Source organism: Triticum dicoccoides, chromosome 5B (genome assembly GCF_002162155.2).
Source record: "Triticum dicoccoides isolate Atlit2015 ecotype Zavitan chromosome 5B, WEW_v2.0, whole genome shotgun sequence".
NCBI classification, from domain to species: domain Eukaryota; kingdom Viridiplantae; phylum Streptophyta; class Magnoliopsida; order Poales; family Poaceae; genus Triticum; species Triticum dicoccoides.
Window position 1 is genome coordinate 348,504,577 of NC_041389.1, and position 63,811 is coordinate 348,568,387.

A 63,811-nucleotide genomic window follows, 5' to 3' on the forward strand; every position below is an offset into this window, starting at 1 on the left:
CAAATTCATATTCATAATACTCAATCCACACAAAGAACTATAAAGAGACCCCAAAGTTTCCGTCGGAGAAAAACATGCATCAACTCCTATGCATAGATTACCCTAATATCACCGCGGGAATCCGCGAGTTGAATGCCATAACACATATCAAGTGAATCAATAAGATACCTCATTGTCACCTCAAGTATTCATATTGCAAGACATATACCATGTGTTCTCATCTCTGAATATTCCATCCGACAAGACAAAACTTTGAAGGGTAAAGATTCAATTCATCATAACAAGAGTATAGAGGGGAGAAACATCATATGATCCGACTATATTAACAAAGCCCACGATATAGATCACGAGAGAGAGAGAGAGAGATCAAACACATAGCTACTGGTACAAACCCTCAGCCCCGAGGGTGGACTACTCCCTCCTCATCGTGGTGGCCACCGGGATGATGAAGATGGCCACTGGAGATGATTCCCCCCTCCAGCAGGGTGCCGGAACGGGGTCTAGATTGGATCTCGTGGATACAGAGGCCTTGCGTCGGCGGAACTTCTGATCTAGGGCTACCTCGAAGGGTTTCAGAATATTTGGAAATTTATAGTGCAAAGAGGGGGTGCGGGAGGCTACCGAGGTGGGCACAACCGACCTGGGCGCGCCAGGGGGCCCTGGCGCGCCCCGGTGGGTTGTGCCCCCCTCGGGGCACCCCCCAGGTGCAGCTCAGGCCCATTGGGTTCCTTCTGATCCAGAAAAAATCTCCAAAAAGCTACGCGGTGTTTGGACTCCGTTTGATATTGATTTCCTGCGATGTAAAAAACAAGCAAAAAACAACAACTGGCACTGGGCACTGGGTCAATAGGTTAGTTCCAAAAAATGATATAAAGTTGCTATAAAATGATTGTACAACATCCAAGAATGGTAAAATAACAGCATGAATACTTTATAAATTATAGATATGTTGGAGACGTATCAGTGACGAAGAGAAGAAGTGTTAGAAGTAAACCACGTCTTCAGGTGTTCGTCTGCGAATAAGTAAATTTACCAGAATCGGGATGTACCGGTGAGAAATCTGCCCTTCGTCTGTGCTTCCGGATTGGTGCGAGTGGACCCCATGTGATTTTCCTTTTCTAATATGTTTCTTGGATACGACCTCCATACGAACAGGATACAAGAGGGACCCCCACCGGAGATAAATATCCATGCAGCCGTCTCTCTTCCACATCCAGCTGCTTCCCCATCTCTCTCGTCAGTTCCACACCGGCGGCCGCCCTCTCACTTCTACGCCGACGACCGCCCACTCCCTGCTACGCCGGCGGCTGCCCTCTCCCGACCAGTTGCCGGCCCAAGTACGATAGATTCATGGTCGGAAGACCTCGTCTTCCACCGAGATCTGGAGAGGCAATTTTGTGGTGAGGCATGGCTTTCCCAGCCACCACCGGGTCCGGCGATGACGAGTAGGTAGTGGCTTCACCGGCTAGCGCTGGATCTGGCACTCACAACGCGGCTCGGCCATGCTGCGGGCCAAGTACGGCGACCTCCTCGTCCATCCCGTCCCGAGTGAGATCTACGGGTGAGCCTCCTCCTCTACCTTGCTTTTTTTCCAAACACATGTGCTGATTTCCCCCAAGCAGATAAGAGAATGCATGATTGCAAGATAGAAATTTTGTTTGCTGATTATGAAGTTTGATCTATGGATGGATGAAGATGATATGCTGAAACTGAAATATAGTTTGTGGAAGAAAGTGATGTTTGATGAAAAGTGAAATATAGTTTGTGGAAGAAAGTGAAGTATGATCCCGTCCACGCAGCCGTCTCTCTTCCACCCTTAAAAAACCATGCCAGAGTCGTCCAAGAGTGCAAACGTGGGCATGGCCAAGGGCATAGAGCCACAGACCCAACCATATCCACCTCCATGTCGATGAATAGCTTCGTCGCATCCTCCTTCTCTGCCACCTTGCAGGCGCGCTTGCACGCCGGTTCTTGCGGGTGAGGCTCTTTGAGTTCAACAATCGCGTCGTGGGCAACCCCAATTGCCTAGTACTATGGATGTCATTTCTTTTCCAACACTTCATATGTAGGTAGATGATGAGGAGCGAACCTCGAGGCGAGGGTCGATCCGTTGTTGGCCCGATCTTTCACGGCACAAAACTCCATCGCAGCAAAAACAAGTCGCGGGTTTACGGAGATGTTCGCAAATCCCACGGAAACAACACGTCAACCCCTCAATCCGAAGGAATAACGTGGACAAACCGTATAGGCTCAGCTTGTAATCCCCTACGTGCCGCGTCGCAGAAACTCGCACGCCAGTAGAGATTTTGACAAGAATTCTCTAAACTCGATAATGGCCAGCGGCCGAAACACTACGTGGTGTCTAATTCCATCACAAAAAAACCTTCCCTACAATTATCATATGCTATGGCTATTTATATCAGTATAGCCGACCCAAACATGAGTACGCTACAAGAAATAAATATAAAGAGGACTCTCCTAAAAAATATCAACCGAGTCTAATTAAATCTAAGCAATAAAAATTCTTTTTATTTGTGCGCCACATATTTGGTTTGCCCATCTTGGTGGCCCCGTCCGGACTCCTTCAACGTGAGCAAATCCCACGTACATGTTCTGAAACCCATCATGGCGTACTCCTTGCATGGTAAGAAGTAAAACAAGAAATAAATATTGATTCCCTGCCTTCTAAACCAGCATATCTCCTTCTTATCTTCTACTAGTAGCAAACTTGCATGAGACTCCTGATGTTGCACGCTTGTTGATCTGAATAAGAAATACTCCCTCCGTAAACTAGTAAATTAATATAAGAGCGTTTAGAATACTAAAATAGTGATCTAAACGCTTTTATATTAGTTTACCGAGGGAGTACAAAAGTAGTTTAATCCTTTCCTCCTTGTGGGTCACAAACGTAGCTTGACTTAAGCCATGGTTAAACTCAACGGGCCTATGCCCAATGGATCCAACCGCATGCATGAGCGGGTATTGAACGTTCTGATCTATGTGATCTCGATCATCAGCTCGTGCATCATCTCGAGCATCAATAGTAATAGGAGCAGGCATGGCCATATCAGTAGAACACTTGACCATGTATGTTACAGAAAAAATCATTATTATTATTTGTACTATTTTGGAATTTTTATTATTATAAAGGATGCTTATATACCCATGTTAAAAAACCAGCATCCTACGTCACAGAATTTTGGCTCCTAGGTAGACTTGCGTATAGATGAATGGTAAAAAGAATCTTGTAGCAAACACGGCCAAGTGTTCTGTCTACGTATGAATTTTCGTGATGAAATGGCAATCTAGTATCCCAAGCAAAAAGACAATTTTAGAGAATCGATTTTATCTTCTTCACTCATAGCACCATAGGAGTAGGTGTCATTCTTTCAGAAAACACCACAAGAAGAGAACACTTGGCCATCTTTATTAAAAAAAATGTTTACTTTTCTTTTTGCCAATTTTCAATTTTATTGTACACTCGTGTGCATGTGGCACCATGCTTATCTATACATTTTTGTGTGAGCATCTGCGATTGTATCATTTAAAACTAGAACAATGATTGTGCGTTGCAACGGGATATAAATATTCTAATACGTTAGCTTGTGATTTACCGTCAATAATAATGCGATTGTGTAAATAAATGTTCATCAAATTCTGTCCGTTAAATTTTGATTTGAAGTTTGGTAAGTAAATTAAAGTGAAATTGGTTCAGAAGGTAAGTAAATTAAGGTGATTGATACATGGAATGTTGGACAAAGGATGGTGTGAAGAGGTGAAACGGGAACCTTGCGTTCTTTTTAAGTAAAATAAAATAGAGAAAACATTGTCATCCTCCCCTTCTTAAAATGAAGTCGTCGAGGACGGAAGTTCATCTTCCTCACCCAAATAAGGCTTCAAATCTGCAATGTTAAAAGTGGGACTAACCCCAAAATCTGCAGGCAGCTCAAGTTTATATGCATTATCATTTATTTTCTCTAACACCTTAAAGGGACCATCAGCACGTGGCATTAGCTTTAATTTGCGCAAATCAGAAAATCTATCCTTACGCAAATGTAACCAAACAAGATCTCCAGATGCAAACACAACATGTTTTCTACCCTTATCTCCAGCAAGTTTATATTTAGCATTCATACGCTCAATCTTTTCCTTAGTTAACTCATGACGGCGGTGGCTAAGTTAGGAGCGCGGTGGTGATGCTCGAAGTAGGCGAGGAGAACCCAACAGCATGACGAAGACTGGCGCGGACGATGGCGTTCCCGCGCCAAGGGAGGTGGCGCGACGCATACCACGGGAAGTCGACGCGCAGCGACGGCGGTGGACCGCGGGCCGCGGCGCTATGGCCCGAAGGGGCGACGCAACGGCGGTGGGCAGGTCAAGGTAACAGCGGAAGACCTTGGGTTGGCGGCAGGGACTGCGGGCCGCGGCGCGACAACCCGAAGGGGCGGCGCGGCGGAGAAGGGCGGGTCGGTGCAACCGCGGGGACAGCCTCGGGACGGCGGCGTGGACCGTGTGCCACGCTCGCTATGGCCCGACGGGGCGACGCATCGGCGGCGCGAGGGTCGGTGCTGCCAGGGGGACGACCTAGAGCGGACGGCCCTGAGGCGGCGGTAGACCGCGGGCCGCGGCACTACGGCCCGAAGGGGCGACGCAGCGGTGACGCGGATCGGTGCAGCCGGGAGAAGAACCACAGGGCGGCGGCCCTGCGGCCCGACGGGGCGACGCAGCGGCAGCCCGTTGCTCGATCGGTAGAGGGGCGCGCTGAACTCGGGACGGTCTTCACGGGGTCTGCGGAGGCGCGCGCCACCGACGAGCCAAGTCGGTTGCACGGCGTAGATGAGGCGGATCGTAGCAGCGGGCGGGTAATCAATCCGATTGCGCGCAAGGTCGGGGACACCGCTCGATGGAGACGGGGTGGCGGCGGAGTCCGAGATGAAGCCGGCGACAACGGGCGGCAGGGTGGCTATGATTGGCCACCGCATGGCGCGAGGCCGCCGGGTTGGTGTGATGCAGGAGTCCCGGTCGGAGCAGGGTGGTGATGGCCGGCATAGATCGACAGGCGGGCCGGCGCGCGAAGGGTGGCGGTGAAGGGCCGCGCATGACGCAAGGCCGCCGGGTCGGGGCGACCGGCAGGCAGACGCGCGGACGATGCGCGAGGCCGCCGGGTCGGGGCGACCGGCAGGCAGACGCATGGACGATGCGCGAGGCCGCCGGGTCGGTGAAGAAGCCGGCGGATCGCGCCGGGGTTGGAGTAGAGGCGCACGGGGTCGATGGTGGCGGTGGGCGATGCAAACCGATCAAGATTAGACCAAAAAACCAAAAAGAAACCGTTGATCAAGATGACCAGCGGGAGAAAGAAAACCCCGGAGCAAGGGTTCGGGGAAAAGACTCTCTAGGGCAGCCGGTCAACACGACCGGCGGACGAACCCTAGGTACGGGCAGCGCGGCCCCCGGCGGCAGTCATGAAGGCCGACCGCCCCAGGGGTGGCGCGCGGGTGCGGAATCGCGGCGGCTAGGGTTTAGAACCCGGAAACTGATACCATATTAGAAAAGAGAGAGGGATTGGTGGAATAGTTGTTATATTGCTTGAGCCTCGTAGACATATATATAGGAGTATATGATCTACTTGGAGTACAAGTCAAGCCAGAATATTTCCTAGTCTAACCTATGTTTCCTAATACAATCACGTTACTCAACAGTTGTTCACAAAATCATGTAATTTTTATTATTTCTAATATTTGTTGTACTACAATAATTGAAGATGAATAGATCGAAGGTTTTTCTGTTAAAAAACTCACATAGGACTATTTGTTGAGCAATGCTAGGCCCACGAAAGGTAACGTAAGGTCTATATATAAATTGACGTGGATGTGTGGGATTAGAAATAGGGGGAGGAAGGGGCCCATCTGGTGAAAATCAGGGGGCCGAGTTAATTAGTTAGAAAGGTTTAGTAAAAGTTACGTAAGCTCTTTCTAGGTGTTGTATTATTGTTAGGGCATGTATAATGGTGCCATCTTAGGAGTGTCACATAGGATAGATGATGAGGTGGAGGATAGAGAACTTATAAAAAAGGCTTGTCTTCTTTTATTTAAGAGAAGACAAGAGGTGATTTCTTAGGGCATGTACAATGGTTGATAAGGCGGTCTTATCTTATGGCTTGCATGTAATTTAGAGATGACAGAAAAATATGTCTACAATGGGTTATATGTTAGCCTTATCTTCAATAACTTGTCATTCCTTAAAATATGGTGAGAAAAATTGTGCTAAGAGATCATCTTTTGTCTTCTCTTAAATAAGAGAAGGCAAACCTTTTTTTATGAGTTATCTCTCCTCCACCTCATCAATTATCCTACGTGGCACTCTTAAGATAGCACCATTGTACATGCCCTTAGCACAATATGTCTCACCACATTTTTAGGAATTGCTAGTTATTGAATATAAGGCTAAGAAATGACCCATTGTAGACAATTTTTTTGTCATTTTTAAATCACATGCAAAAACTTAAAATAAGACTATCTTATCAATCATTGTACATGCCCTTATTTGTTTACGCGAAAAAGACCTGGCATAGTTGCAGGTAACAATAGAACTCAACCGCTGCACTCCATCCACAGTTAAGATTGCCAACTACAAAAAAGGAAAAGAAGGAAAAAGCGATCTCTCCATTTTGAAACTTACATGGCGTGTAAGTACTGCGTTCACCTAGTACAATATTGCATGGAACATGTTTTTTTAAGAAAACTTTCAATCTATTCATATTTAATTATGGTAGTACAATAAACACTAGAAATAATAAAATTACATCCAGATCCGCAAACCATTTAGCGACGACTACAAACACTGAAGCGTGCTGAAGACATGTCGCTGTCATTGCCCCTCCCTTGTCGGAGCTGGGCAAAACTTGATGAAGTAGACAGTCGGGAAGTCATCATACTAATGCCCCAGAGGACCAGCCTACCAGAACAACAACCGCCGCCGATGAAGAGTATCGTACATCGGAAGGATCCAACCCGAAGACACACGATCATAAACGAACAACGATTAGATCCGAACAAATCCACCAAACACAAATCAACCGGAAACACACCTCCACACACCCACCAACAATGCTAGACGCACCACCAGAAAGGGGGCTAGGCGGGAAGAACCTTATTCTATCTTCAGACAGCCGCCGCCGTCTCACCTTCCTAAGTAGGACACAAACCCTAACAAAAACCGGAGAAAGATCTAAAAATAAAGCCCTCCCAGCGGCAAAGATTAAAATCCACTACGCCCTCATGGCCCTAAGGCCACCGGAGACGAAGCGAACAGATGACGATGCCAGCAGAAGGCAGAGAAACCCTAGCCTAATGCTATCACATGTTATATCACGTTAGTGGCGGAAGCATGGGGTGCAGCAGGAATTAAAAGAAACTTACGTGATGTTCAAAAGGCTCTCGGCCAGGTGATGGGTAAGTTGCTGTTGGGGAACGTTGCAGAAAATTAAAATTTTTCCTACGGTTTCACCAAGATCCATCTATGAGTTCATCTAAGAAACGAGTCAAGAAAGAGAGTTTGCATCTACATACCACTTGTAGATCACGAGCGGAAGCTTGGCAAGGAGATGGTGATGATGGAGTCGTACTCGAACGTGATTCGGATCACCGATGTCCTAGTGCTGAACGGACAGCACCTCCGCGTTCAACACACGTACGGGACGGGAGACGTCTCCTCCTTCTTGATCCAGCAAGGGGGAAGGAGAGGTTGAGGAAGACAGCTCCACCGGCAGCACGACGGCGTGGTGATGGTGGAGAAACAGTACTCCGACAGGGCTTCGCCGAGCACACAACGGAGGAGGAGAGGTGTTGGGGAGGGGAGGGCTGCGCCTTGGAGGGTGGTGCGGCTGCCCTCCCCTCACCCCTCTATTTATAGGGGGAAGGGAGAAGGGGGCCGGCCCCTCTAGATCCCATCTAGAGGGGGCGGCGGCCAAGGGGAGAGGGGGAGAGGGTGGCTTGCCCCCCAAGCCAAGGGGGGCGCCCCCTCTAGGGTTCCCCCCTCAACCCTAGGCGCAAGGGCCCAAGGGAGGGGGTGCGCCCAGCCCACCAGGGGCTGGCTCCCTGCCCCACGCAGCCCATGTGGTCCCCCGGGAGGGGTGGCCCCTCCCGGTGGACCCCCGGAACCCTTCCGGTGGCCCCGGTACAATACCGGTATGACCCCGAAACTTCCCGGTGCCCGTTTGACAACTTCCCATATATAAATCTTTACCTCCGGACCCTTCCGGAGCTTCTCGTGACGTCCGGGATCCCATCCGGGACTCCGAACAACATTCGGTAGTCACATACTACTCTTCCTAATAACCCTAGCGTCACCGAACCTTAAGTGTGTAGACCCTACGGGTTCGGGAGACATGCAGACATGACCGAGACGCTCTCAGGTCAATAACCAACAGCGGGATTTGGATACCCATGATGGCTCCCACATGCTCCTCGATGTTGTCATCGGATGAACCACGATGTCGAGGATTCGATCAAACCCTGTATACAATTCCCTTTGTCAATCGGTACGTTACTTGCCCGAGACTCGATCGTCGGTATCCCAATACCTTGTTCAGTCTCGTTACCGGCAAGTCACTTTACTCGTACCGTAATGCATGATCCCGTGTCCAACACCTTGGTCACATTGAGCTCATTATGATGATGCATTACCGAGTGGGCCCAGAGATACCTCTCCGTCATACGGAGTGACAAATCCCAGTCTCGATCCGTGTCAACCCAACAGATACTTTCGGAGATACCTGTAATGCACCTTTATAGTCACCCAGTTACGTTGTGACGTTTTATACACCCAAGGCACTCTTACGGTATCCGGGAGTTACACGATCTCATGGTCGAAGGAAGAGATACTTGACATTGGCAAAGCTCTAGCAAAACGAACTACACGATCTTTTATGCTATGCTTAGGATTGGGTCTTGTCCATCACATCATTCTCCTAATGATGTGATCCCGTTATCAACGACATCCAATGTCCATAGTCAGGAAACCATGACTATCTGTTGATCACAACGAGCTAGTCAACTAGAGGCTCACCAGGGACATATTGTGGTCTAAGTATTCACACGTGTATTACGATTTCCGGATAATACAGTTATAGCATGAACAAAAGACAATTATCGTGAACATTGAAATATAATAATACTTTTATTATTGCCTCTAGGGCATATTTCCAACAGTCTCCCACTTGCACTAGAGTCACCAATCTAGTTACATTGTGATGAATCGAACACCCATAGAGTTCTGGTGTTGATCATGTTTTGCACGCGAGAGAGGTTTAGTCAGCGGATCTGCGACATTCAGATCCGTGTGCACTTTGAAAATCTCTATGTCTCCATCTTGAACATTTTCACGGATGGAGTTGAAACGACGCTTGATGTGCCTGGTCTTCTTGTGAAACCTGGGCTCCTTGGCAAGGGCAATAGCTCCAGTGTTGTCACAGAAGAGTTTGATCGGCCCCGACGCATTGGGTATGACTCCTAGGTCGGTGATGAACTCCTTCACCCAAATCGCTTCATGCGCTGCCTCCGAGGCTGCCATGTACTCCGCTTCACACGTAGATCCCGCCACGACGCTCTGCTTGCAGCTGCACCAGCTTACTGCTCCACCATTCAACATATACACGTATCCGGTTTGTGACTTAGAGTCATCCAGATCTGAGTCGAAGCTAGCGTCGACGTAACCCTTTACGACGAGCTCTTCGTCTCCTCCATAAACGAGAAACATGTCCTTCGTTCTTTTCAGGTACTTCAGGATATTCTTGACCGTTGTCCAGTGTTCCTTGCCGGGATTACTTTGGTATCTTGCTACCAAACTTACGGCAAGGTTTACATCGGGTCTGGTACACAGCATGGCATACATAATAGATCCTATGGCTGAAGCATAGGGGATGACACTCATCTCTTCTTTATCTTTTGCCGTGGTCGGTGATTGAGCCGAGCTCAGTCTCACACCTTGTAACATAGGCAAGAACCCCTTCTTGGACTGATCCATTTTGAACCTCTTCAAAATCTTATCAAGGTATGTGCTTTGTGAAAGACCTATGAGGTGTCTCGATCTATCTCTATAGATCTTGATGCCTAATATATAAGCAGCTTCTCCAAGGTCCTTCATTGAAAAACACTTGTTCAAGTAGGCCTTAATGCTGTCCAGAAGTTTCGTATCATTTCCCATCAAGAGTATGTCATCTACATATAATATGAGAAATGCTACAGAGCTCCCACTCACTTTCTTGTAAACGCAGGCTTCTCCATAAGTCTGCGCAAACCCAAACGCTTTGATCATCTCATCAAAGCGAATGTTCCAACTCCAAGATGCTTGCACCAGTCCATAAATGGATCGCTGGAGCTTGCATACTTTGTTAGCGTTCCGAGGATCGACAAAACCTTCCGGCTGCATCATATACAGCTCTTCCTTAAGATGTCCGTTAAGGAATGCCGTTTTGACGTCCATCTGCCATATCTCATAATCATAGTATGCGGCAATTGCTAACATGATTCGGATGGACTTCAGCTTCGCTACGGGAGAGAAAGTCTCGTCGTAGTCAATCCCTTGAACTTGTCGATAACCCTTAGCGACAAGTCGAGCCTTATAGATGGTAACATTACCATCCGCGTCCGTCTTCTTCTTAAAAATCCATTTGTTTTCTATCGCTCGCCGATCATCGGGCAAGTCTGTCAAAGTCCATACTTTGTTTTCATACATGGATTCTATCTCGGATTTCATGGCTTCAAGCCATTTGTTGGAATCCGGGCCCGCCATTGCTTCTTCATAGTTCGAAGGTTCATTGTTGTCTAACAACATGATTTCCAGGACAGGATTGCCGTACCACTCTGGTGCGGAACGTGTCCTTGTGGACCTACGAAGTTCAGTAGTAACTTGATCCGAAGTACCTTGATCATCATCATTGTTTTCCTCTTTAGTTGGTGTGGGCATCACAGGAACGGTTTCCTGCGCTACGCCACTTTCCCGTTCAAGAGGTAGTACTTCATCGAGTTCTACTTTCCTCCCACTTACTTCTTTCGAGAGAAACTCTTTTTCCAGAAAGCATCCGTTCTTGGCAACAAAGATCTTGCCTTCGGATCTTAAGTAGAAGGTATACCCGACAGTTTCCTTAGGGTATCCTATGAATACGCATTTTTCCGACTTGGGTTCGAGCTTTTCAGGTTGAAGTTTCTTGACATAAGCATCGCATCCCCAAACTTTTAGAAACGACAGCTTAGGTTTCTTTCCAAACCATAATTCATACGGTGTCGTCTCAACGGATTTAGACGGTGCCCTATTTAAAGTGAATGTAGCTGTCTCTAGAGCGTATCCCCAAAATGATAGCGGTAAATCGGTAAGAGACATCATAGACCGCACCATATCCAATAGAGTGCGATTACGACATTCGGACACACTGTTTCGCTGAGGTGTTCCAGGCGGCGTGAGTTGTGAAACGATTCCACATTTCCTTAAGTGTGTACCAAATTCGTGACTTAAGTATTCTCCTCCACGATCTGATCGTAAGAATTTTATCTTTCGGTCACGTTGATTCTCTACCTCACTCTGAAATTCCTTGAACTTTTCAAAGGTCTCAGACTTGTGTTTCATTAAGTAGACATACCCATATCTACTCAAGTCATCAGTGAGAGTGAGAACATAACGATATCCTCCGCGAGCCTCAACGCTCATTGGACCGCACACATCGGTATGTATGATTTCCAACAAGTTGGTTGCTCGCTCCATTGTTCCGGAGAACAGAGTCTTGGTCATTTTTCCCAAGAGGCATGGTTCGCATGTGTCAAACGATTCATAATCAAGAGACTCCAAAAGTCCATCAGCATGGAGCTTCTTCATGCGCTTGACACCAATGTGACCAAGGCGGCAGTGCCACAAGTATGTGGGACTATCGTTATCAACTTTACATCTTTTGGCATCCACACTATGAACATGTGTAACATTACGCTCGAGATTCATTAAGAATAAACCATTGACCATCGGAGCATGACCATAAAACATATCTCTCATATAAATCGAACAACCATTATTCTCAGACTTAAATGAGTAGCCATCTCGTATTAAACGAGATCCAGATACAATGTTCATGCTCAAACTTGGCACTAAATAACAATTATTAAGGTTCAAAACTAATCCCGTAGGTAAATGTAGAGGCAGCGTGCCGACGACGATCACATCGACTCTGGAACCATTCCCGGCGCGCATCGTCACCTCGTCCTTCCGCAGCCTCCGTTTATTCCGCAGCTCCTGCTGTGAGTTACAAATATGAGCAACGACACCGGTATCAAATACCCAGGAGTTACTACGAGTACTGGTAAGGTACACATCAATCACATGTATATCAAATATACCTTTGGTGTTGCCGGCCTTCTTATCCGCTAAGTATTTGGGGCAGTTCCGCTTCCAGTGACCCTTCCCCTTGCAATAAAAGCACTCAGTCTCAGGCTTGGGTCCATTCTTTGACTTCTTCCCAGCAACAGGCTTACCGGGCGTGGCAACATCTTTGCCGTCCTTCTTGAAGTTCTTCTTACCCTTGCCCTTCTTGAACTTAGTGGTCTTATTGACCATCAACACTTGATGTTCTTTCTTGATTTCAGCCTCTGCTGACTTCAGCATCGAGAACACTTCAGGAATGGTCTTTACCATCCCCTGCATGTTGTAGTTCATCACAAAGCTCTTATAGCTTGGTGGGAGCGACTGGAGGATTCTGTCAATGACCGCCTCATCTGGGAGGTTTATGTTCAGCTGGGTCATACGGTTGTGCAACCCAGACATCTTCAGGATGTGCTCACTGACAGAACTGTTTTCCTCCATCTTACAACTGTAGAACTTGTCAGAGACACCCGGGCATGAGCTTGGAAAACTAGTTTCAGCTCTTCGAACATCTCATATGCTCCGTGGTGCTCAAAACGCTTTTGGAGCCCCGGTTCTAAGCTGTAAAGCATGCCGCACTGAACGAGGGAGTAATCATCAGCACGAGCTTGCCAAGCGTTCATAACGTCTTGGTTCTCTGGGACGGGAGCGTCACCTAGCGGTCCTTCTAGGACATATTGCTTCCTAGCAGCTATGAGGATGATCCTCAGGTTCCGGACCCAGTCCGTATAGTTGCTACGATCATCTTTCAGCTTGGTTTTCTCTAGGAACGCGTTGAAGTTCATGTTGACATTAGCGTTGGCCATTGATCTACAAGACATATTTGCAAAGATTTTAGACTAAGTTCATGATAATAAAGTTCTAATCAAATTATGAACTCCCACTTAGATTAGACATCCCTCTAGTCATCTAAGCGTTACACGATCCGAGTCGACTAGCCCGTGTCCGATCATCACGTGAGACGGACTAGTCATCGTCGATGAACATCTTCATGTTGATCGTATCTTCCTTACGACTCGTGTTCGACCTTTCGGTCTCCGTGTTCCGAGGCCATGTCTGTACATGCTAGGCTCGTCAAGTTAACCCTAAGTGTTTTCGCTGTGTAAAACTGTCTTACACCCGTTGTATGTGAACGTAAGAATCCATCACACCCGATCATCACGTGGTGCTTAGAAGCGACGAACTGTAGCAATGGTGCACAGTTAGGGGAGAACACTTCTTGAAATTTTGTAAGGGATCATCTTATTTACTACCGTCGTCCTAAGTAAACAAGATGCATAAACATAATAAACATCACATGCAATTATATAGTTGTGACATGATATGGCCAATATCATAAAGCTCCATTGATCTCCATCTTCGGGGCTCCATGATCATCTTGTCACCGGCTTGACACCATGATCTCCATCATCATGATCTCCATCATCGTGTCTTCATGAAGTTGTCACGCCAACGACTACTTCTACTTCTATGACTAACGTTTAGCAATAAAGTAAAGTAGTTTACATGGCGTTATTCAATGACACGCAGGTCATACAAAAAAATAAAGACAACTCCTATGGCTCCTGCCGGTTGTCATACTCATCGACATGCAAGTCGTGATACTATTACAAGAACATGATCTCATACATCACAATTCATCATTCATCACAACTTCTGGCCATATCACATCACATGATCAATCGCTGCAAAAACAAGTTAGACGTCCTCTAATTGTTGTTGCATCTTTTACGTGGCTGCGATTGGGTTCTAGCAAGAACGTTTTCTTACCTACGAATCACCACAACGTGATTTTGTCAACTTCTATTTACCCTTCATAAGGGCCCTGTTCATCGAATCCGCTCCAACTAAAGTGGGAGAGACAGTCACCCGCCAGCCACCTTATGCAACTAGTGCATGTCAATCGGTGGAACCGGTCTCACGTAAGCGTACGTGTAAGGTTGGTCCGGGCCGCTTCATCCCACAATACCGTTGAGCAAGAAAAGACTAGTAGAGGCAAGTAAGTTGACAAGATCCACGCCCACAACAAATTGTGTTCTACTCGTGCATTAGAGAACTACGCATAGACCTAGCTCATGATGCCACTGTTGGGGAACGTTGCAGAAAATTAAAAATTTTCCTACGGTTTCACCAAGATCCATCTATGAGTTCATCTAAGCAACGAGTCAAGGGAGAGAGTTTGCATCTACATACCACTTGTAGATCACGAGCGGAAGCTTGCCAAGGAGATGGTGATGATGGAGTCGTACTCGAACGTGATTCGGATCACCGATGTCCTAGTGCTGAACGGACAGCACCTCCGCGTTCAGCACACGTACGGGACGGGAGACGTCTCCTCCTTCTTGATCTAGCAAGAGGGAAGGAGAGGTTGAGGAAGACAGCTCCACCGGCAGCACGACGGCGTGGTGATGGTGGAGAAACAGTACTCCGACAGGGCTTCGCCGAGCACACAACGGAGGAGGAGAGGTGTTGGGGAGGGGAGGGCTGCGCCTTGGAGGGTGGTGCGGCTGCCCTCCCCTCACCCCTCTATTTATAGGGGGAAGGGAGAAGGGGCCGGCCCCTCTAGATCCCATCTAGAGGGGGGCGGCGGCCAAGGGGAGAGGGGGAGAGGCTGGCTTGCCCCCCAAGCCAAGGGGGGCGCCCCCTCTAGGGTTCCCCCCTCAACCCTAGGCGCAAGGGCCCAAGGGAGGGGGTGCGCCCAGCCCACCAAGGGCTGGCTCCCTACCCCACGCAGCCCATGTGGTCCCCCGGGAGGGGTGGCCCCTCCCGGTGGACCCCCGGAACCCTTCCGGTGGCCCCAGTACAATACCGGTATGACCCCGAAACTTCCCGGTGCCCGTTTGACAACTTCCCATATATAAATCTTTACCTCCGGACCCTTCCGGAGCTCCTCGTGACGTCCGGGATCCCATCCGGGACTCCTAACAACATTCGGTAGTCACATACTAGTCTTCCTAATAACCCTAGCGTCACCGAACCTTAAGTGTGTAGACCCTACGGGTTCGGGAGACATGCAGACATGACCGAGACGCTCTCAGGTCAATAACCAACAGCGGGATCTGGATACCCATGATGGCTCCCACATGCTCCTCGATGTTGTCATCGGATGAACCACGATGTCGAGGATTCGATCAAACCCTGTATACAATTCCCTTTGTCAATCGGTATGTTACTTGCCCGAGACTCGATCGTCGGTATCCCAATACCTTGTTCAGTCTCGTTACCGGCAAGTCACTTTACTCGCACCGTAATGCATGATCCCGTGTCCCACACCTTGGTCACATTGAGCTCATTATGATGATGCATTACTGAGTGGGCCCAGAGATACCTCTCCGTCATACGGAGTGACAAATCCCAGTCTCGATCCGTGTCAACCCAACAGATACTTTCGGAGATACCTGTAATGCACCTTTATAGTCACCCAGTTACGTTGTGACGTTTGATACACCCAAGGCACTCTTACGGTATCCGGGAGTTACACGATCTCATGGTCGAAGGAAGAGATACTTGACATTGGCAAAGCTCTAGCAAAACGAACTACACGATCTTTTATGCTATGCTTAGGATTGGGTCTTGTCCATCACATCATTCTCCTAATGATGTGATCCCGTTATCAACGACATCCAATGTCCATAGTCAGGAAACCATGACTATCTGTTGATCACAACGAGCTAGTCAACTAGAGGCTTACCAGGGACATATTGTGGTCTAAGTATTCACACGTGTATTACGATTTCCGGATAATACAGTTATAGCATGAACAAAAGACAATTATCATGAACATTGAAATATAATAATACTTTTATTATTGCCTCTAGGGCATATTTCCAACAGTTGCATACTTGGAGTAATAAAAAATTTGGGAATGTTACAAGACAACTTGAGAAATATAGATCAAGGTTGGAGGAACTGATGCTTATGAATGCGGATAGGGCAGATATTAGGAAGCACATGGACGAAATGAATGAACTTTTATTCAGGGAGGAGATGTTGTGGTTACAGCGCTCACGCATTGCTTGGCTCAAGGAGGGGGACAGGAACACAAAGTTTTTTCACAGAAAAGCGGTGTGGCGAGCCAGAAAGAATGCAGTACGAGGACTATTGGATGCTAATGATGTTTGGTAAACTAATAAGAACGTGATGTTGGATATGGCCCTAACCATTTTATGCAATTATTTATAGCCGATTCGAACGTCAACCCAGAAGAGATAGTGAATCTATTCCAAGCTAAAATAACGGATGATATGAATACTACTCTTTGTGCTCCTTTCATAGATAAGGAAATAGGCTATGCGTTGTTCCAGATTGGGCCACTAAAAGCCCCCGGTCCAGACGGATTTCCAGCTCGATTTTTTCAACGGAATTGGGCTTTAATGAAAGAGGATGTAATGGTGGCTGTCAAGTTGTTCTTTGAGACTGGACACATGCCGGATGAGGTAAACTCAACTACTATTGTGCTTATTCCTAAGGTTGCGAATCCAAAGAAGCTAAATGAGTTCAGACCAATCAGTCTATGTAACGTAGTTTACAAGGTCATCTTCAAGTGTTTGGTAAATCGTTTGAGACCTCTCCTTGATGTTATTGTTGCTCCTGAGCAGAGCGCCTTCGTCCCTGGTAGACTTATTACAGATAATGCTTTCATAGCTTTTGAGTGTATGCATACAATCAAACAGGAAAGGAATCAGGAGAATAGTTTTTGTGCTTACAAGCTGGACCTATCAAAGGCATATGACAGGGTAGACTGGAATTTCCTGGAGCGAATGATGCAACAGTTGGGTTTTCATCACCGGTGGATACAATGGATTATGGCGTGTGTAACCTCGGTGAGATATAGTGTTAAACTAAATGGAGCCCTCTCAGATTCATTTGCACCGTCGCGTGGACTTCGGCATGGTGACCCTCTATCCCTGTTTTTGTTTTTGTTCGTAGCTGATGGACTTGATGCTATTTTGAAACAGAAGGTCAGACAAGGAAGGATTTCTCCTATTCATGTGTGTCCAAGGGCACCAGGTATCTCACACCTCCTATTCGCAGACGACACGTTAATGTTCTTCCGTGCTACTCGGGAAGAAGCTACCCAGGTGGGAGATGCACTAGCTATTTATGAGCGCACCACAGGACAATTCATTAACCCGGCGAAATGTTCTATTTTATTTGGCACATGTTGTGGTGACAACGACAAGCAGGAGGTTGTGCATACCTTGCAGGTTCAGACGGTGGGATTCGATGATAAGTATCTCGGTCTCCCCACACCATCTGGTAGAATGTCGAAGGGCAAGTTTCAAAATCTACAAGAGCAACTTACTAAGCGTATCTTACAGTGGGGAGAAGCGGCATCACAAGGGGGCAAAGAAATTCTCATTAAGGCGGTTGCGCAGTCCCTACCTACATATATCATGGGGGTTTTCCGTTTGCCCCGGAGTGTTTGTGATGACCTTACTCGCATGGTACGCAATTTTTGGTGGGGGCCAAGGAGGGGAAGAGGAAGACACATTGGCGTGCATGGGATACATTGATTAAACCGAAAGTGCAAGGCGGCATGGGGTTCCGTGATTTCAGACTCTTCAATCAGGCACTTCTGGCTAGACAGGCTTGGCGTCTTATTGCTTATCCTGACAGTTTATGTGCGCGGGTGCTGAAAGCAAGATATTACCCGGCGGGACGTCTGGAAGATACGGTCTTTTCGGGCAACTCATCCCAGACGTGGCAGTCTATTGTCCATGGTCTTGAGCTTCTCAAGAAAGGTTTAATTTGGCGCATTGGTGATGGTGGTCCTGTACGTATTTGGCGTGACCAGTGGATACCACATCCACTTGCGAGGTTGCCAATATCACCCCAGGGGCGCTGCCGCCTTCGGCGTGTCAGCGAGCTCCTGGACGACCGAGGAAATTGGAACGTGCAACTACTTAATCAACATTTCATGTCGGTAGATGTCATGGAAATTATGAAGATCAAGGTGGTGCCACGGCTGGACAAAGATATTATCGCTTGGGCGCTTGAGCGTTCTGGATCATTCACAGTTCAGAGTGCTTATCGTCTATCATATGACGAGATTCACCATCAGACTACAGTCGCATCGAGTAGGGCACCGGACGGGCGACGTGCCGTCTGGGCACTTATATGGAGATGCCCTGTTCCACCAAAGGTGCGTATCTTTGCATGGCGTTTGGTCACAAATTCACTGGCTACTTGGGTGAATAAAAAATCACGGAAACTTGAGGTGTCTAACCTTTGTCCGCTGTGTGCGATGGAACCGGAGGACACATTCCACACATTCTGTAGATGCCCATTGGCTGTTGCTTTGTGGAACGCCATGCGGGAAAAATGGCTATTGCCGGACTTAGCTTCAGTGAGGAATACAGGCCCTGAGTGGCTTTTTGATCTTCTATACAAGCTAAATGAAGATGATCGCATGCATGTGTTGATGGTGCTGTGAAGGAGTTGGTATGTACGTAATGAAATAGTACATCATAAGCTACCGCCTCCAATTGAAGCTTCCTGCAGATTTCTAATTAGCTATGCTGAATCTCTTCGATGCATCAATCATTTTCCAACCATTGACATCATCAAAGGGAAGATGGTGCCGCCGTCGATTGGGTATAGTTCTACAATGATAAATACAGCAACGCAACATGCAGCCACAGTCCAGTGGTCTGCCCCGCCGGTCGGTCGCGTGAAGCTCAATGTTGACGGGTCGTTCGTTCATACCGATGGTGGATTAGCAGGAGCCGGTATGATCTTACGTGATAATGACGGCAACATTATCTTCTCTGCTTGTCGTTCTATCTTGCATTGTTCCGGACCGCTCCAGGATGAGCTGTTGGCATGTCAGGAGGGATTAAGCCTTGCTCTACAATGGTCTACTCGCCCGATAGACATCGAGATGGACTGCATGGATGCGATCAAGTTGATCAAGTCGCCTACCCTTGACAGATCGCCATATAGAATGATAGTTCAGGATATCAAGAGGCTCTTTGGTGAAAGGGATATCTCTATTGCTCATGTAAGTAGGAATCAGAACGTTGTTAGCCACACACTTGCTGTTTTCGGACGATCGGAGGGCCGAACTACAGTTTGGTTGCGCTCTGGACCTGCAGACGTTCCTCTGCTATGTAGGAATGAATATTCCAACAGTTGAGCAATGAAATCCTTTTAACCCCGCAAAAAAAATATCACGTTAGTGCATTTGTCATGCTATGCCCCGTATATGCTTCCCTTGCCTGCGTACTCAAGAGTATTCAGGTGGTCCTCAAATCTGCTCCATATTTTTTCCTTTGGATAGTTCGGAAATTGTCCGACAAAAAACACCAACCTAGTTAGAGTTGAGTCTATTCCCAGCTAACAAACTGCCCAGTTCGGCAAGTTGATACATAGTTTTTTTTTTGATAATGAAGATGGTGTATAATTTCTTTCACAAAGTGGTCCAAATAGTGATATTTTATTTTATGGCCAAAGCAAAGTACGCTTTCTCTCATTTTCCTCCCCTAACCCTATGTGGCTAAGGCAAACTCTCCCCTCCAGACTTCTCCGACTAGCCCGTGAATTCGCCTCACCTCTGCCCGCCGCTCCGGCGACCGGTGGTGGGAAGGAGAATCCCGATGCCTTTGCTCCGGTTAGTAGTTTAGGTTAGTTTTTTTTAGTTTTCGCAGATACAGTGCTCGGATAGATGACGACGCTTCTTCTGTGAGGTTGTCTTTCGGGTTTCGATCCCCCTGTAGTTTGGGTCATGGTCGAACTCCCCCCTCCCCCCCAAAGAGGAGAATGAGGATGCCAGACAGCTCCGACGATGAGCAAGTCTAGCTCGATCCATTCTGCGTCTTTGAACACTACTTCCACAAAGACGACAAGGATAAGGGCAAGGGGAAGGCCAGCCGTGAATGATCGTCCTTCATAGGTTTAGTATGTAGAACATTTTAATTTTTGATAGTCAAATGGCAATATATTGATATAGTAGAGCATGCCAATTTTCAATGGCATGCATGATGAAGTAGCCGGACGGTATGTGAGATCGGGATACATTTTACATAGACATAGTTTATGATCCATGTGATTGTATAGATTTAACAATTTGCTATTGAGACACCCGGCCGTGGAAGCGAACGTTTGCAAGGTGACTGGTCATTGTCCGCAGACATTTAGGGGACTGGATTAGAGCATCTTCAGCCGCGCCTTCAACAGCCTCCTGGGCCATTTTTTAGTGACAGTTGTGGGAAGTGGGGTGATCTCTGCAAAGAGTTTTTCTAGAGAATCTTTGCAAAGAGTGCTCCTTACCTTCGTTTCAAAATATAAGTGTTTTAGAGATTTCAATATGGACTACATACGGATGTGTATCGACGTAGTTTAGAGTGTAGATTTTCATTCATTTTGCTCCGTTTGTAGTTCATATTGAAATCTCTAAAAACACTTATATTTAAAAACGGAAGTGAGTAATGATTTCGCTTAATTAGTGTTTTCTAGTAACATTTCGCTTAATTAGTGATTTTGCAAAGAGATTCTTAAGAAAACAAAGCCGCTCAGGTGGCCCAAAAGGCCCAAAGGTCCATCAATATCTCCTCATTCGGCCTAGAGCTGCGAGCGCTTCTGGGCAAAGCGCTTTGACGGACATGGGCGGCGCCGCCGTAGCCTTGCTCGTCGCCACTAGACGACGCTCCACCCCGCTCGTTACCTCCTCACTCCCTCGTGCTGCGCGCGGTCTCCACGAGGCTGCAGCGGCGGCTGGGGAGGACAAGGCGAGGACTCGCCGGCGGAGGAGTAGTAGCAGCAGCTTTCTTGGACCGGACATCACCGACACCTGGGATCCACCCCCGCGCCCCGCGGCGAGGCCGCTTCCCCCACGAGCTGCCGGAGGTGAGCGGGACTCATGTTCTTGCCAATCTCTGCGTTAAGGTGTCGTATTATTGGCGTATGCTTCTTGGATCAGTGATTTCGGGGGTACATGTTGTGCAAAGCATTAAATGTTATCACCATTAGCTATATGTGGAAGTTTGAGAATGCTGAGTCCGCTTGCTTTCGGTTGTTCAGAACCCATGGGCACCCTGCAGCAGTGTTGCTAATGATTTAGAGGAGGTTTTAAGCTCTATCCTCTGAAAGTGGAAGCATTGTCGCATCAAAATGTTGGTTTAAACAGAGCCCAAGTGGAGATTGTTTAGAAGCTCTTCTTATACTGTCTAGTACGTATTAGATGCTTCGATTTGGTTGGTGTAGCTTGCTGTAAGTACCCGAATAATGGTTTTTCCTTTCTTTCTCCCTTAGATTTACTTGAGCAAGATGAATCTGCCCTGTGTAGAGTAGTGTTGTTTCGCGTGATGCAGTATTACAACGTCTGGTAGGTGAAATGGTGTCGTAGAATTTCAAGGTTTGACACTTTTTATGGTTGGGACTAGCTTTCACTTCCATGTAATGGACATGGATGAATTGGTACTTGTTTAGCATATGTGCTTCACCTTATCTCGATTGTTGTTGAGCATCTTATGCTAATGATTGATTGTTGTGAGTTCGTACTTTTGTTGCTCTTGTAGTTGATTACGAGTCCACGGCAACCACTATCGATGGCAAGTCCATTGCAGAGGACATAAGGTTACAGATTGCTGAGGAGGTTCTCCAAATGAAAAATGCAGTCGGACATGTTCCTGGCCTTGCTGTCGTACTGGTAGGCGATAGAAAGGACTCTCAGTCCTACGTGAGATTCAAAGTAAAGGGTTGTGAGGAAGTCGGAATAAAATCTTTGTTGGCGGAGTTGCCTAGGAACTGCACAGAAGATGAGGTGGTGGATTCGGTGTCAAGATTCAATGAAGACCCATCCGTTCATGGCGTCCTTGTTCAGCTACCACTACCACAAGTAATCTATTCTACTTTTCTTGTTGCCGCCTTATAAAAGCATGATGTTTGGTTTAGTTTGTAAACTGATAACATGAAAGCCTTTTTCATCTACACAGATTGCGAAATTATTTTGGTAACTGAATAATATTAAGTACTTCAGTTGTCATGGTAATAGATGGGCAACTTCAGTTGTATTTTATCTGAGTTTTCATTTCAATGTATGTTTGGCTTTATGTCCAAGCTCTGATGACATAATACATCATCAGGCCTTTTATTTATGTGATCATTTTGTGTAAATCAGCATATGGATGAAGAAAAGATTCTCAACGCCATTAGCCTAGACAAGGATGTTGATGGTTTCCACCCCTTAAACGTTGGTAATCTTGCCCTTAGAAGCCGGAAACCTTTGTTTGTTTCCTGTGCTGCAAAGGCCTGCCTTGAGTTATTGCTCCAATCTGGTATTGATCTCATGGGAAAGCATGTCACTATTATCGGGAGAAGCAAGGTTGTTGGATTACCCACTTCCTTACTTTTGCAGGTAAAGTTCTAAAATGTACTCACTACTCAGGAATGATTATCCTGCAGTTTTGGACTGCATTCTTTTATGATGACTGTATTTTAACTTCATTTTCTTTCCCCAGAGACATCACGCTACTGTAAGTGTTATCCATGCCTTCACAGAAAATCCAGAGGAGATTACTCGTGAATCTGACATTGTGATCTCAGCTGCTGGAGTGGCCAACCTTGTAAGAGGAAGTTGGTTAAAGCAAGGTGCAGTTGTGATTGATGTTGGGACAAATCCAGTAGAGGTAATAACAGATGTTTCTTGTGCTTTTGCTCAAGAAGCTTGACCTATAATGTTTATTATAGTGTCCATGTTAATGATGTAAAGATATCTTTAGTCAAGTAGTTCCGATTATAATTGCAAGCTTGTTTGTTACTCTGTGTTGGGCAATTTTCCTTGGTGCACAGCATGGTAAATTAAATCCGCCACCCTAATCACTGATAATAAATGTTTAAATGGTTGCTCAATTGTTACTATTAAATCGCCACCTTTTGTAGTACTTATACAATTAATGAGCTTGAGTATTGCTGAAGGTTTCCAAATTGAATGCATAACCCTTTTTTTTTTCCTTATAATTACCGACTGATGCCCGCCTACATCAATTCAATTGTGAGTATTCCCAGACCTGGTGGTCACAGCGTAGCATAGCTTAGCATCGGGTTTTTTTATACTTTTTTGCTTTTCCCTCTTCCGCACTGTAGATTAGTTTGGGTTTCTGTTTGCTTTTGTTTTGGTTTTGTTAGGCTAGGCTTCTTTTGCAGTCTTTTTTGGTTTTGGCTTTGTAATACATATTTTTCTTCCTACTTGGCTGTAACCAGTTCTTACGTTTATTTTTCTAGGATCCAGCCAGTGATTATGGCTATCGATTAACTGGAGATGTCTGCTTCGAAGAAGCAGTGAATGTGGCTTCTGCTATAACTCCAGTTCCAGGCGGAGTGGGACCAGTCACCATCGCAATGCTTCTTGGCAACACGCTTGACTCAGCCAAACGAGTTTATGGCTTGAGTGACTGAACGCCCTGAACTAAGAGTGTTCAAAAACGGTTTGGATCGACCCATGAAACCCGCCCTATACAAACCTTTGAACTAGGGCTGCTACTTGGGTTGTTTAGGCGAAAAACAAATTGAACTAGTGCCCTTCTGCCGGTTTTGGTAGGTTGATCCCAACTGTGGCAGTTCCCCTTTGTAAATTAGTTTGCCTTCTTTTGTTCCTCTGCCCATTGCTCTCAAGTTAAGCTAGATTAGAGCTGGGATGTATTTTTATTTTTTTTGCCAACAGTATGTATCTTAATGATGTCTGAACTTACAATAATTTATGCCTTGTCTGGGGATCATATAAATACGGCCAGCATACTAGCAAGAGCCAACTCACAGAAATCATCAAGTAAAGACAGGCACAGCTATATGGTTTCATAATGTGATGTGTGATTCATTATTAATTAGAACATTTTTGGACATTAAACAGTCTCAAGAGGCAGCTTCGTACTGATTTTGTCACCAATGTATTTATAAAATCTAGTGAAGTGTGAATCTGTGGTATTGCCTTTTGAGTTAAATCGACCAATATACGGATATTCAAAATGGCTCTAGGGGGATACAATCGACCAATATATTTCCATATATTCACGAAGATACTGACTGCGCCTATTCCTTCTGACTGCAGGGACTCGTTTCTATGCCAGGTAGTTAACTGACCAGTGCTTGATAAGCAGGTGTTAAAAAAGTGATTACTGTTCTTTGAATCAGGGAGATTGCTATGAACAAATCTGATTTATCCCAAATTTGAGCAGCCCTTGCCTGTTTCTCTACCGTAAAAAGAGCAACAATACACTCAGAATATATTGTCTACAGCTAGATACATCTTACATGGAAGAATGTTAACCCTGTCTCATTCAACTATGAGCAGAACATACTTACAAGATAGCCGACCACCACAGAGAAAGGAAATAAGAACTGAATTACTTATTTACTTATAAAACATAAAATAGTTATAGGATGTACATCTGATGTGAGGGCATAAGTTGAAGTACACCGGGGAATGACACATGTTTACACTGCCAGACACGTAAAAAGGCCCTTTGACAACATACTCGCCGCACTGTACTGTTCTCAACCCATTAGCTTCAGACAAGTTCAATTTTCTGCTCTGCCACCCAAGATTCTTTTGGACCCAGCTGTACTGTTTCAATCTACATGATGCAATCAGTCATACCATCAGTCAAGATTGTGCAATCACCAAGTGTGCCTCTCCCATGATTCATTCAGGAGCATGGAAGAGTAGGACAAGAAAAAGTATGCGCATTTATCAACTTCTGTTCATACCTTTGCATTTTCAACACAAACAAAGTCTTTGTAGCATGCCTCCATCTGCAAGTGAGGATTCCACAACACTGCATCTGACCAGCTGCATTTCAAATAGTAACAACAATTAGATCATGTGATCTTTGCAATGTTGAAAAGGGATGCATTATTTTATGGATCAATTAGACGACCTACTTTGTGTTTGAGATTACAATTTTGTCACCCAATCCATTGTCCAGGGTAAGCTCACTCGGTGCACCAAGGTAAACACAGTCGACAAATCCTGGAAAGGTCACCTCGTCCCTGCATCAAAAGGAAGCGGCTCAGAAGCGTGTCTAGATATTTACTTCATGCTCAGCAACTTACACTAGGATATGATGCTTCAGTGAGCGCATACTTGCTTCGAAAGTCAACAAAAGTCAATTCAATAGATTAGGAAAAGCAAACTAAGAAACGCAACAGCACCAAGTTGTGCAACCATACGATGAAATGACACTAAATGCTTAGTGCTTACTGTCAGCAATCTTATTTTCCACAGATGAGGTTAGCTTTATTGCGAAGTTCTTAGAAACATGTGGGAGTGTGGGACCCTGGGAGTTTCAATGTTGTAAACTTGTAATGTTAAGACATATTCTAACTAAGACTGGAGTAGCAGACCAGCTCAAACTGACCTTTCTTCTTTGCCCTCCAGAGGATTTTTAGGGTCAGGATCCTTATTGAGGGTCTTGCTACCTTTGAGACCTTTCACTGAAACACCAGCAATTGAAGCCTGTACAAAAAGCATTCATGTGTTTAATGTGAAAGCAAAATTCTATAGAGTTTAGCAAGCAAATGTTAGTTTGGCTCCGTTCAGAAAGCTGTAACTTACACTGAAATAAGTGTGGAGGGCTGAGTTGAATGAGAAAGGTTTATCGTCTGTATTTATTATTTTCAGGGTAGTTGACAGGCTTGTAGAGTGCAGCACAACCTACAGAACATTAAACAAGCACAATTTCATATGCTGCAGAAGGGCAAGATTGGAGTTCCAGTTCCAATTTCTGAATAGCATTAATAGGCTTATGATTTCACAGATAGAGTGCATGGAGACACATGCTACTACAACAGGGCTTAACCTTGTATAAAGCTTGGAAACTAAAATCCCACATTGAACGGCTGTACGAGTCGTCTTTTAGTTCCAAAGTTACAGTTGGATCTCCTTCTGTGACTTCTGAATCAGTAATAGACCAATTCACATTCCTTGCGAATCCATGCTGCAAGAAAGTGAAATTTGCCCTGATTACAACAAAAGAATAGGCTGCATAAAAATGTTCAATTCTTCCGCAGTTCATTGATGGACAGATGTGCGTGAACATTATGTAAATGATTGCCCACACCACAGCTATGTAACAATGGCTAGTGATGTCTCATTCTTTATATACAAGTTTCACAAACCTGCTGCATGGGGCCGGGGCCAAACTGGGGAAAACAATGTGGAATTCCACCGCTAGTTTCAGAAAAGGAAAATGTTAGCTGTGAGTTAAACTCTTGTTATTTATTCAATCGGTCTCAAGGCCGACCTGATGGGTTTCTGGCCGTTGAACACAGCATCTGGTCTGACAAAGAGCAGGTCCTTTCCACTGGGAACCTTCCAAGATGTGACGCATGCTCCAAATAGATAAATCTCAGCCTCACTTCATGCATAAAATGAGTACACAATTAGCTGTTGCAAAAGGTAAAAAGGAAGCCCATCTACTGTATTTCTGTTGTGGTAGTAGAGAAACTCTAGTGATGAACTGAGTTGGAACTAACAGAAGTGATAGGCTTACCCATGGTCCATATAAACATTATGTGCTAGCTACTATTCAGCAAGCACTACAAAAATGTACTGAAAAAGGCAAGCACTGCAGAGATCCATTGAACTATAATTCAGAACTTTCAGTATCATGCTGGCACCATAACAAAATAATAGTGCCGCATTGCCTTACTCTAAATAATGAGCCATCAACCCTTGTGGCACTGCTGCCATAACACCCACTTCAATATCAAACAGTTTGTTTTCCAACTCTTGATTTTAATCTTCACCGTGGCTATCAAATTATTTATGTCTGAACGAGTATTATGTTACTCATGCTGCATTAACTAAACTACAGAACAACACAAGTCATAATACACCTGGAAAATCCCCCACCAAGTCAACCAAACTCGGAATTACCTCCCGTGCGGGGATTTGAGGCTGATCTTCGGCAGGCCGCCGTTGCCCTCGGAGACGGCCACGCCGGGCGCGTACACCTTCTGCCCCGCGCTGGCCATGGCAACCACCCCGAATCGCCTGCGCGCACCCGGCAAAACCACGAGAACCACCACGGGGGTCAGTCCTTGCGAGAACGCATGAATCGAATGCAGACAAGTAAGGGGAAGGGATTGCGTGCGGTGCTGGTACCTGTAGCGACGGGCTGAAGTGGAGGAGGAGGAGGAGGAGGCGGCGAAGAGGGCAGGGACGGTGAGCGTGCAGGAAGCCGCCATTTCTGCTTGGCCTCTCGGAGAGGCTGAGACTTCGGTGGTGCTCTGTCTGGTTTTAGAGTGGCCGGTGCCTTGGATCCTCTGTTCAGTGAAACGCTGTGTGCCGATCTGTGTTCGAAATGGACTATGAAGCCTTTTTGACGGTTGATGTTCTTTCTTTCTCTTTTAGTTGACGCTTGATGTTTTACCGCACAAGGTAGGCTCATTCAAAATACGGGTGTCGAATTTTGTAGCCAGGATGCACTGTTTTTGTTTTAATTTGTTCGAACGGGGTGCTTTTGAAAAACATCTCGTGTTCCAGCACGTCGCTTCAATTCTCTAACCTTTGCGCTTCTACTCATGTTCGGATCCATTGATATGGTTTGATAAACCTATTTTCTCCTGAAAAGTATAACTATCTACTACATTAAAACAAACTGATTAGAAAAACCATGTTTCGTCCCATACAACATTTCACGGAACTATGTTTTTTATATACATTCAACAAATTGCATCAGATTTAGATTTAGCACAATGCTGGCATAATTCAGATTTAGCACAATGCAACAGAAAAATTACATGTAGTGGATCCAAAGATCAAAGAAAAAAACAATACTATTGGTTGCAGATCAACACTACACTCTCATGACGGATCACCATTCAAACCTCGCGCCAACTCTAACCAACAGAAGCCACAAGTAATCTCATTTCGCATTATGATCCTGATTCATAGGATTACCACACTTGGGGTCTTGTAGAAAAAAGTCCACATAACGTAATGATGAATAATCCCCTCGTCAAGAAAACAATGATGGATAATCGACTAACAATGTTAGATTCCAGGACAGTCGTCCTGTTCGAATCACGACTTCTATGAGTCGGCGGTGTATGTAGAGCCATTTGCGAGGACTAAAATTACGGTCAGCCAAAATGTTTGAAATAAAATTGTATTAATGTAATCTTGTGAAATTTACTTACTTATATTTCCCCACAGATAGTTTGTGTGAAATAGGGAACACAAAGCCACGCCACAAAGGATCCTTGCCGCTAGGCTAAGGTGCTCTGTGGCCTTCAGGGCGGCAAAAGAGTGCAAAATGTCCCTTGCCAACAATTTTATTCCGGGATATGCCTTTTGAGCGACTGAAAGGCGGAGAAGGGATATTTCTGGCCTCAGCAGGAGGATTGAGATATCTCCAATACTCACTCCGTTGTGCATTTTCTTTTGAATCTTTTTGTAACATATAGTGGTATAGTTCTATCATTCTTGCTAGTGTATTGCTCGTAGCCCCGATACGGTCTAATTGCCGACGACATCCCCGTATCCAAACCCATTAACCTCAGACTCCCTTCCATGGGCGACGTCATTGCCGCGTCGTCCCTGACTTCGGGTCGCTCCGTCCTGACTTGGCCTTGCCACCGATCGCCGCGGCGCCCCCTGTCTCCGGACTCGGAGCTACGTGCAAAATCGACTAACCCAAATTACAATTTCAGGAACTCCGACGAATAGCAAAACTGAAACAAATTACGGTAAATATTCTTTTTGCGAGAAGATAACTGTAATTTCAGAGTCTCATGTGTCGTTTGGATTTCGTATTTTTATGCGCAAAAACAATTACAAACCAGTGTGCTTCCGATTCCCGCGCACGCTTCGAGTTCGAGATCACCTTGTGCCCTCTTCCGCGCCTTCCTCCGCACTCTTATTACCGCCGGAGTTGCTCGCGGTCGCCGGCGGCGGCGCGTGGTCCGCCACGCACTGGAACCGGCAGGATATCGGCTTCGGCTTCCGCTCCTCGATCATCAGCGCGCGAAGGCACCGCCTCGTCTTCGGCGGCGCCCGGGCCGCCTCGCCGCTGCTTTCTGCTTGCGGTGGCGGTGTTCTTGCCGGTTCCTCTGGCTTCTTCTCCCCCTCCTTGCCCTGCCCCAGCGCAACACGATCCTCGTGGGCGTTCTTGATGTCCACGCGCACCCCGGGGTCACCGGAGTTGCACGTGCTCTCCTCCATCGCCGAGTTGTTCACACCCTGCACGTTGCTGTTCACGTTCGCGGCCACCGACGGCGGCCTCGCCGACCCCTCCGGCTCATTGCTTCTTGGCAGTGGCGCGCCGCTGGAGCCGTTGCCGAGGACCATGCTCGCGCCGACGTTGTGACCGGCCAGCGTGAAGACGCGGTACCCCTGGTTGCCGACGTCCGGCGGGCTCGGCGCCGGCGTCTCGCGGCCGGCCAGGCTCTTGAGCCCGTCCTCGATCTCCCGCCGGTACGGCGCGCGGGCGCCGTCGAAGAGGCGGGCCCTCGGGAAGCCGGAGATGGATATCTTGGCGCCGTCGTTCCCACGGTCGCCACCCCCGCTCGTGCCCTGCTCTGGGCCCGTGGGCGGCGGCGGCGACCTCGAGAGCGTCAGCTCCAGGTCAGCCATGGCCGGCCTGGCTCCTCGTAGCCGCAGCGAGTCTAAAGCTTCAACAGCAATCGTGTCCGACTCGTCGGACGAGTCAGCCTGGAGGGGGGTATCTTCCTCCACGGCGCGTGCCGGCGCGGGCTCCGCCGGAGTTGGTGTGGGTGAACCGGGTGCCTGAGGTCGAGGCAGCGGTGGCAATGGGGGCGGCGGTTGATGGCGCCACGACCCCACATTGCTTCTGTAAGGAAGCCAGAACCGGAACGGCTGCGGCTGGGGTGGTGGCATCGACGGCGGCCGTGGTTGGTCGGACATGGCTGCCGCGCGATCGATCAGTGGGCTATAGAATGCAAAAGCTGTGGTAGGGTGGTAGTTTCATAGGGCGACGTTGCCTTGAGCATGTGTACGAAAGAAAGGAATTGGAGGCTTCCTTGCCTTGCAGATCTAACTTATAAAGGATGAAGGGGTAGGTAGTCACAACGAAGGCATCGAGCGCACGGTACCACGCGAAGGAAAAAAGTCCACCGTATCGCGCCGCGCGTGGGTTGCAGCGCACCACGCGAGCACACCGTGCGAGGTAGAAAACGGCATCGCGCCCCTCGCTCCTCCCTCCCTCGTCCGCCCCAATCCCCTCCCCTCCAACCCTAGCCGCCCCGCTCCCCTCCCTCTCCACGGCGCCGCCGCCTCCTCCCCTTCTGCCCTGCTATCCACCGTGCCGCCTCTTCCTCCTCTTCACTGCCCTCTCCAGCGGCGGCAAAGAACGGCGGCACTCGATCCGATCTGCTGAAGAGAAAAGATGAGAGAGGGAGAGAGACAAGGAAGGAGAGGAGGGAGAAAGATCTCCCTCATCGTCCTCGTCGCCATCTGCCACTCCTCTGCCGTGCCCAGACCGCGGGAAGAAGCCGAGAAGGGAGGCCGGCCGGCGGCGGCCACGCTCGACAAGATCCTCACATTAGCCTCAAGGGAGAGGAGGTCTACGTCCCCCGTCCGTGTGAAGGGCGCGAACCAGGGCAGTGGAGGCGCAGGGCGCGAACGAGAGGAGAAGGTTGAGCATCCCGCCGACGACATCGTTTCGAGCTCAAGGTATTAACCTACTTCCTCTACCTCTTCCTTTGCTCAAGCCCAGATTAGTTTGGTTCAGATTTGGTTCAGTAAATTAGGCTAGGGTTTGATGGATTCCACTGATTTATGGTGATTCGTTCCAAGAACAGGATCGATTCCCCTATGCTATGATTTAGGTTCAATCTAATTGGGTAAGCCACACACACTTGTACACAAATTCCCATCTCTTTTCTTCCTACTAAGCCTCAGAGAAACCTACAGTTTGTGGATGTATGTTGAAACAGTGGTCCGAACTTGAAGATGATGAAAATTATATAGGGTTTGCATGGTGCCGCTCTGCCCAAGGAAGCCATGTCCGTGAATGCATTGTGAAACACTGATCTGAACTTGAACTTACATTTTAGAAATTAGCCTGTTAAGATTCTTTTTCTTATTTGAGGAATGATTGTTAGGATTCAGAACTTAGAACACTTGAACACTTTGCTTTCTTTTCACTTTAACACTCCCATTGTTAGGTAGGAAGAAAAAAAACTTGAATTTTTTCTATAGTTGGGCAGGTAACTCCCCTGCAGTTTTAGTGGAAATTTTGTACCGTACTCAGAAATCTTTAGTCATATTTTGCCTGCTGTAAAACTCCTCTGTAGTATACTCTAACATGTTTCTTCCTTCTTATGTAGATGGTCTACAGATACATGCAACAATTGAGGTTTCATGTGCAAGGAAGCAAAGAAGATGCGAGACCGTTTTTCTTTTGGAATAGAAGAATCAAAGGATACACCGACCGAGTCAGTCTGAACTTCGATTAAATATGATATGCGTGTTTACAAATCTTTCCTTCATGAATATTTTGAAACCTTCACATTATGCTGATATGTATTTTCTGGCAGAGCAGTCTTCAACATTGACGGTTACCATTTTTATTTTTTATCTCAGCTCGTGAGATTTCTCTACTGTCCTGACACAAATTTACTCTATATGATGAATCCAAGGCTCAGTATAAGGATTTCCTGATTTATTATTTGCCGCATCTGGTGTTTCTCATCTTAGCATGAATTTGAAGTGTCACCTTTTGCATCCAAGTAATACTATTGGTTCACATTGATCCTATCTACCATGTACCAAATCACTCACTTTTCTAAATACTGATATGGAATTAACCTTTGGTTACAACCCTATTTGGTTTTGAGTTACAAAATGTCCTTATTTAAGATTTTGCTTCTTAACATGTTGCGTTACCAGCTCATCCACTGAGGATTTTGAAATATGATAGTACTCTTCCTCTGTTTTCTTTATCTTTTATTTACAAGTTAGTTCTATTGTGAGGAGAAGCTTTGGAAGTGGTTAATCAGTTCAGTAAGATAATTTGAGGTCGACGAGCAGATTGATTGCTCATATATCCACCTTAAGATGGCCACAACGTATTTCAGATTTTAGCACATTAGCTGCCATCGTTTTGTGATTTCAGAAATATATTTCATGTGCTGGATGGCCTCACTCTTTTATTGGGTTGTTTTCAGTTAAAGGTTAGAAGACATGCCAAATAATGGATACTTCTCAATCAAATGAACAAACATGCTATCCGCCGAGCTTCAAGACTGAAGGGATAGATAACCACAACTTCTAATGGTATTTCTGCATTCTCTATTGTGCACTCTTATGTTTGTTTTGGTGTAGTGTCCTACCATTTATGCTTTTGTTGTTGTGGTTGTCTACAGACCTATACCAGCGATTGATTGTAGCATACTGGATTCCTAATGCTGACAGGAATAGCCGCCATGGCGATATTTACAGGTGCATGAACTAAATTTTCTTTTGACATCCATGCAAAAAGTATCAATCCACAACCCCTGCTACCTGACAACGATGTATCAAATCCTTAGTCAAGGCAATATTCCCCATTTCCTGTTGGTCTAAAGTCTAAACTATAAAAATGCAGTTCACTATTTGGATAGGATCCCTCTATCTTGTTACTTATTTCTACCTTCTTCTTGAATCCCTTTTGTGTCTATATTGTGATTTTCTGATTTGTTCCAGGCTGTGCACTGAGATCGAATAGTCTACATCATGCCTCTGGTCGGAACAAATGTATGCTTGTTCCCCTTTTTAGCCCACATATGTTGGTTTCTGATACTCATTCCTTACTTTTCTGTTTCAGAAAAAAAATTGTGGGCTGGACTGAAGTATCGAAACACACTTGGGATTTTTGTTTCCTGTAACATTTTATTTGGGGAGTTTGTGACTTCTAGACCTGAATGGTTGTGCATGGACCAGAATATGAATGAAGGATACTTTAGTAACATTTATGTAGAGGTTGTGACCTCCATATCCATTCGTTTTTGCTCTGATTCTTGGGAGTAATCCTGATTGATTTGATGTATTTGGTTAATTAGGGTGACATTTTTTTGGCTGATTTGGGTGACGAATTTGATACTTATGTGAATTGTTTGGAAGTTTCTTGGCTGATATGCGTCGTTGTGGTAGTTCTTCAGCTAATTGCTCTGCTCTGCGGTCGAGGGGGGAGCCGCCAGAGAGAGAACCAATCAATGCACAAGGAGTCGATAGTTTCAGCATAATATTAGGCTTCTCCATGTGATGTGATACTCTTGTGATGATGATGGTTACACGAGGGTGGTCTTTTTTGCAGGGCCAATGATGTGTGCAAGGACGGAAAGAGGCAGTCGATCAACGCTGAAGACGTCTTCAAGGCGCTCGATGAGATCGAGTTCCCAGAGTTTGTAGATCCCCTGAGGATTGCACTGTTAGGTCAGTGTTGTTGTCTACTTGTCTCCTGCATTCTGTTATAGGTTGCTGTTCTTGCTCGGTTTTGTCTGTTAAGCATATGTTCTTCCGGTTTAGATGTTGCATCGATAAATAACTCTGTGAGACTGTGACAATGCAACTGAAGAGTGCAGTTGCTCAGTGCTTTAGATTGTTGCCGAAAATCTGGGAGCATAACTAGAAGTTATTTACAACAATAGAATTTTATTGGTTGTTTATATCCTTATGCATGAGGCATTGTGTGACTCTGGGATTACTTTGCCTATTGTGAATAACTATTGTATTTAGATGCAATCCATATGTTTTAAGTTGAGATTTGTATTTTAAGAAGTATTGATTTGTGTAATTTGTGTGACATATATCAGGATTTTGATTTGTAGGCTCAAATAAATTTGGTCCATTTATATTAAATCCCACATTACGCATAGCAGAATAATTACTCGGTTTGGCATGTGCCATTTTTTCTTTATCTATTTCATCTAGATCAAATCAACCACAATGTCCTCATTAACTCACTTTTATTTGTTTGCAGGAGGTTTGGTAGGTTTGAGCATCTGACTTATAATCTAGGTTGATGGTGTTTGGCATTATTGGTTCAATCCACGTGGAGGTCCTCGCCGTCATTGCAGCTGCGGGACAAGACGGCAAGGAGTTTGTGCGCCTGCCTTACCTCTGTACAAAATAAACTGCAGATACAAAAAATGAAAAAGCAGAGCACTGTTATTTCTCCATACTCTGCATCCCCATCTGAGTCACTCTCTCTAGAAGCAGGAATGATTATACTTCAACCGACCATGCTCAGCCTAGAATAACACCACAACATACAGTAGTAGTTAAGCAACAAAACCTAAGCACTTCCCGTCATTGTTTGCTTTCTCATGTTTTTGTTTGCTTCATTGTGTTCCTATTTACTTGCATATAGAAGTGAGCAAAGTCGAAGTGTTTTGGGTGTTACAAAAGATTGTGAATATTTTGCCTTTATAGCTCTTTTTTTTATTGACTCAGTTTTTATGTAATTTCAAAGCACTTCAGATGTGTTAGGCTGCAGCAAGAGGCTGGAACAGATCTTTGTGCTATGACGAGTGTTTGCTTCAGTCAATCCAAAATACCTCTAAAACTACAGTTTCATTTGTTTGTCCGGTGTACATGAGAAGCTCCAATTTTGTCGGCAATAGCCACTGGAGAAAGTAGTGATTGGGTTTATATGGGATAGTTATGTATGTCCATTGTGTGATGGGAAATACAATGCAGTAGTTAATTGTCACATGGCTTCTCAATAGTGGCTTCTCAGTAAAAATGTTATATGATGTATGATAGCCATGAGTATGATGATTTTTTGGATGGGCGGTAAGCTTCCCATGTTTGATGTTTTTTTTACTTTTTAAAATTGAACGATGCTGGTGAGAATAGTACTGTGGTGTACACTTCTATTTGGTCATATATTTTGTCCTTTTTTGGTTCTCAGTGTGGATATACGGTCCCCATTTTTTATTTTGTTCTATTTAATTTGGTTCTATAAGATTAAGATCCATACTTATCTTTAATCTGATGTTGTTCATGTATATGATGTCCTTCGATTTTAGAAATAGTATCTTATGTTGAATGTATTCTTCCTTTGTCAAATTTTTGTGCTATCTACCTCAGGACTTGCCTTTAAAATAGGTAAAATTGGTATCATTGGTGAAACCTTTTTTTTACTTGGCTAAATCCTAATTTTAGCAACACTTATGGTTTCACATGATCTTTACTCTTGCTCAAACATAAAGTTATCAAATAATGTAAAAAAAACCAACACGAACATGGTTTTCAAACAGGTCTTTGCGCCATTTGGCGCAACGAGTCATCTAGTTTGGAGAAAAGATGGATGAACTCACCCACAAGTTTTGGCCAGGTTCAGAGATTGGCATCTGGTTCATCTGGTTAGCTTCAGTTTTCATGAAACTTCGATTCACATGAGCTCACATCATCACGCAGCAACACTGTAAATTTGTTAAAATATTTTAAAGGAATGTAGTAGGTATGCCAAGCACACCAGGCATGGAGATCAAGCAACTTCAGCTGTCCAGAAAGTTCAGAACTGCATATCAAACTGAACCAAAGTAATGATAGCTTCTGGTCGAAGTAGAATTTCATTTGTAACATCATCAAAACAATTATACACCATTCAACATCTCTATCTCAGACATGCTCATCCATAATCATGACCAGTAATCCAAAATTCGAGGAATGCTACACCATCAACACAAAACTGCAAACATATACACTAACTTAGTTATACATTGATCAGGCTTGATAGTTTATCCTGCCCCTGTTGTCTTGTCAATCTAAGGGAACTTCCCTGTCGTCCAGCTTTTCTTCTCTGTCGCCACCTTTCCTTAACATCATTACAATCTTCTGTTAGAACGTCTCCATTAACATCATGATTTTCTTCAGTATGCTGGTTGGCATCCCCATTGCTTGCCAGGCCTCGCAGCCGAGCAGTTTCCGCTATTAGGTCATTCACCAGCATCTCGGTCGTCCTTGTGGTAATCCCTCTCACATACCATGCGATGGGCTGTGGGGGCAACAGAGCAGGCTCAATAAGCTGATCCAAGGTAATGGCAGATCCAACTCTTCCTCTGCCAGCAGAACAAGAATCATATTCTTCCAGCGTATGTGGATCAAGAGGAAGGCATGCTTCCTTGTCAACAAACAGGGGCTCTATTTTCCAGCAACCCTCAAACTTCTTCATAAAACCACTTCGCCCTTGTTTGAACTTCACCTGCAAAATGTTTATAGCCCGAAACCATGTATCATGGTATCAGAAAACAGATTGCACATGTTGCTAAAAGGTTTATGGAAAAGTTTCAAGTTATTACAGTGTGATTTCTTCTGTCCTGGTCAACAAAAACATGGACTGATAAGATGCCGGACCACCAAAGGAATTTCCATATCGCTGCCTGTTCCACTTCAACTATCTGCCTTGATCCTTCATCAAGCAACACGTTCCTTGACACCACTTCCTGAAAATTAGAGCAATATGCCGTGCATGGTTAAGATAACACAATTACTTCTTTAGAAGTTCTTTGGGTCGTTTAGCTGGCAGCAGTAGCCAAATTTGGGAAATCATGAAGAATCAACAACATATATGCTTGCATGGCCTCTCATATTTCTTTCATAGTTTCAAGGATCGCAATATAAGTACTCCGAACACACTGTAAAGGACATACAACTTCATAAAAAACATCACATATCAGTTTCTGTCATTCAACAACTTGGGTGGTACAATTACAGGTTCTGGGCCAACCACTTAACCATGTCTTAAGTTAGTTAATGGACACCTAAGAAATGTATGATGAATGAACATGTTCAATTTTCAGGGGATTGCATCACAGAACTATCTTGATATGCACAATGACATACAAACAGCAACGACTGAGAAATTAAGAACAGGGATGAAGCATCGAACAGTTCCCTGGACAATCACAAGGCCGTTCCACCTTGGACATTCTGAATAAGTAAGAGTATATCTGTGCGCACCTTGATATTTTTGAACACTCTTTTGTTCTCCGGGTCAATTATAATGTTGTAAACTGCATCCGGTGGCAATCCTGCCTTAAATTTTAGATTAAGATTGCAAAGAGAGCCTTGTGGCACAGTCACCTGTAAGTAATTATTTAATATTGTAAAAGGTTAGGATATCAAAGTAATTCCTAAAAAGAAGGATATCAAAATAATTTAACAATCTAGAAATGATAATGACCTATTGGAACACGGAACTCAGAGATGTCCCAGCAAGAAGAAATATTTCAATCTTGTGTCCAGTTTAATTTTCCAAAATATTAGGCCATCTTCTAACCTACAATACAAGCATCCCCAATCGCAATCCTTGTATCACTATTCGTTATCAAATACTCCCTCCGTCCGGAGCTTAAATACATCCGTTTGAGCGTCAACTAATTCCGGACTCAACTAATTCCGGAGGGAGGGAGTAGTACCTTGTAGATACATCCGTTTGAGCGTTAAACTAATTCCGGACGGAGGGAGTAGTACCTTGATTTCTGGAGGCTGATCAGTCCAACTAGGATTGTCCCTCCAAGCCTGGAGCTGCCGGTCCAAGCTATCCTCTGAAGCAGCAGCAGCGGTATATGATACCCTCACCTTTTCTGATGGCATTTGTGCCTTGATACCGCCACCGCTAACACCATCCATCTTCAAGAAACGCCCAAAATGTAGCTGTCACAAGCTCCAAACAGGTCAGTTTACATCTGCGCAACCAATTTCGACCCCCTCGATCGATAATAAAAGGAATTTTTCACCTGATCAAGAAGCAACCTACCTTGAGAGAGTTTTGGATCTTATCCGGGATCTGCATGAGGCTATCCATAGGCTTCTGTAGCCAGCCATCCGTCCGGAGGCTCACCCCCGGTTCTTGATTACTGCTTCCCATTAGGAAAAAAAACAGAGCGGGCACCTAATGCGCTGGAACAGAATCTAGCCTCGGGGAAAATGGGAGAATGGGGATTCGGCTGAGGTGGCGACTGGCGCCGGAATGGGCGGACTGGAGGACGAGCAGGCGCTCCGGTAATCTTAGATTCCACTTTTGCGATGAGTGATTTGAGATTGGGATGGGAGGAAAGTGGAGCACGAGAGAGACCACGACTTCCGGAGCCCAGCCCTTCTCTTTGCCTGAGTTCATCCAATGGCAATCCCAAAGAGTGTTAAGAGCAAATCCAACTCGCCGATCTATTTCGTCCGCAGCGCGTATCTGTCTGGGTCAAAACATACATAAAAGTCAATGCAATACACTGACCTAAACGGATGAGCGTTCGCTTTTCGTTCGCCGAGCGATTCATTCCTGGCCTAAATTCAAGCCTCATTTGCGTCGGCGTGGACGCGGGCGACACCCACCTACTCCTCCCTCTGCCTCGCTAGTCGGTGACACATCGGCCATTTTCTTCCTCCCATCGACAGCAAGCCCCACGCCGCCGCCGCCGTTGCCCAGTTTCCGGTGCCCTTGCCAGCAGTCTGCACCCACATACCTTCCCCGCAGCACGTCACCTTCCCACTTCGTCGCCGCCGGGCCACCACAGCTTCTTCCCCGACGTCGCCGCGAGCACCACCTCTGCCCCGCGCGCCCAACCAGCTCCTTCGACAACGCCGGCACGCTCATCTGGCACCACCACGCTCGTCGGACGCCGCCAGGCCAGCTACCTGGTCCAGGGGAGGCGCGCGTCTCTTCGCGGCGTGCTTCTTCGATGACACCCGCAAGTTGTTCGACGGTTGCCCACAAGGTACAAATGGACTCCGCCGACGAGTTCTTTTTCCACAATTTTCTTTGCAACTCGGATGATTCTTCATCCGGCGATGAGGAGATGGTGGTTGTTGTGTTGGTCGTCCATGACCACCTTAGTAGGCAGCGACCATTGTTCCGGGGCTCGATACCGGGGCACACTCCGGCGTTGAATCGCAACCGAGGGAGCGGCTATTTTCTTCTTTGAAAGGACTACTTCGAGGCACCCAACCCGCACTTCAAACATCACCAATTTCGGTGCCGTTTTCGTATGGCCAGGCATGTTTTCAACCGTATTCGGGAGGGGGTGGTCGGATACGACAAGTATTTCGAGTGCAAGGAGGATGCCCTTGGATAGATTGGCTTCTCCTCTTATCAGAAATGCACTGCAGCTATCTGGATGCTTGCATACGGAGTTCCCGGTGATCTCATTGATGAGTACGCCCATATGAGCAAGTCTATGTGCCTAGACTCCATGTGCAAGTTATGCAAGGTTTGTGGTTGCAATGTTTGGCATGAGTACTTGAGAGAGCCAAATGCTGAAGATACATCCCTCTTGTTGGCGAGAATGCTAGCAGGGGCTTCCCAGGGATGCTTGGTAGCATAGACTGCATGCACTAGGAGTAGAAGAACTGCCCTTCTGCTTGGCAGGGACAGTATATGGGCCATGTCAAAGCTTGCACCATCATACTCAAGGTTGTGGCTTCACAAGATCTCTGGATTTGACACTCTTTCATCAACATGGCCGGATTTGAAAGGGATCGAGAAGAGGGGTCTAGAGGGGGGGGGGGTGATTAGACCCTTAACAAGCAAAAGTGGCAGTTTATAATTTCTTCAAGTTAAGGTTGAGTTTAGCACATGGTAAAGCAACCACAATACATTTCAAGCAAGCATGATAAGAGTATATGCAGCGAAAAGAGTAAAGCATGCAAGTTGCAAGAAAGTAAAGGGATGGGATTGGAGTTTGCAAACGCAATGGAGACACGGAGATTTTTGGCGTGGTTCCGATAGGTGGTGCTATCATACGTCCACGTTGATGGAGACTTCAATCCACGAAGGGTAACGGCCGCGCGGGTCCACGGAGGGCTCCACCCATGAAGGGTCCACGAAGAAGCAACCTTGTCTATCCTAGCATGGCCATCGCCCATGAAGGACTTGCCTCACTCGGGTAGATCTTCGCGAAGTAGGCGATCTCCTTGCCTTTACAAACTTCTTGGTTCAACTCCACATCTTGACGGAGGCTCCCAAGCGACACCTAAACAATCTAGGAGACACCACTCTCCAAAAGGTAATAAACAGTGTGTTGATGATGAACTCCTTGCTCTTGTGCTTCAAATGATAGTCTCCCCAACACTCAACTCTCTCTCTCTCTCTCTCTCTCTCTCTCAGATTTGGCTATGGTGGAAAGATGATTTGAGTGTAAAGCAACTTGGGGAAGGCTAGAGATCAAGATTCTTGTGGTAGGATTGGAATGTCTTGATCTCAACACATGAGTAGGTGGTTCTCTCTCAGAAAATGTATGGTGGAAGTGTAGGCACGTTCTGATGGCTCTCTCTCAAATGGAAAAGGGCTGGAGGGGTATATATAGCCTCCACACAAAATCTTACCATTACACACATTTGACTCATCTCGGTGGGACCGAATGGTGAAACTCGGTGGCACTGATCTGTTCAAAAATGTGAATGTTAGGAATCTCGGTGGGAATGCTGGAACAACTCGATGGGACTAATGTGCTAGGGCTTAGGGAAAACATCATCACGATGGCGCCGATTGCATCAACTCTGTGGGACCGAAGTGAAGCAATAAGCAACAAAGAATCTGTCAAGCCAACTCGGTGAGACCTATTGCATAAACTTGATGAGGCCGAAATAAATGCAACAAGTCCCATAGTGCTAGCAAGGCCATCTCAGTGAGATCGAGATTCGTATCGGTGAGACCGAATTGCTACGGTTTTTGGCTATGGCTATGTCATATGAAAGAATCGGTGGGGCTGAGTTGGAGTTTAGGTTTTTGACATATTTGGATGGAGAAAGTGGCTGAGGGTTTTGGAGCAATATCACTAAGCATTTGAGCAAGCAAGCCATTTAGCAACACCTCATCCCCTTTTAATAGTATTGGCTTTCCTATAGACTCAATGTGATCTTGGATCACTACAATAAAGATGAAGAGTCTTGAGCTTTTGCCAATATTTGTCCTTAGCATTTTGAAGGGGTTCCACATCCTCTTGTCATTGCCATGCCATTGTTGAACTTGTCTGAAATATAATAGATAGAACCATTAGTCCAACAAGAAATATGTTGACATTAATTACCAAAATCACCCAGGGAGCACTTGTGCTTTCAGGATCTCACAATGATATCAACGTGCTTCAACGCTCTTTGGTGTTTGCAAGTCTTGTCGAAGGCAACTACCCGTCGATGAATGTTAACATCAACGGCCACAACTACGACAAAGGATACCTATCCTCAGTAGACTACTTTTGTGAAGATAATCTCCAACCCCGTAGGAGAGAAGAGGAGGAGATTTGCACAAGAGCAAGAGAGTTCTAGGAAGGATGTGGAGCTTGCCTTTGGTGTTCTACTATCTCGATGGGGCATCGTTTGGTATCCTGCTAGAACTTGGAGCACCAATAAGTTGTGGGAGGTGATGACTGTCTGATACGTCTCCAACGTATCTATAATTTATGAAGTATCCATGCCATGTTTACAACAATTTTATATGGTTTTGTTATGATTTAAATAGAACTAACCCAGACTGACGTTATTTTCAGCAGAACTACCGTGGTGTTGTTTTTGTGTAGAAATAAAAGTTTTCGGAATTGGACAAAACTTTTTGACAATTTTTCTGGAAGAGAAGAAAAATACATGAGAAAAGAACCACTTGAGGGGCCCCCCTGCTGCCCACAAGGCACAAGGGTGCGCCACCCCCCTGGCGCGCCCTGGTGGCTAGTGGGCCCCTGAGACCCATCTTCTCATGAAACCAACGCCAAAAAATCCTATCTATTTAGAAACCCCCAGAAATAACCCTAGATCGGAAGTTCCACCACTGCAAGCCTCTATAGCCACGAAAAACCAATCTATACCCTGTTCCAGCACACCGCCGAAGGGGGAAATCATCACCAGAGGCCATCTTCGTCATCCTGACGACCACCATGATGAGGAGGGAGTAGTCCACCCTCGGGGCTGAGGGTTTGTACCAGTAGCTATGTGTTTAATCTCTCTCTCTCTCTCTCTCTCTCTCTCTCTCGTGTTCTTGAGTTGGCACGATCTTGATGTATCACGAGCTTTGTTAATATAGTTGGATCATATGGTGTTTTCCCCTCGCCATCTTGTTGTGATTAATTGAGTTTTCCCTTTGAGATTTTGTTATTATCGGATTGAATACTTTTATGGATTTGTGAGCACTTGATGTATGTCTTGCTATGAATACCTGTGGTGACAATGGGGTGTCATATTGATTCACCTGATATATGTTTTGGCACTCAACTCGTAGAATATTCTCGAGGTGACATCGGGGTAATCTATGCATAGGGGTTGATGCACGTTTTCATCTTTGTTTCTCCTGTAGAAATCTTGGGGCACTCTTTGAGGTTCTTTGTGTTGGATTGAGTATTATGAATCTGAAATTGTTTGATGCATATTGTATAATCAAATCATGGATACTCATGGTGACATTGGAGTATCTAGGTGACATTAGAGTTGGTTGATGTGTATCATATGGTGTTATTTTAGTACGAACTCTTAGATAGATCGATCGGAAAGGATAACATGGTGTTATTTTAGTACGAACTCTTGGATAGATCGACCAGAAAGGATAACTTTGTGGTTTCGTGGCCCATCTGGCGAGATTTGGTGGATGGCTCTCCTCCTCTCCTCTCCACCTGCTCTCCCACCACCCTAATGGAGATCTTCGCCGGTGAATTCTATGGAGGGTCTTCTGCATTGGGATTTTAACCCCGGCCTGGCGGTTGCAGATCAAGTGCGTCGCCGTTTTGGTTCTACGGTTCATTTCTCTCCCGTCCATGGGACCAAGGAATTCTTCTTGGTCGTCTACTTCTCTTCGGCTTCCTTCGTTCTCTCCGAGGAATCTGTTGGTTTGGCTCTACAATGTAGCATTGGAGGTTTACCCTCAAGACTCAATGTCCAAAGCTTAAGTGATCGGCGTTTTCGCTTTTCAGTGGCATCTAATAAGGTTGGTCATTTCATATACCACCTCAAAGATCGTATCTGGCCAGACTTCATCTGTCACTTTCAACTCTTTCGAGCCAGGGATCATGGCGTTGCTCCAGTTGATAATTTCTGACACTCTGATGAGAATGCACATGATATATCTATTCGATCTCCAATTGCTATCAGGACTAATCTGGATTTCTTACGCTCTAGTAGCCAAGTGAATTCTGATTCTCTTGCTGGTCTGCATAGCCAGGGTTCTCCTGAGGGTTTTTGAGGTTCGCCGGGATCCTTGCCGCCGACGACCACCATAGAAACTCCAGCCATCACTCACACTTTTGGTAACAAGGTACAAGCAGTTAATGATAATAATGGCTATCAATCAGCGGTCAGCCTTTCCTTTGGAAATCTTCGCTTGCCCAATCATCTTAATGAATCCGCGGGAAATCAGGTCAATCAATAGTTATTACCAGATAGATTATGTTTGGGCACAATCAATTGTGGTTTATTGTCCGGTCGACCCTCTTTGGATAAGATGCTCTTTGAAGGTCAGTCTTGTAAACAAGGTTACTGGGATTCCATTCCGACTTTCATGATCTTTCACATTCTGGACCAGCTACATTTTGGATATTCTGTTAATCACATTGCAACTATTTGGTCCCTCAATTCCATCCCGCCATTGTACTACATTCACAAGCGTCTATCTATTTGCTCTAATTGTGATATCTTGGGACATCTATCAGATAGTTGTCCGAGGCAACCTTGTACTAATTGCTTTGAGGCGCCTTGCCAATGCATGACTCATTTTAATCCTCGTCCAGAGGCGGGAACCTCTGACGTTTCACAGATTTTTGAGCCGATCCACCCTGGTGCTGATCATACTACCCGAATAGCTTGTCGAACGTGCAACTCTCCAAGGCACTCTTATTTTGACTGCCCGGGCCTAAAACTTTGCTCTTATTGTGGTTGGTTGGGCCACTTCTTTGGAGACTGCCGGAGGGGCCAGATTTCCTGTTTAAAATGGACACCCAAGTCCGATCAAGGAGGCCGGCCCATGTCTCACCTCTCAGGCCCTTTCTTCAATAGGCGGTGCTACAAGTCTAATGATTTATTGCCCCCCTGAGGAAATTGGTATATCCGTTTCGTCGGATCATTATCCTAGTAAAAATGGCAATATATCTCAGTCTATCCCAGTCAATGTCGACCAGCAACATGAAACCACCCAGTCTAATTTTAATGACTCACTTTCCCTCAACCACCATGGAGCCAAGGCTGGCAGCAAAATCATCGACACCGTTATATGTTGATCGTGTGGTGATCCTGGCCACGTGGCGACCTCCTGTAGGGTCAAGCGAAGGCAGGGTTGTCGTGTTTGGGTTCCCAAGAAGCAAAATACCCGCACCAATATGCCTCCCTCCCTGTCACATGTCATTCCCTTGATCCCCCCTCCTGCTACTCCACCAAGACCTCCCATGGCAAACTATGCAGTTAATGTTGTCCCCTACTTGCCGCAAGGCATGACCTTGAGCTCGGGCTTGAAGACAGACTGGTTAGAGATGAGATGGTGGTCAGTCCTGTGCCTCCGCCCCGCCATGATTTCCTGGCCATTGCTGAGGTGAACCGCTTCGTCCCCTTCCATCAGAAAGCTCTGATCCGCCACACCATTGAAGGTTTACTACATCAGTCCAACTTCTTCCCCACCGAAGTAGATGATTATCCGCTTGGGATTGGCATTTTTGGTTTTGTGGACTCTGCTGTTAGAGATGATGTGGTCGGTACTACCTTTGAGTTAGACGAGGATGATGATAATCAAGGTACTGTTGTCTCTTTTGTTCCTCATGATGCTGCCATCAACATGCGTCAAACTAGTTTTGGGCCTCAAGTGTGGTTGCTTTATATTGGATTGCCTTACGATTATCAGACTTCTCATTATATTCATAAGTCTATGGACAAATTTGGAGAACTTGTCACTTGGAATAATCCTAGGGGGTGGGGGACAGGAAGTTTGTGTTGATCAAAGCCAGAGTGCTTAGCTTGCGTCGGGTGCCCAAAAGCTTTGTTATGCATCAGTTAGGTGGTGAGCATCGTTGCTGGACCGTGTGTGTCAAGATCCTTCGAAGTAGTGACTGGAATGCTCATATTCCTGATGTTCCGCTGACGGGCATTGATCTGCCTCCTGCAGATGGGATTCCCCACCCTCTGTTTGGTGATGGACTCACCGCGGAGCAGATGTATCAAGAGCAGCTCCATAACTGGCTTACACAGAATGCCATGCCAAATCCTAATGTTGCAGAACCGCAACACAATGCTTCTCAAGGGAATGATGTTCACTTCCAAGCTGTTTTGGGTGCCTGGCCTTGCTACCTCTTGAGCTTGCATTGGTTTTTCCCTTGAAGAGGAAAGGGTGATGCAGCAAAGTAGCGCAAGTATTTCCCTAAGTTTTGAGAGCCAAGGTATCAATCCAGTAGGAGACGACACACAAGTCACCTAGTACCTGCACAAACAATCAAGAACCTTGCAACCAATGTGATAAAGGGGTTATCAATACCTTCACGGTCACTCACAAAAGTGAGATCTGATAGAGATAATAAAGTAAATATTTTGGTATTTTTGTTGTATAGATTGGAAAGTAAAGATTGCAAAATAGTAAACGAGATGCGATATAAATAAAAGAGATGTAATATAATAGGAAAGAGACCCAGGGGCCATAGGTTTCACTAGTGGCTTCTCTCAAGATAGCATGTATTACGGTGGGTGAACAAATTACTGCCGAGCAATTGATAGAAAAGCGCATAATTATGAAGACATCTAAGGCAATGATCATGAATATAGGCATCACGTCCGTGTCAAGTAGACCGAAACGATTCTGCATCTACTACTATTGCTCCACACATCGACTGTTATCCAGCATGCATCTAGAGTATTAAGTTCATAAGAACAGAGTAACACATTAAGCAAGATGACATGATGTAGAGGGATAAACTCAAGCAATATGATATAAACCCCATCTTTTTATCCTCGATGGCAACAATACAATACGTGCCTTGCTGCCCCTACTGTCACTGGGAGGACACCGCAAGATTAAACCCAAAGCTAAGCACTTCTCCTATTGCAAGAAAGATCAATCTAGTAGGCCAAACTAAACCGATAATTCGAAGAGACTTGCAAAGGTATCAAATCATGCATAAAAGAACTCAGAGAAGAACCAAATAATATTCATAGATAATCTTGTTGATAAATCCACAATTCATTTGATCTCGGCAAACACACTGCAAAAGAGTTACATCGAATAGATCTCCAAGAACATCGAGGAGAACTTTCTATTGAGAATCAAAGAGAGAGAAGAAGCCATCTTAGCTAGTAATAATTATGGACTCGAAGGTCTGTGGTAAACTACTCATGCTTCATCCAAGAGTCAATGGTGTTGATGTAGAAACCCTTCGTGATCGATTCCCCCTCTGGTAGATCGCCAGAAAATGCCCCAAGACGGGATCTCACGGGTACAGAAGGTTGCGGCGGTGGAAAAGTGGTTTCATGTCTCCCCCTGATGTTTCTAGGGTATAAGAGTATATATAGGCGAAAGAAGTACGTCGATGAAGCTACGAGGGGCCCACGAGTGTGGGGGGCGTGCCTACCCCCCTGGGCGCGCCCTCCTGCCTCGTGGCCTCCTCGTGGCATTACATACTTCAACTCTAAGTCTTCTGGATTGCTTTCGGTCCAAGAAAGATCATCGCGAAGGTTTCATTCCGTTTGGACTCCATTTGGTATTCCTTTTTTGCAAAACTCTAAAATAGGCAAAAAAACAGAAACTAACACTGGACCTCCGGTTAATGGGTTAGTCCCAAAAATAATATAAAAGAGCATATTAAAGCCCATTAAGCATCCGAAACAGATAATATAATAGCATGGAACAATAAAAAATTATAGATACATTGGATACGTATCAAGCATCCCCAAGCTTAATTCCTGCTCGTCCTCGAGTAGGTAAATGATAAAAACAGAATTTTTGATGTGGAATGCTACCTAACATAATTATCAATGTAATTTTCTTTATTGTGGCATGAATGTTCAGATCCGAAAGATTCAAGACAAAAGTTTAATATTGACATAAAAATAATAATACTTCAAGCATTCTAACAAAGTAATCATGTCTTCTCAAAATAACATAGCCAAAGAAAGTTCATCCCTACAAAATCATATAGTTTGGCTATGCTCCATCTTCGTCACACAAAATATTCAAATCATGCACAACCCCGGTTTCAGCCATTCAATTGTTTCATACTTTAGTATTCTCAAACCTTTTCAACTTTCACGCAGTACATGAGCGTGAGCCATGGACATAGAACCATAGTTGGAATAGAGTGGTGGTTGTGGAGAAGACAAAAAAAAGGAAGATGGTCTCACATCAACTAGGCATATTAATGGGCTATGGAGATGCCCATCAATAGATATCAATGTGAGTGAGCAGGGATTGTCATGCAATGGATGCACTAGAGCTATAAATGTATGAAAGCTCAACAAAGAAACTAAGTGGGTGTGCATCCAACTTGCTTTCTCACGAAGACCTAGGGCATTTTGAGGAAGCCCATCATTGGAATATACAAGCCAAGTTCTATAACGAAAATTCCCACTAGTATATGAAAGTGACAAAATAAGAAAATCTCTATCATGAAGACCATGGTGCTACTTTGAAGCACAAGTGTGGAAAAAGGATAGTAGCATTGCCCCTTCTCTCTTTTTCTCTCATTTGTTTATATTTTTTTATCATTTGGGCCTTTTCTCTTTTTATGGTCTCTTTTTTTCGTCCGAAGTCTCATCCCGACTTGTGGGGGAATCATAGTCTCCATCATCCTTTCCTCACTGGGACAATGCTCTAATAATGAAGATCATCACACTTTTATTTACTTACAACTCAATACTTAGAACAAAATATGACTCTATGTGAATGCCTCTGACGGTGTACTAGGATGTGCAATGATTCAAGAGTGACATGTATGAAAAAATTATGAACGGTGGCTTTGACACAAATACGATGTCAACTACATGATCATGCATGGCAATATGACAATGATGGAGCATGTCATAATAAACGAAATGGTGGAAAGTTGCATGGAAATATATCTCGAAATGGCTATGGAAATGCCATAATAGGTAGGTATGGTGGCTGTTTTGAGGAAAGTAAATGGTGGGTTTATGGTACCGGCTAAAGTTGCACGGTACTAGAGAGGCTAGCAACGGTGGAAGGGTGAGAGTGCGTATAATCTATGGACTCAACATTAGTCATAAAGAACTCACGTACTTATTGCAGAAATCTACAAGTAATCAAAACAAAGTACCACACGCATGCTCCTAGGGGAAGGGTTGGTAGGAGTTAACCATCACGAGATCCCGACCTCCACACATAAGGAAGGCAATCAATAAATAAATCATGCTCCAACTTCATCACATAAAATTTCACCATACATGCATGCTACGGGAATCACAAACTTTAACACAAGTATATCTCAAATTCACAACTACTCTACTAGCATGTCTCTAATATCACCATCTTCATATCTCAAAACAATCATAAAGAATCAAACTTCTCATAGTATTCAATGCACTTTATATGAAAGTTTTTATTATACCCATCTTGGATGCCCTCAAAATAATATAAGTGAAGCATGAGAGTTCAACAATTTCCATAAAATAAAACCACCATCGTGCTCTAAAAAGATATAAGTGAAGTACTAGAGCAATATTATCTAGCTCAAAAGATATAAGTGAAGCACATAGAGTATTCTAATAAATTCCGATTCATGCGTGTCTCTCCCAAAAGGTGTGTACAGCAAGTATATTGTGGTAAACTAAAAAGCAAAGACTCAAATCATACAGGACGCTCCAAGCAAAACACATATCATGTGGTGAATAAAAATATAGCCTCAAGTAAAGTTACCGATAGATGAAGATGAAAGAGGGGATGCTTTCCGGGGCATCCCCAAGCTTAGGCTTTTGATTGTCCTTGAATTTTACCTTGGGGTTCCTTGGTCATCCCCAAGCTTATGCTCTTTTCACTCCTTATTCCAAAATCCATCAAATCTTTACCCAAAAACTTGAAAACTTCACAACACAAAACTTCAACAGAAAATCTCATGAGCTCCGTTAGTGTAAGAAAATAAACCACCACTTTAAGGTACTGTAATGAACTCATTCTTTATTTATATTGGTGTAAACCTACTGTATTCCAACTTCTCTATGGTTCATACCCCCCTATACTACTCATAGATTCATCAAAATAAGCAAACAACACACGAAAAACAGAATATATCAAAAACAGAAACGTCTGTAGAAATCTGTAACTTTCGAATACTTATGTAACTCTAAAAATTCTGAAATAAATTGGTGGAAGTGAGTAATTTGTTTATTAATCGTCTTCAAAAGGAATCAACCTAAAAAAACTCTCCAGTAAAAAATGACAGCTATTCTCGTGAGCGCAAACATTTTTGTTTTTTACAGCAAGATCGCAAAGACTTCACCCAAGTCTTCCCAATGGTTTTACTTGGCACAAACACTAAATTAAACATAAAACCACATATAACCAGAAGCTAGATGAATTATTTATTACTAAACAGGAGCAAAAAGCAAAGAAAAGAAAAAAAATTGGGTTGCCTCCCAACAAGCGCTATCGTTTAACGCCCCTAGCTAAGCATTGAGATTTCGATGATGCTCAGATGAAATACAAGAATTAAAGCGTAAAGAGAGCATCATGAATCACGTGAAAACACACATCTAAGTATAACATACTTCCTATGCATAGGCATCTTATAGGCAAACAAATTATCATAGCAAGCAAAAACTAGCATATGCAAGGAAGCGGAAAGAAACAATAGCAATCTCAACATTACAAGAGGTAATTTAGTAACATGAAAAATTTCTACAACCATATTTTCCTCTCTCATAATAATTACATGTGGGATAATAAGAAAATTCAACAAAATATCTATCACATAAAATATTTTCAACACGATCCACATGTATGCGAAGTTGACACTCTTCAAAATAGTGGGATTAACATTAACTAAAGTCACGACCTCTCCAAACCCACTTTTATCAAAAATTTCAGAAGATTGAACATTCTCCAAATATGTGGGATCTAAAGTTGACACTCTTACAAGCCCACTTTCAATAATATTGCAAACACTATTATCAATCTCATATTCATCAAGGGGCTCAAATAAATTTTCAAGATCATAAGAAAAATCACCCAATCATGATCATTGCAACAAGTAGTGGACCTAGCAAAACTAGCATCCCCAAGCTTAGGGTTTTGCATATTATTAGCACAATTGACATAAATATAATTTATAGTAAAATCGTTGCAATCATGCTTTTTATTCAAGGAGCTATTGTGAATCCCTTCATAAATTTCTTCATCACAATTTTCAGATGCACCAATTTCAAGCAAAACCTCATAAAGATAATCTAGTGCACACAACTCACTAGCAATTGGTTCAACATAATTGGATCTCTTAAAAAGATTGGAAAGTGTATGAGGATCCATAAACTTATAGCAAGCAAAGATGCAGGCAAAAAGGAGGCACATGGTAACACACAAAAGATCGAACGGAAGAAGGGCGAAGAAAAGGCAAAGGTTTTCAAAAATTGTTTTAGAAGTGGGGGAGAGGAAAACATGAAGAGAATGACAAATAATGTAATGAGAGGGAGAAGAGTTTATGATGGGTACTTGGTATGGCTTTACTCGGCGTAGATCTCCCCGGCAACGGTGCCAGAAATCCTTCTGCTACCTCTTCAGCTTGCGTTGGTTTTTCCCTTGAAGAGGAAAGGGTGATGCAGCAAAGTAGCGTAAGTATTTCCCTCAGTTTTGAGAACCAAGGTATCAATCCAGTAGGAGACGACACACAAGTCACCTAGTACCTGCACAAACAATCAAGAACCTTGCAACCAACGCGATAAAGGGGTTGTCAATCCCTTCACGGTCACTCGCAAAAGTGAGATCCGATAGAGATAATAAAGTAACTATTTTTGGTATTTTTGTTGTATAGATTGGAAAGTAAAGATTGCAAAATAGTAAACGAGATGCGACATAAATAAAAGTGATGTAATATAATAGGAAAGAGACCCGAGGGCCATAGGTTTCACTAGTGGCTTCTCTCAAGACAACGTGTATTATGGTGGGTGAACAAATTACTGCCGAGCAGTTGATAGAAAAGCGCATAATTATGAAGACATCTAAGGCAATGATCATGAATATAGGCATCACGTCCGTGTCAAGTAGACCGAAACGATTCTGCATCTACTACTATTACTCCACACATCGACCGCTATCTAACATGCATCTAGAGTATTAAGTTCATAAGAACAGAGTAACACATTAAGCAAGATGACATGATGTAAAGAGATAAACTCAAGCAATATGATATAAAACCCTATTTTTATCCTCGATGGCAACAATACAATACATGCCTTGCTGCCCCTACTATCACTGGGAAAGGACACCGCAAGATTGAACCCAAAGCTAAGCACTCCTACCATTGCAAGAAAGATCAATCTAGTAGGCCAAACTAAACCGATAATTCAAAGAGACTTGCAAAGATATCAAATCATGCATATAAGAATTCAGAGAAGAACCAAATAATATTCATAGATAATCTTGTTCATAAATCCACAATTCATCGGATCTCGGCAAACACACCGCAAAAGAGTTACATCGAATAGATCTCCAAGAACATCGAGGAAAACTTTGTATTGAGAATCAAAGAGAGAGAAGAAGCCATCTTAGCTAATAACTATGGACCCGAAGGTCTGTGGTAAACTACTCACGCTTCATCGGAGAGGCAATGGTGTTGATGTAGAAGCCCTCCATGACCGATTCCCCCTCCGGCAGATCGCTGGAGAAGGCCCCAAGATGGGATCTCACAGATACAGAAGGTTGCGGCGGTGGAAAAGTGGTTTCGTGCCCCCCCTGATGTTTCTAGGGTATAAGAGTATATATAGGCGAAATAAGTACGTCGGTGGAGCTATGAGGGGCCCACGAGGGTGGGGGCGCGCCTACCCCCTGGGTGCGCCCTCCTGCCTCGTGGCCTCCTCGTGGCATTCCAGACTTCAACTCCAAGTCTTCTAGATTGCTTTGGTCCAAGAAAGATCATCGCGAAGGTTTCATTCCGTTTGGACTCTGTTTGGTATTCCTTTTCTGCAAAACTCTAAAATAGGAGAAAACAGAAACTGGCACCGGGCCTCCGGTTAATAGGTTAGTCCCAAAAATAATATAAAAGAGCATATTAAAGCCCATTAAACATCCAAAACAGATAATATAATAGCATGGAACAATCAAAAATTATAGATACATTGGAGACGTATCAGGCCTCCTTCTCCCCCGTCTGCTCTGTATAATTACCAGGCATAGCTGACGGCTGAGGGACTCCAGGTTCAGGACAGGACCTTACCTGCCAATAATCTTCAGGACAGCCCAGGTACCGCTTGGAATGATTCCTTCTCTGCTTATGCCAGTCCAGGCTCAAGTGCAACAATCTCTTATAGCTATGTGCTGATTCCAAGCAATATTTTCAATGCTCTAACTATGGGAGAAAGCTCTGCCACACCTGGAAACAATTTGGTGCCTAGTTCTGCCCCACAACACAATGCTCTAGACATTGAAATTCTCTCTCTGCTACTGGGATGCAGTTTGCTATGGCTGCTCATGGAAATATTGTCAGCTCCATGGTGATTAATGTAGGATTTCCCATAATAAGACTCAACACTTTCCTCAGGTCTGCAATTATGCCGATCATAGCAGCTTATGGTCCTCGGAGTTCTGGTTTTGGCCTTAGAAATGAAAGAGTGGACTTTAAGGTTGTAATCACTGAAGATGATGGGGCTCTAATTCTTTCTAAAGCCACCAAGACTATCACTCACCACCCCTCCAGCCCTGCTATTGTGGAACAGATGACCACAACATCTTGGTACGGTGAATCTTGCAATACTGCTTGTCGGAACCCTCTGACTTGCTGGCAACTGTTAAGGCCCGACAGGCATTGCACCCGGCAATCTCCTTGTCGGGGTCGTCAACCTTGGCCTTCTTAGCGGTGCCGGGGTCGCCGGATTCCTCGACGGCAAGCACAATCTTGCCCTTGCGCTTCCTGTTGTGTCGTCGGTCCTTCTTTGCCGGGGCGACGACGTCTTCATCTTTAGAGTCACTTCCTGCATCGCCATCTTCGCCGGGGTACTTTCTTCCTTCCTCAACTCGGGCACATCTGTTGGCCAGAACATATAGTTCGGCAACATATGCAACCTTGTTCATTACCAGCTCCTCACGCATCTTACGATTGTGCATGTTCTGATGGAACACGCTGATGACATCGACGGGATGAACATCGGGGATGTTGTACAACACACGGTTGAATCTCTGTATGTATTTGCGCAATCATTCGCCGTCCCTCTGAGGGATCACATGCAAATCGCTTGCCTAGCCAGGAGCTATGTGGTCTCTCGTGAAGGCACCAACAAACTCGTGGCATAGATCGGACCAAGAGGAGATGGAATCCATCGGCAAGTGCATCAACCATGACGTGACGTTGGGCTTGAGCACCAACGGGAAATAGTTGGCGAGTACCTTGTGGTCTCGTGCTCCGGCAGTTTGCATCGCGATGGTGTAAACGCTCAGGAACTCAGACGGATGGGTCTTGCCGTCGTACTTCTCCGGGACCTCTAGTTTGAACGTGCGGGTGGTGGGCCACCAGAACTGCCACAACTTAGGGGTGAACGCTGGACAAGTTATCGCATAGGGCAAGTCGTCAGCATCCCTCGGTGCAGGCCTGTATGCAGTAGGACCAGCACGCCTATCAGATTGGTGACGTGCCTCCCCTCACCGCTCGATAGTGGTCCGGGCGTTTTCCTTGAGCCGCTCCCGAAGAACCTGACATTGGTCGCAACACGCTCGTGGGTCAGACAACGCCGTGGACACGTTATCATGGGCGTCAATCCGACGGGCCGGCCGTGGTGGAGGGGAGTGCACCGTGGTTGCGGTGCCTCCAACCCTTCCACTGTCAACGCGCATCGGCTCGTCGGTCTGGCACCGTGAGGGACTTGCTTCCCGGTGGCCATCCCTATTGGCGTGGCCAATAAGGCTTTTGATGGCAGCCCTCCATTCTTCTTGCTTCTTCGCAGCATGAGGAAAGTCGAGGAGTAGCTGCACTCGTGCCAATGCCTCTGCTCGTGTCTGTGGCAGCGACAGGCGCGAGGAATGGGAGGAACTCGGACTTCTAACTATGTTAGAAGGAGTTCTATCATGATTCCGCGGATGGGCGCCTTTTTCGCCAGCATCATGGCGTGCATGTCGGCCCTGCGCGTCTTGAGAGTGATGCTGAGGGCTCTTTCCACGGTGACGCCCCGGGGTTCTCAACATCGCGGTGCTGTTCATCACGCACGAGCTGAGAGGACCGCGACGCGTGCGCTAGTGGGGGCGTCTTTCTGCCCTTTGAGGTCCTCACGCCAGCCGTAGGTAGTGTGCTACCTCTTGAGCTTGCGTTGGTTTTTCCCTTGAAGAGGAAAGGGTGATGCAGCAAAGTAGCGCAAGTATGTCCCTAAGTTTTGAGAACCAAGGTATCAATCCAGTAGGAGACGACACACAAGTGACCTAGTACATGCACAAACAATCAAGAACCTTCCAACCAACGCGATAAAGGGGTTGTCAATCCCTTCACGGTCACTCGCAAAAGTGAGATCTAATAAAGATAGTAAAGTAAATATTTTTGATATTTTTGTTGTATAGATTGGAAAGTAAATATTGCACAATAGTAAACGAGATGCCATATAAAGGAAAAGAGATGTAATATAATAGAAAAGAGACCCGGGGGCCATAGGTTTCACTAGTGGCTTCTCTCAAGATAGCATATACTACGGTGGGTGAACAAATTACTGCCGAGCAATTGATAAAAAAGCGCATAATTATGAAGACATCTAAGGCAATGATCATGAATATAGGCATCACGCCCGTGTCAAGTAGACCGAAACGATTCTGCATCTACTATTACTACTCCACACATTGACCGCTATCCAGCATGCATCTAGAGTATTAAGTTCATAAGAACAAAGTAACGCATTAAGCAAGATGACATGATGTAGAGGGATAAACTCAAGCAATATGATATAAACCCCATCTTTTTATCCTCGATGGCAACAATACAATACGTGCCTTGATGCCCCTACTGTCACTGGGTAAGGACACTGCAAGATTGAACCCAAAGCTAAGCACTTCTCCCATTGCAAGGAAGATCAATCTAGTAGGCCAAACTAAACCGATAATTCGAAGAGACTTGCAAAGATATCAAATCATGCATAAAAGAATTCAGAGAAGAACCAAATAATATTCATAGATAATCTTGTTCATAAATCCACAATTCATCGGATCTCTGCAAACACACCGCAAAATAGTATTACATCGTATAGATCTCCAAGAACATCAAGGAGAACTTTGTATTGAGAATCAAAGAGAGAGAAGAAGCCATCTAGCTAATAACTATGGACCCAAAGGTCTGTGGTAAACTACTCACGCTTCATCAGAGAGGCAATGGTGTTGATGTAGAAGCCCTCCATGATCGATTCCCCCTCCGACAGATCGTCGGAAAAGGCCCCAAGATGGGCTCTCACGGGTACAGAAGGTTGCAGCGGTGGAAAAGTGGTTTCGTGGCTCCCCCTGATTTTTCTAGGGTATAAGAGTATATATAGGCGAAAGAAGTACGTCGGTGAGCTACGAGGGGCCCATGAGGGTGGGGGCGCGCCCTCCTGCCTCATGGATGCCTTGTGGCGTTTCTGACTTCAACTCCAAGTCTTCTGGTTTGCTTTTGGTCCAAGAAAGATCATCGCGAAGGTATCATTCCGTTTCAACTCCGTTTGGTATTCCTTTTCTGCAAAACTCTAAAATAGGCAAAAAACGGAACTGGCACTGGGCCTCCGGTTAATAGGTTAGTCCCAAAAATAATATAAAAGAGCATATTAAAGCCCATTAAACATCCAAAACAGATAATATAATAGCATGGAACAATCAAAAATTATAGATATGTTGGAGATGTATCAAGCATCCCCAAGCTTAATTCCTGCTCGTCCTCGAGTAGGTAAATGATAAAAATAGAATTTTTGATGTGGAATGCTACCTAGCATATTTATCAATGTAATTTTATTTATTGTGGCATCCAGATCCAAAAGATTCAATACAAAAGTTTAATATTGACATAAAAATAATAATACTTCAAGCATACTAACAAAGCAATCATGTCTTCTCAAAATAACATGGCCAAAAAAAGCTATCCCTACAAAATCATATAGTCTGGTTATGCTCTATCTTCATCACACAAAGTATTTAATCATGCACAACCCCGATGACAAGCCAAGAAATTGTTTCATACTTTTGATGTTCTCGAACTTTTTCAATCTTCATGCAATACATGAGCGTGAGCCATGGACATAGCACTATAGGTGGAATAGAATGGTGGTTGTGGAGAAGAAAAAAAGGAGGAAGATAGTCTCACTTCAACTAGGCGTATCAACGGGCTATGGAGATGCCCATCAATAGATATCAATGTGAGTGAGTAGGGATTGCCATGCAACGGATGCACTAGAACTATAAGTGTATGAAAGCTCAAAAAGAAACTAAGTGGGTGTGCATCCAACTTGCTTGCTCATGAATACCTAGGGAACTTTGAGGACGCCCATCATTGGAGTATACAAGCCAAGTTCTATAATGAAAAATTCCCACTAGTATATGAACGTGACAACATAGGAGACTCTCTATCATGAAGATCATGGTGCTACTTTTAAGCACAAGTGTGGTAAAAGATAGTAGCATTGCCCCTTCTCTCCTTTTCTCTCATCGTTTTTTTTATTTGGGCCTTTTCCCTTTTTTATGGCCTCTTTTTTTTAGTCTGGAGTCTCATCCTGACTTGTGGGCGAATCATAGTCTCCATCATCCTTTCCTCACTAGGACAATGCTCTAATAATGAAGATCATCACACTTTTATTTACTTACAACTCAAGAATTACAACTCAATACTTAAAACAAAATATGACTCTATGTGAATTCCTCCAGCGGTGTACCGGGATGTGCAATGATTCAAGAGTGACATGTATGGAAAATTATGAACGGTGGCTTTGCCACAAATATGATGTCAACTACATGATCATGCAAGGCAATATGACAATAATGGAGTGTGTCATAATAAACAGAACAGTGGGAAGTTGCATGGCAATATATCTCGGAATGTCTATGGAAATGCCATAATAGGTAGGTATGGTGGCTGTTTTGAGGAAGGTATATGGTGGGTGTATGGTACCGGTGAAAGTTGTGCGGTACTAGAGAGGCTAGCAATGATGGAAGGGTGAGAGTGCGTATAATACATGGACTCAATATTAGTCATAAAGAACTCACATACTTATTGCAAAAAATTATTAGTTGTTGAAACGAAGTACTACGCGCAAGCTCCTAGGGGGATAGATTAGTAGGAAAAGACCATCGCTCATCCCCTACCGCCACTCATAAGGAAGACAATCAATAAATAGATCATGCTCCAACTTCATCACATAACGGTTCACCATACGTGCATGCTACGGGAATCAGAAACTTTAACACAAGTATCTCTCAAATTCACAACTACTCTACTAGCATGACTCTAATATCACCATCTTCATATCTCAAAACAATCATAAATAATCAAACTTCTCATAGTATTCAATGCACTTTATATGAAAGTTTTTATTATACCCATCTTGGATGCCTATCATATTAGGACTAGTTTTATAACCAAAGGAAATTACCATGCTGTTCTAAAAGACTCTCAAAATAATATAAGTGAAGCATGAGAGATCAATAATTTCTATAAAATAAAACCACCACCGTGCTCTAAAAAGATATAAGTGAAGCACTAGAGCAATATTGTCTAGCTCAAAAGATATAAGTGAAGCACATAGAGTATTCTAATTAATTTCGATTCATGCGTGTCTCTCCCAAAAGGTGTGTACAGAAAGGATGATTGTGGTAAACTAAAAAGCAAAGACTCAAATCATACAAGACGCTCCAAGCAAAACACATATCATGTGGTGAATAAAAATATAGCCTCAAGTAAAGTTACCGATAGACAAAGACGAAAGAGGGGATGCCTTCTGGGGCATCCCCAAGCCTAGGCTTTTGGTTGTCCTTGAATTTTACCTTGGGGTGCGTGGGGCATCCCCAAGCTTAGGCTCTTTCCACTCCTTATTCCAAAATCCATCAAATCTTTACCCCAAAACTTGAAAACTTCACAACACAAAACTTCAACAGAAAATCTCATGAACTCCGTTAGTATAAGAAAATAAACCACCACTTTAAGGTACTGTAATGACTCATTCTTTATTTATATTGGTGTTAAACCTACTGTATTCCAACTTCTCTATGGTTCATACCCCCTGATACTACTCATAGACTCATCAAAATAAGCAAACAACACACGAAAAACAGAATGGTCTGTGTAAATCTGTAAACTTTTGAATACTTTTGTAACTCTAAAAATTCTGAAATAAACTGGTGGAAGTGAGGAATTTGTCTATTAATCATCTGCAAAAAGAATCAACCTAAAATCTCTCTACAGTAACAAATGACAGTTATTCTCGTGAGCGCAAAAGTTTCTGTTTTTTACAGCAAGATCGCAAAAACTTCACCCAAGTCTTCCCAAAGGTTCTACTTGGCACAAACACTAATTAAAACATAAAACCACATCTAAAAAGAAGCTAGATGAATTATTTATTACTAAACAGGAGCAAAAAGCAAAGAACAAAAATAACATTGGGTTGCCTCCCAACAAGCGCTATCGTTTAACGCCCCTAGCTAGGCATTGAGATTTCAATGATGCTCACATGAAAGACAAGAATTGAAGCACAAAGAGAGCATCATGAAACACATGACAAACACATCTAAGTCTAACATAATTCCCATGCATAGGCATCTTATAGGCAAAAAAAATTATCATAGCAAGCAAAAACTAGCATATGCAAGGAAGTGGAAAGAAACAATAGCAATCGCAACATAACGAGAGGTAATTTAGTAACATGAAAATTTCTACAACCACATTTTCCTATCTCATAATAATTATATGTGGGATCATAAGCAAATTCAACAAAATATCTATCACATAAAATATTTTCAACCCGATCCACATGCATGCGAAGTTGACACTCTTCCAAAATAGTGGGATTAACATTAACTGAAGTCATGACCTCTCCAAACCCACTTTTATCAAAAATTTCATAAGATTGAACATTCTCCAAATATGTGTGATCTAAAGTTGACACTCTTCCAAACCCACTTTCAATAATTTTGCAAACACTATTATCAATCTCATATTCATCATGGGGCTTAAATAAATTTTGAAGATCATAAAAAGAATCACCCCAATCATGATCATTGCAAGAAATGGTAGTCATAGCAAAACTAGCATCCCTAAGCTTGAGGTTTTGCATATCATTAACACAATTGACATTAAGATAATTTATAATAACATCATTGCAATCATGCTTTTCATTCAAAGATCTATCGTGAATCACTTCATAAAGCACTTCGTCACAATTTTCAGATTCACGGGGTTCAAGCAAAACCTCATAAAGATAATCTAGTGCACTCAACTGACTAGCAATTGGTTCATCATAATTGGTTCTCTTAAAAATATTACCAAGTGGATGAGGATCCATAAACTATTAGCAAGCAAAGATGCAAGCAAAAAGAAGGCACATGGTAAGACAAGCGAAGAAAACATCGAACGGAAGAAGGGCGAAGAAGAGGCAAAGGTTTTCAAAAATCATTTTAGAAGTGGGGGATAGGAAAACGAGAGGCGAAGGGCAAATAATGTAATGTGAGGGAGAAGAGTTTATGATGGGTACTTGGTAGGGCTTGACTTGGCGTAGATCTCCCCGGCAACGGCGCCAGAAATCCTTCTTGCTACCTCTTGAGTTTGCGTTGGTTTTTCCCTTGAAGAGGAAAGGGTGATGCAGCAAAGTAACGTAAGTATTTCCCTCAGTTTTGAGACCAAGGTATCAATCCAGTAGGAGACGACACACAATTCACCTAGTACTTGCACAAACAATCAAGAACCTTGCAACCAACGCGATAAAGGGGTTGCCAATCCCTTCACGGTCACTCGCAAAAGTGAGATTTAATAAAGATAGTAAAGTAAATATTTTTGGTATTTTTGTTGTATGGATTGGAAAGTAAAGATTGCAAAATAGTAAACGAGATGTGATATAATGGAAAAGAGATGTAATATAATAGAAAAGAGACCTGGGGGCCATAGGTTTCACTAGTGGCTTCTCTAAAGATAGCATATATTACGGTGGGTGAACAAATTACTGCCGAGCAATTGATAGAAAATCGCATAATTATGAAGACATCTGATGCGGAGCATCCCACGATCATCCCCATGGATGTATCTACATCTCCCACGACACCCCTTGGACCAATGACAAGAGCTCGAGCAAAGGCCATCGAAGATAAGGTGAACTCGCTCCTCTCCGAACTACCACTTTCTACCTATGAGACATGGCTACTACCTCATGCGGAGACCCTATGTGTGATCAGGTATTTGGAGGGAAGCCATGGACCAGCTGCACCCAACGGACAAGACGGCGAGGAAACCAAGTTCAATGGACAAGAAGAAGGACCGCTCGAAACTCCCAGTCATTGGACGACCGACGCCTCTCGGACGTCCGAGGCCCGGAGGCTCCAACCGGCCAGCCAAGTCCCAGCCTTCGCACGCTACAGTGGCCGAACGATCAATGCCGACCGGACGTCCGACACCTCCCAGCGCTCGGACGACCTAGCCTCTCCGGACGACCGGCACCACCACACCCGAGCCAAAACATCGGAAGGATGGAGACTTCCAGATGACCAAACGACCGGACGGCCGACCCCAACCGAATGACCGACGAGTCCTGACCAGAGCCGAAATATCGGACGCCCGACCGGTACCGGATGTCCAGACCCTCGCGAGCCTTTGGACGATCGGTGACCGTTGGACGTCCGACGCCTGTGTGACCGCCTGTGTGTTGGGCCGAAGCCACTTACCCTTTCATCCACTTAGACTATAAATAGACCTCCTCCGCCCTCTTTCTAGGGTTAGCATTGTGATAGCCCATTTTTGAGATATAGCCTCGCTCATCCATCCGGATCTGCTCCTCTGAGAGAGACCGTGCCTCTTCGGAGAAGATCCACTTGGATTCAAGACCCCTAACAGGAAGAACTCAAGACCTCCTCACGGAGAAGAACCGGTTACCCTATGTATCGTCCCTTGTTGGATTCAGATCATGTATCTCTTGGTGTTTCAAGGATCTAGCATATGTGTGACCATCTCTTGTTGGTTGAGTGATTTCTCTCGTGTTCTTCATTTTCTTGGTAGGATTCCCTCGAAATGTGAAAGACAGGGAATCTAGGGTTCCACCCTACATCATCTTTGGTATCATGAGCCACGTTGATCGCGTTTTTGGAGCCCCTACCCTTTGTTTTCTAGCTTGAATTTGTTGTTTTTCGTCCTAATCCAAAAATCCCCACTAAAAATAGCCCCATAAAATTTTGTGATTTGTTGGTGTGATGAAGTTTTATTGGATTTGATCCATAGATTTATTTTGCCACGTGTGGATCTAGCTTTTCCCCACCTTCTCCACCATTTCCATCCACAAAATCGCTCGGATTTGACCATTTTCGCCATCTCCACCTCGAAAACCGGAGTTCATCCCGTGCCCGAAATCGCCCAGGCACCGGACGTCCGACAACTTCCGGTCGTCCAACCACCATTGGTCGTCCAACCATCCCTGACAAAACTGAATATTTTCAGTTCGGTTTCCCCACCATTCCACCTCCATTTCCGCATACGCACTTGCTTGCCACTGCTACCTCTTGAGCACTGCGTTGGTTTTCCCTTGAAGAGGAAAGGGTGATGCAGCAAAGTAGCGTAATTGTTTCCCTTAGTTTTTGAGAACCAAGGTATCAATCCAGTAGGAGGCTCCTCAAAAGTCCCTCGTACCTACACAAACAAACAAGAACCTCGCAACCAACACGATAAAGGGATTGTCAATCCCTTCACGGAAACTTGCAAAAGTGAGATCTGACAGAGATAATAAGATAAGATAAATATTTTTGGTATTTTTATGATATAGATTGGAAAGTAAAAGATGCAAATAAAAGATAGACCGGAAACTTATATGATAAAAGATTGACCCGGGGGCCATAGGTTTCACTAGTGGCTTCTCTCAAGATAGCTTAAGTGTTATAGTGGGTGAACAAATTACTATCGAGCAATTGATAGAAAAGTGCATAGTTATGAGATTATCTAGGCATGATCATGTATATAGGCATCACGTCCACAACAAGTAGATCGAAACGATTCTGCATCTACTACTATTACTCCACACATCGACTGACTCCTGCCTGCATCTAGAGTATTAAGTTCATAAGAACAGAGCACGCATTAAGAAAGATGACATCATGTAGAGGGATAAACTCAAGCAATATGATATAAACCCTATCTTTTTATCCTTGATGGCAACAATGCAATATGTGCCTTGTTGCCCCTGCTGTCACTGGGAAAGGACACCACAAGATTGAACCCAAAGCTAAGCACTTCTCCCATTGCAACAAAGATCAATCTAGTAGGCCAAACCAAACTGATAGTTCGAAGAGACTTGCAAAGATAACCAATCACACATAAAAGAATTCAGAGAAGATTCAATTATTTCTCATAGATAAACTTGATCATAAACCCACAATTCATCGGATCTCGACAAACACACCACAAAAGAGTTACATCAAATAGATCTCCAAGAAGATCAAAGATAAGTTGGTATTGAGATTCGAAGAGAGAGAAGAAGCCATCTAGCTAATAACTTGTAACGCCCCGGATTCGATGCGCTAGGTGTCTGTCAGTTATTCGCCGTCTTTGCCATGTCATTTGCTTGCGTGTTGCATTTTATCATGTCATATGTGCATTGGATTGCATACGTGTTCGTCTCATGCATCCGAGCATTTTCCCCGTTGTCCGTTTTGCAATCCGGCACCCCTATGCCCTCCGGCGTCCCCCTTTTGTCTCTCGTCGTGAGTGGGTGTTAAACGTTCTCGGAATGGACCGAGGCTTGCCAAGCGGCCTTGGTATACCACCGGTAGACCGCCTGTCAAGTTTCGTGCCATTTGGAGTCCGTTTGATACTCCAATGGTTAACCGCGTAGCACGAGACCCCCCTTTCTCTTTGTAGCCCAACACCCTTCCAAAGTGGCCCAAAACCCATCCAAACCCCCTTCATGATCTCCGCCGTTCTATCACGATCGCGTGGCCGAAAACCGTGCCCCATTTGGACTCTCCTAGCTCCTAGAAACTATAAATTAGCCTTCCCCTCTGAAATTTCGGGCGAAACCCTAGTTTTCTTCCTCCCCGTGCCACCGGACACGTCCGCGCCACCGCCGGACATGTCCGCCACCCCGCACCCTATCTCCGCCTGCCACGTGGCCACCCCGGCCACCCGCGCGCCGCCGCCGGCCCGCAGGCCCAGCACTGGCCCCCTCGGCCCGTCTCCC

General features: G+C 44.8%; 3 protein-coding genes and 1 long non-coding RNA gene across 6 annotated transcripts; 2 read left to right on the forward strand and 2 right to left on the reverse strand.

The window, feature by feature from the left end:
• Nucleotides 1-20,957: 20,957 nt before the first annotated feature.
• LOC119308846 (bifunctional protein FolD 1, mitochondrial-like) lies at nucleotides 20,958-24,125 on the forward strand. Of its 2 annotated transcripts, none has more exons than XM_037585010.1 (5): nucleotides 20,958-21,249; nucleotides 21,921-22,240; nucleotides 22,523-22,759; nucleotides 22,863-23,030; nucleotides 23,633-23,786. In XM_037585010.1, exons 1-5 carry the CDS (start codon nucleotides 21,006-21,008, stop codon nucleotides 23,654-23,656), a joined length of 993 nt encoding a protein of 330 aa, XP_037440907.1. In that variant the 5' UTR covers nucleotides 20,958-21,005; the 3' UTR covers nucleotides 23,657-23,786. The 2 variants fall into 2 exon arrangements, with proteins under 2 accessions (XP_037440907.1, XP_037440906.1); XM_037585009.1 differs by having other exon boundaries at nucleotides 20,959-21,249; nucleotides 23,626-24,125.
• A 476-nt stretch (nucleotides 24,126-24,601) lies between these two features.
• LOC119308847 (putative glucose-6-phosphate 1-epimerase) lies at nucleotides 24,602-27,651 on the reverse strand. Its single transcript, XM_037585011.1, has 10 exons — nucleotides 27,506-27,651; nucleotides 27,278-27,394; nucleotides 26,643-26,756; nucleotides 26,518-26,569; nucleotides 26,199-26,336; nucleotides 25,955-26,053; nucleotides 25,758-25,855; nucleotides 25,282-25,389; nucleotides 25,108-25,189; nucleotides 24,602-24,974 (listed from the first exon to the last, which is right to left on the reverse strand). The coding sequence occupies exons 1-10, from the start codon at nucleotides 27,586-27,588 to the stop codon at nucleotides 24,909-24,911; spliced, it is 957 nt and encodes a 318-aa protein (XP_037440908.1). The 5' UTR covers nucleotides 27,589-27,651; the 3' UTR covers nucleotides 24,602-24,908.
• Nucleotides 27,652-30,596: 2,945 nt separating this feature from the next.
• On the forward strand, nucleotides 30,597-35,258 carry LOC119305493. Of its 2 annotated transcripts, XR_005148684.1 has the most exons (6): nucleotides 30,597-31,036; nucleotides 31,693-31,800; nucleotides 32,533-32,641; nucleotides 32,731-32,806; nucleotides 33,660-33,778; nucleotides 34,326-35,258. It is a non-coding gene; the product is annotated as an uncharacterized LOC119305493 (long non-coding RNA). The 2 variants fall into 2 exon arrangements; XR_005148683.1 differs by having other exon boundaries at nucleotides 31,693-32,641.
• Nucleotides 35,259-35,877: 619 nt separating this feature from the next.
• Nucleotides 35,878-38,470, reverse strand: LOC119308848. Its single transcript, XM_037585012.1, has 5 exons — nucleotides 38,112-38,470; nucleotides 37,826-38,008; nucleotides 37,313-37,435; nucleotides 36,652-36,795; nucleotides 35,878-36,554 (listed from the first exon to the last, which is right to left on the reverse strand). Exons 1-5 carry the CDS (start codon nucleotides 38,220-38,222, stop codon nucleotides 36,066-36,068), a joined length of 1,050 nt encoding a protein of 349 aa, XP_037440909.1. The 5' UTR covers nucleotides 38,223-38,470; the 3' UTR covers nucleotides 35,878-36,065.
• Between the last annotated feature and the right edge of the window lie 25,341 nt (nucleotides 38,471-63,811).

Excerpts from the sequence above, each read along its gene's own strand:
- LOC119308848 (XM_037585012.1), bottom strand. The coding sequence starts at position 38,222 with ATGGGAAGCAGTAATCAAGAACCGGGGGTGAGCCTCCGGACGGATGGC. Across the intron at positions 37,436-37,825 it reads ATCAGCCTCCAGAAATCAAG|GTGACTGTGCCACAAGGCTC; the intron begins GTACTACTCCCT and ends AATTACTTACAG. Across the intron at positions 36,796-37,312 it reads GAGTGTTCAAAAATATCAAG|GAAGTGGTGTCAAGGAACGT; the intron begins GTGCGCACAGAT and ends TCTAATTTTCAG.
- LOC119308846 (XM_037585009.1), top strand. The coding sequence starts at position 21,006 with ATGGGCGGCGCCGCCGTAGCCTTGCTCGTCGCCACTAGACGACGCTCC. Across the intron at positions 21,250-21,920 it reads TCCCCCACGAGCTGCCGGAG|TTGATTACGAGTCCACGGCA; the intron begins GTGAGCGGGACT and ends TTGCTCTTGTAG. Across the intron at positions 22,760-22,862 it reads CCACTTCCTTACTTTTGCAG|AGACATCACGCTACTGTAAG; the intron begins GTAAAGTTCTAA and ends TTCTTTCCCCAG.
- LOC119308847 (XM_037585011.1), bottom strand. The coding sequence starts at position 27,588 with ATGGCGGCTTCCTGCACGCTCACCGTCCCTGCCCTCTTCGCCGCCTCC. Across the intron at positions 27,395-27,505 it reads ACTTCAGCCCGTCGCTACAG|GCGATTCGGGGTGGTTGCCA; the intron begins GTACCAGCACCG and ends GGGTGCGCGCAG. Across the intron at positions 25,856-25,954 it reads CCCTCCACACTTATTTCAGT|GCTTCAATTGCTGGTGTTTC; the intron begins GTAAGTTACAGC and ends CTTTTTGTACAG.